At 40.0% G+C, this 65,862-nt stretch overlaps 1 long non-coding RNA gene across 2 annotated transcripts; it reads right to left on the bottom strand.

Moving 5' to 3' along the window:
- Nucleotides 1-10,784: 10,784 nt before the first annotated feature.
- Nucleotides 10,785-60,468, bottom strand: LOC311608560. Of its 2 annotated transcripts, XR_014783012.1 has the most exons (4): nt 60,417-60,468; nt 58,163-58,252; nt 53,209-53,341; nt 10,785-11,028 (listed from the first exon to the last, which is right to left on the bottom strand). It is a non-coding gene; the product is annotated as an uncharacterized lncRNA (long non-coding RNA). The 2 variants fall into 2 exon arrangements; XR_014783013.1 differs by lacking the exon at nt 60,417-60,468 and having other exon boundaries at nt 58,163-58,293.
- Nucleotides 60,469-65,862: the final 5,394 nt, after the last annotated feature.

The raw sequence follows: 65,862 nt of genomic DNA, 5'->3' as shown, positions 1-65,862 counted from the left end.
TTGCTCAAAAGTGAATTGTAGCTTGCATGCCATTCAGAACTTTCCTTATGGGAATGAACCCACAGCATCTGTTCGGCAAAGAATGAATGTAGCTGGAGGAAACTGCAATCTCTAGGGAGGACTATTCAAGGTTGGTTGACCCTACGATGGCATGTGGATGTGGACACCAGCAGATTGTCCATCACTCTCTAATAAAATTCACTGTAACTAATCCATTAGCACAAATAACGTGATTGATGCTGGATACCTGCTTTCTCTAGGGCGCTTACATTTGGGTATGTGGTGGGCAGAGATGACCTATATGAATGGCCTCAGGTTAAAAAAAAAATCACTGAACCTTGTACCTCTAATGAGCTTTCTGGCTTAGCAACATTCATAATTTGTCACAATTCCTGTATTGTAGAAATTAAATGTGTCTTGTGGACTTCTCTGGAAGATGGGTCTTAAAAGCAGATAGCCCTCTTTCTTTTTAGCCTCATCCCAGGGGCTTTTTCTTTTTTCTGATTTTACTTGGTGATGCAATAAAATCTCGCATGGTACAACTCAATGGGAAGTCCTCCCAGTGAGCATTTGAACCTTGGGTGGGTGGGAGGACATTCATCACAGAGCCCTTCCAAGGACACCCCATCACATTGTAGCCTTGCATGACTCTACTCTGAACCAAACTGCCTCATCTTCTCCTCAGCTTCCATCTATGGTTTCTCCTGGGCACATTTCCTAATAAGCCACTTTTACATCCCTCTTCATGCCCTGGTCTTGTGGAAGGACTAAATCTACGAAAGGTTATCTCAACTCATAACTAACTGCTGTGACCAGGAGAGCTGGGTGCTGTGACTGTGTAAAACATTGCCACTAGTACATGCCTGAGGTCAGTAAGAAAGAGCAGGTCACCCAGAGTCAAGAGAGGAGACCAAGTGCTGGGCAACCTCAGATAATAGCTAATCCACATATACCATAGCTCTTTCTCTATGATATAAAGTGTTATAAGCTAAAATGCCTTGTTTGTTTTTCAGGGATTAGGCTTACCTGATAATGCCTTTTGTATCCATTATTGATTTTTTTTTCAAAATAAAGTGAGATATTATTTTACCTCGTGTCCTTGTTGGTTTTGTGTCAACTTCACAAGAGCGAGAGTCATCAGAGAGGAAGGAGCCTCAGTTGAGAAATTGCCTCCAGGAGACCCAGCTGAAGAGCATTTTCTCAATTAGTGATCAGTGGAGAGGGCCCAGGCCATGGTGGGTGGGGCCATCCCTGGCCAGTGGTCTTGGGTTCTACAGGAAAGCAGGCTGAGCAAGCCATGGGAATCAAGTGTCAGTAAGCAGCACTCCTCCATGGCCTCTGCATCAGGTCCTGCCTTCAGGCTCCTGTCCTGTTGAAGTTCCTGTCCTGGCTTCCTTCAATGATGAACAGCGATGTGGAAGTGTGGGCTGAATAATCCTTTTCCTCCCCAACTAACTTTTTGTTTATGATGCTTCATTGCGGCAATAAAAACCCTGACTAAGACAGCTAGCTAGCATCAGTAAAGAAATTAAAAAGGAATCAATGCCTTATTAGAATGAATATACTCATCATTTTACAAGTGCGCTGAGTGAGTCTCCTCCTTCATCTGGCTTTTCACCATCTAATTCAAGCTTGCACCTTGGGGAAATAAAAATTTACCGCATATCATATAAAATTCAATAAAACTCTAAACTTAAACCCATAATATTTAAAGATATATTAGAATATATTTACCAAGGTAAAATTTCATCTTGAGTTTACTGATATTGAAAAATAAAATGCTATCTTATAAGGACAGTAACAGTTAGTCAGGCATCTCACACTGGAAGGATCTTCTAGATGCTTCTCCTATTCTCTCAGTGACACTCATGAAGTATCTGATTTTTCTCTCTTTTAGCTAAGATTTCTTTATCCTTTTATGAGAAGCTATAGTTATAAAATAAATGTGTTTACATTGAAATTATTTAAAGTGACTCATATTCAAAATGAAATAAATGTTATTTACACTCTCACTTACCTGTAGTAAATATAAGTAAGGCTTTTCTTTAAAAAAAAAAAAAACAACCATCTTCATATCTATTTGTTTCCTACCAATACCTTATTCATAACTTTTTACACTTAAAAATATGTCACAAATATATTAGGTCATAACAATTATATGGAAAAAGCCTCAATTGTTATAGTGACTCCATGGTATTCATTGTTGCTATCACCATCATACATCATTTGTTATTAATTCTTAAAAAATATAGTTTAAATTTACATGATTTGAGAAAAAGTTACTTGAAACACCCTTTTCATCTATTGTCTACCTGAACATATTATCATTTCAGTATATACATGGAGAGGAGGTCCTCCTCAGTCAGAGACATAGAGGAGGGGAGTAGGGGGGAAGCGGGAGGGAGGGAGGAATGGGAGGATACAAGGGATGGGCTAACAATTGAGATGTAACATGAATGAATTAATAAAAAGGAAAAAATTATCATTTCATATAAATTTTCTAACTTAAAATTTAAACATACTAAACCTCTTAGTAATAAGATTATATTATAAATGCTACCTATTAGCTATATGCCAATTGTAGATACACTTTATTCTCATTTTTTGCTTTTAATACATACTTAAAATTTGTCTCAAACTTTAAAATATTTGTAATTTAATTTATTTTATGACTTCTATGCTTGTTATCTTGTTAGAAATGCTTGCTCAAGAGTTTATTACTAATATATTTTTCTGCTTGTAAAAAATAAACCCAGTACTAAAATTGTTAGTGTGTGCATCTTTCTCTTTATATCACTTTGTTTCTTCTTTGATGCTTCCTCTTTAAAACATCTGTCCCTAATCATCAAATTCCGCTTAAGGATCACTTAGTCTAGCTAAGTACATTTCTTCTCTTTCATCTTTTCTCAAAGCTAGTCTTCCATTCTCATAAATTCCTTATCTGAATTTCACTCAATCGGCCTAATTGGTTCCTGTGCACCTAAGGCTTCAGAGAGAGTGCACGCTTTTCAAGTACAGATTCATTCATTACACGCAGAAGATGAGCTCTGTCCTTTTCACATAATGCTTTGCTTTCCAACTCAATTAATGGGGACCACGCTTCTCACCCCATCACACAAAAATTCCAATTTGCACACATGTCTCTTACATATCTCTTTCAATGAGCCAGACAGGCCAAAATCCTGAAGCACTGTCTGTGCCTCCTTTCCTCTTCACCTCAGTAGGTGTCCTTTCTTGCCTCCTTTACTTGTACTAAAGATGTCTACTTACACCTTTTATTTGTTAGTTTCCTGGGGCTGTCATAGCAGACTATCATGGACTGAATGGCTCCAAAATAGATTTTTTCTTTATTTTTTCTTTTTTTTGAGGGGAGGGGGGTTTCCAGACAGGGTTTCTCTGTGTAGCTTTGGCTGTATTGAACTCGCTTTGTAGATCAGGCTACAAAGAGATTCACCTGCCTCTGCCTCCCAAGTGCTGGGATTAAAGGCATGTGCCACCACCCACTGGCTGAAACTTATTTTCTTAAAGGCTATGAGATTAAAAGATGAAAATCAAAGTAGCAGTAGATCGGTAGTGGTAATCAATTCATGTGGTAATCACCCTTTGTACATCCATGTCCATTTTTTCTAGGAAAACAATCACACTGACTCAGGGACCAACCCTACTCCAATATAGTGTATTTTTAAATAAGTACACCATCAATGACCCTATTCCCAAATAAGGTCACCTACTGACACACTAAAGGGCATGACATCAACACATGAATCTGAGAGGGGTAGGAAGACACTCAACCTCTAACACCCAGATATCATATTGACGATCCCTCCAACAACCAAAATGCACAAAATTATCAGATCATTTGAAATTGTATACAATATCCTAGTATAGTCTCCGGCTTTTATTCCAGGGCTTTGGGCTGTCTTCACTGTCCCTGAACTAGCAAAAGCCATTCCTCAGGTTACCTTAACCCCTGAAATACACTGATCCTGCTAAATTACAGCCACTAAGGCTTCAGTGGCTTTTCGTTTTCCATGAGTGAAATTCAACTAACGTACCCTGGTATTTCAGGTATTAATTCTTAGTCTTGTCTTCTCTTAAAATACTGAAGTGTGAAAAAAAGGAATTAGAATCTTAACTAGGTCATGAGAAGACTGAAAGATGAAAGTGGAAATGCCAATTCCAGGAAGTGTTGCTCAGGGAATGATGGCTGCTAAAACTGAGGATTCGCCCAGTCCTGCTGGAGACTCCACGGAGACTGCAGATACATCCATTTGATGGGTCAAATCAGTGGGATTTATCCTTAAGGTCTCAATCTCGAATTCTGTGTTGGTCAGAGGTAGTCCCACACGGTTGTGTCGGAAGTTTAAGCAGGATCTTCGGGCAATGGCCTTTGAACTAGAAGCCCCAGATCAGAGAGTCAAAGATCTCTAGACATGCTGGGTTGGCAGGACCTTTGTACAGCTGTGTGGCAATAACTAAACAGATGAGATACCATGATGCATGGAGACTAGAGATGAGGCTGCAGCTGCGGGGGGGGGGGTGAGATGAGGCTGCGGGGGGGGGGGGGGGGCAGGGGGCGGGCAGGCAGGGAGAGGTCCTTTCCAGTACAGAAAAAAAGAGTGCTACCTTTCTTAGGCAAATTTTGAAAGTATTTTTTTTTAGCATTGTTTTTTTTTTTTTTTAATTTATTCTTGTTATATCTCAATGGTTATCCCATCCCTTGTATCCTCCCATTCTTCCCTCCCTCCCATTTTCCCCTTATTCCCCTCCCCTATGACTGTTCCTGAGGGGGATTACCTTCCCCTGTATATGCTCATAGGGTATCAAGTCTCTTCTTGGGAACCTGCTGTCCTTCCTCTGAGTGCCACCAGGTCTCCCCCTCCAGGGGACATGGTCAAATGTGAGGCACCAGAGTACGTGAGAAAGTCATACCCCACTCTCCACTCTACTGTGGAGAATGTTCTGACCATTGGCTAGATCTGGGTAGGGGTTTAAAGTTTACCACCTGTATTGTCCTTGGCTGGTGCCTTAGTTTGAGCGGGACCCCCGGGCCCAAATCTGCCTACCATAATGTTCTTCTTGTAGGTTTCTAGGACCCTCTGGATCCTTCTACTTTGCCATTCTCCCATGCTTCTCTCATCTAGAGTTCCAATAGGATGTCCTCCCCTCTGTCCCAGTTTCCTGGTAAGTGAAGGCTTTCGTGGGACATGCCCCTTGGGCTAATATGCAGATATAAGTGAGTATATACCATTTGAGTCTTTCTGCTTCTGGGTTAACTCACTCTTGGTCATTCTCAAGACTGACCATGTAGAATATGTTATTGTTATTGGTGGAGTCCTTATAAAACATATAGAGCACAAAATAAGGATGGTATCTGGGAAATTGATGACAAAAAATAACATCCTGGGAGAATGTTTTTTTTTTGGGAAGAGCCACAGACAAATTAAGATAGCATTGTTCATCAAATTAAGCCTGGCTGAAAATTAGGAACTATCTAAAAGCATTTTGAGGGTCACGTATGTGCTAATGGAAGTGTCTTTGATCTAAGATTCTCTGAATGTTCACATCCACCAATACTTCCAGGCATGTATGAATTTATTTGAATTAATAACAACTGAGTACTTGGAAAATACTGATAAACAACAAACTAAAGATCTAGGAAGCTCAATGACAACCACACACAAAAAAAATACATATAAAAAAGCACACAGAGACATGTATTCTTATTGCAGAAAACCAAAGGAGAAAAATATTTTGAAATTCAGTCATGTTGGTGATAGCATCTTACTTAGAAAGGAAAAAAATTATTTCAAAAGTTGCTTAAGACATCTCATCAGAGACCATGCAAACAATAACAGAATGGAATGTACTAAAAACATTTAAAACAAATGAATGACAAACCTGGAATTTGCTATCCCATGGAATTTTATAAAGTATGGAGAGTGAAGACTGAAGACATTCATAGTCAACTAAAAGGAAGAGAATTCAGGGGTGTTAGGCAGCACTATATAAATTGCTTGGAGCGCTGAGGACCATAACTCCAGCTTTGTAGAGCACTTGCCTGGCATGTGTACATGCTCTGGGTTTGATTCCTAGAGTCACAAGTAACTTAAAATAAAATGTTTCAAGAAGTTTTTCTCTGAAAAGAAGAATGGTCTAGGTCAGAAACCTAGACCTACACAGAGAAAAGAGAACTGGAGCAGAAATAAAATAATAAGCAGTTGTTTTTTCTAGTTCTTCGTTAATCTAATTGATGGCCCTTAAAAATACTAGGACCAACAATATACTGAGTGGCTGAAGTGCATGAAATGAATAGAGAAGTAAATTTCATGAAGGTTAAAATAAAGAGTTGACAACACACTGTGAAAAGATACTTTCATTAATTGTGAAGCATTATAGTGCTTTTTAAAAGCATATTAGAATCGTAAATTCATATTTCAAATTAAAAGGCAAATATTAAAATATGATTTGTGCAATTCCTATATTCAAAGGAAAAAGAAAATATATTGCATAAAATATTCAATTATACTCAAAAGAAAAACAATAGAGAAAGAAGACCACGCCCCCTGGAGGGGGAGACCTGGTGGCACTCAGAGGAAGGATAGCAGGTTACCAAGAAGAGACTTGATACCCTATGAGCATATAAAGGGGGAGGAAGTCCCCCTCAGGAACAGTCATAGGGGAGGGGAATAAGAGGAAAATGGGAGGGAGGGAAAAATGGGAGGATACAAGGGATGGAATAACCATTGAGATGTAACAAGAATAAATTAATAAAAAAATTTTAAAAAAAGAAAACAAAAGAAGCAAATAAGACTAGAAAGGATAGACCATACAAACATATCAGGTACATTCTACATTTATTAATGGACAGAGTGTGAAAACAGACAACAACAACAAACCAGCTTTTAACTACATATTCTCTATAACAAACTTACTCTCAATTAAAAACACACAACAGAGTCTTTTAAACAAATAAAATTGTCAGAAAAATATAAGAAAGTGAGAGGAGCTATATTAATTTTAGAAAAGGGGGCTTCAGGAAAAGGAAAGTTATTACTGACATTACAAAGAATGAAAGGTCAGCTCTCCCAGAAGAAATAGTAATCATTAAGGGTGTGCACCGGAGTGCCAAAATATGTGCAGAAAACCCTGATAGAACAAGGAAAAGAAGACAAATCCACTGTTCCAGCCGTATTGCCAGCACCCTTTCTACAGTCATTGTTATATCAAGCAGGCAGAAAATCAGTAAGGATAGAGTTCGCCTAAACAACACCATCAGTCAACTTGATCTCACTGACATTTATGGAAGTCCCCATCGAGCTGTAGAATAAACATTGTTCTTAAGATCTCATGCGAAATCATCATGACAGACCACCTTCCAGCCCTCAAGACACACCCTGACATATATAAAACAATAGCAACCATACAAAGTATGCACTCTGACCTAAACTGAATCAACATAGATATCAATAACAGAAAGATGATTGGAAAATCCCAAAATGTTTGTAGGTTTGACAATACATGTAAATGACACTTAAGCCAAAGAAGAAATCTCTAATGGAAAAAAAAAAAAAAAGGAAATAAATGCAATTGAAAGCAAGCCATCAACAGACAATTGTGATTTAAAATTAATAACAATAAAAGATGCAAAGTGGCGGTGGTGGGTGGCTTAGCAGGTAAGGTACTTGTTATTCAAGAGTGTGAAGAGTAGAGTTCAGACCCTGACTGCCCACAGGAATGCCAGATGGTGGTGACTGTAGTCCCAGGGCAAGCAGAGAAGTAGAGACAGGGGAATCTTCCAGACTGGTGACTTCTGGGCTCCAGTGAGAAACCCTGTCTCAATATACAGTGTGAAGACACTCAGGTTTAACCTCCATCTGCTATATGCACACACACAGACATTTGTCACTACACACATGCCAACACATACACGAGAGAGAGAGAGAGAGAGAGAGAGAGAGAGAGAGAGAGAGAGAGAGAGAGAGAGCAATTTCAAAGTATAAATCTAGTGAAGTAAATGCATACCCACATGTAGAAAAGTATAGAACTCTGATGAAAGGACCCAAAGAAGATCTAAATGTAGGAGGCGTATTGAATGTTTACAGATTGAAAGACAATACTATAAGATAAAAATTCTTCCTTGTTTATATGCGCATTCAGCACGATCTAGATTCAATTGTCTGCAAACTCTTCTGTAGCTATCCATGTACATATGCTTCAGTTTAGATGGTGACTTGGTCCACTGTGTTGGCATAACAGGATATATGAGGCTAGAATATTTATAAACATAAAAACACTTGTCTTCTTGGTTTAAGGAAGAGACAGCAGAAACTAGCAAGGAGCCTCTTACTACACTGTCACATGGCAGTAGGTAGGGCAGGACATGAGAGAGCAAACACACTCCTGGGTTCCTTTGGCACTAATACATTTATGGTAGTAGACCCTTGGGGCCTAAATACCATTTGTTATGCCTGGCCTTCCAACACTGTTGCATTGGAATTAAGTTTCCAAGGGTACAAATTTAGGGAAATAAAGCACTGTATATGGAAAAGCAAAGACTTTGAATATACAATATAATGTTGAAAAAGAACTAGGTTGAAAGGCCAATCCTATCCAATCTCAAGATTCAAGATAAAGATATAATGATCAAAAACTGGGAATTGTTGAAAGGACATAGATCAGTGATATAGGAAAGTGAACCTAACTATGTTGGCAAATAGTTAATTGATCTCCGACAGAAACATAAAGTCACTTTAATGCAGAGCATGTAGTTTATAGCCTTTTCAACAAATGGTACTCAACACTGGGTATCTATTTGCATGAACAATATTAAAACATACAACTTATAGTTTTCAGAAAAAATCAACATGGTACATATATTCAATATAAAATGCACAAATCTAGAATTTCTGGAAAATACAGCAGAAAAATCAAAGAGGCATTGAGCTTAATAACAAAATTTTAGATAAAGTCCTAAGCCAAGATTCATTAAAGAAAACACAGATTGAAGAGATGGCTCAGTGGGTTAAGGCACTTGCCACCAAGCCTGACAACCTGAGTTCATGTCCTGATACTTAGATGATAGAAGAAGAAAAATGATGCCTACAAGTTGTCTTCTGACTTCCACAAATGTGTGGTAATGCGTGCATGTGCCCAGACACACACACACACACACACATACAGATACACATGAACACACACACACACATACATGCACACACAAAATAAAACTAAAAAAATTTAAAGAATAAAATATGAGGGTTTTATTATAATTTAAATTTGCTTTATGAAAGACATTATTAAGAGAATTAATAAAAAACTAACAGACTGGGATACTCATAAAGAACATAAGTAGTATGGGGTTTGTATCCAAAATGTAAATACAATTGTAATATATAACAATAAGAAAACAACTAAAATTCACAAAGACCTGAATAGACACTTCTTCAATGATGATGCATAGAGGAAAATTACACATATAAAAAGAATCTCAGCATCATGTATCATGTGAAAACTATAAACTGAAGCAATAATGAGGACCCATATTCCTTATTTGAATGGTTACAATTCAAACACAACACAACTCTAGCAAGGATATAGACCAAGATCCTGAAGGGCTATAAAGCAGTCCAGCCTCTTCGGACTACCACCTGCTAGTTTTTCACAAAGTTATTCTGACTATGAGATTGCATTTCTACATATTTACCTAACTGATTTGAAAACTTATATCCACACAGGTGTCTGTATCAACTTTATTCCTAAGTTCCAAAGAACAGGAGTAAGCAAGATGTCTTTTAAGTGATGTATTAACAAATAAGAAAGCTATGGTACAGTTACACAGAGGAATATTATGCAACAATAAAACAAGTTATATATGAGGTTAACAAAAGATCTGTGTGAACCTGAAATGCACATGGCTAACTGAAGATAGCCAGTTTGAGAAATGTTGCATAATTTACAATTGTACATATATCATTGTAGAAAAGGCAAAAATAGTAGGCAGGGAAAGCATGGTTAGTTAATAGGAGTTTGGGGAAATGCAGAAAGATTGACTAGATAAAAGAAAGAAGATTACAGCAATTAAACTATCCTTTTTGCCAAATGTTGTGTATTTCACCCCAAACCTATGTAACTTTACAACATAGAGAGCGATTATTTTGAAATCTTTAAAACTACTTGGGAAATCATAGTATCCCATAAAAGAAGGCTGACTATGACAAGAGCACTTATATGCATTACAGGTATGTCAGGACCCTACTAAAGGGTTGAGGGCAAAGCAGTGGACAGAGCAGAGATAACAAGAATGTATGGTACATTTAACAAAGCAAGTAGACAAGATTGTGAAAGGTTTTACCATAAAGAAATGGTGAGTATCTAAGGAGATAGTTGGGCTTAATCTGGTCAAAACATGGCACAAATGTATACAAGTATTGAAACATCATATCATCCTCTTAGTATACAAGTTTTTATATACACGTGAAAATAAGGTTATTTTTAAGAAATTAACTTCTAAGAGAATTAAAAGGTAATTGGAGAGGAGACTCTTTGACTAAAGGCAAAAGGAACTACACAAAAGTCCTCTGTGCATGGGTTCTGAATTAACGATTCAGAAAACATTATATATACAGCAGATGGCAGGTGGTAGGAACCAGGTGTTTTACTACTGGAGTGTGAATTTACAGGTACACAGAAGGAGGAAGAAAGATTGATTCACACAGTAATAGATCAAAATTTTAGACACTCGATATGAGCTCTGTGCAGCTTAATAAAGACATAGATCGGCACAGTGTAGAAGCATTTATTGAAATGTGCATACCTGTGAATACACACACATATATGCACACATGCACACACAGACACACACATTCTCTCTCCTCCTCCTCCTCCTCCTCCTCCTCCTTCTTCTTCTTTCTTCTGCTTCTTTCTTCTTCTTCTTCTTCTTCTTCTTCTTCTTCTTCTTCTTCTTCTTCTTCTTCTTCTTCTTCTTCTTCGCTATGTCAGCAAACTGAGTCTAGAAACCACAGCATCCTGGTAGCAGTGAGTAACAGAACTCATATCAGACCCCAGTACTATTTTCTAAAAAGAAACACACGAGCTATTTGGAGAAAAGGCTGTCTTGTCCTAAGGCGCAAAATAAGTCTTCGATTATCCTAAGGTACCAGAGATTAAGAAAGTGACTTTTCAAAAAGACAGTAAAGCCAATTAAATAAAAGAATTCTTTTATCAATAAGTTGTTTCAAAAAAAGACTGTTACAAAATAAATGACCAATAGCCAAGGGCAGAGCCATCTGATGACTAAATTGAGGTACTTTGGGGCTATAACACAAAGTACCAAGGAAATATCTATAATTCTATACTCATGCCAACAAACACTTGATTAAATGATAAATGGTAGCAAATAGGCTAACATCACTTGCAAAAGAATTCCTAATTGTTTATGTTGCTCCTCTGTCCTCAAGGAGGAGGACTATAAATCATTGCTATCTAGATGTGTGTCCTAGTGACTTCCTTCCAAATAGCACAGGATGGACAGGAAGCAAGGGGAGGGGCATCTGATGACAGACAAACCTGAAACACTCTTCAAGGTAAAGTGAGGATCAACAATGATTGATCACATTCCTATGGATACCTTTGATATGATGTGATCAAAATAGTGTTTTGGCAGATCAGCATTTTCTCTTAAAGATTCATAAGCTGTCTAACCAAGAAAACCCGAAATTCCAGTAGTGGAAGATCCTTTCAAACACTTGTCCAATTTTCATACCTATCGAGGTGATCAGAAACAGGAGAAATCTGAGAAACTGTCACAGTCTACAGGAGTCTAGGGAGTCATGAAGATATATGTGATGCTGGAGGAGCTCATGGGACAGGAAAAGACATGTGGTAAAATCTGAGTACAGCTGAATAAAGGTAAATTTCATCTAACATTAGTATGTTAGTTGATTAAGACATATGTGCATGAAACTAATGACATGAAACACAAATAGCAGAGTCTGGGTACAGGCTATGTAGAAATTCTCTGTTTTATCTTATTAAGTTCTCTGTGTATCTCAATCTATTCTTTTTTGTGAACTTTCAAGTGACTGCTGCTTACAATTGGTTAAAGAGTTAAAGAGTAGTCACTGTGATGTAGTAGAGGCACTATGTCGATCTGAGTGGTTTTATTTTTTCTCATTAATTAATTAATTTATTTATTCACTTTATATCTTGATCTCAGCCCCTTCCCTCTTTTCTTCCCCATCCCAACCTCCCTCCCTCCCTCTTCCCCCATCTCTTCCCTCTAATCTATTCTTTAAAGTCTATTTTCAAAATCTGGCTATTGAACTAAGTCTGTCTCAACATGATGTCAGAAGTGAATGAAATTAGCTAAAGACTTTGATGAGAAGGGAACTACTCTAATTTTTGCATAAAGATATCTATTACTGATAAGAAAAGCTATTAGACAATAGAACAAGATGGTAGAGAAGACTACAAAACTACATGAACCAGGGACAATATCGTGTTTCCTTTAAAGGTATCAATTTCACAGGGTTAAGAAATGCCTAGAAAGAAGACTGGGTGTGTCTGTGAGAGTGTTGGCAACAGAGATGACTTACACCAGGCACTCCCAGATTTTCAGTCATCTGGTCTTAGCCTGGGAGTAGCATCATAGACTGGTCTTGTTTTAAGGTTCTAGCCTTGTATGAATTCATGCTACTGACAGCCCATGGCCTCCGTGCTGCTGATGCAAATTACCCTCATAATCATCCAAAACAACTTCGCTAATAAATCTTTTATGTGTCTAGGTCTGTTGGTTCTTCTCAGGAGAATCTTGACGAATATAAAGGTTAAGGATTAACAGGAAAGATATTTCGGATGGAAGAAAACACAGAAAGTTTAGACTGGAAACCCATTTGTTTGATGTTATATGGTGGAAACAGAAATAGATTTGAGCGTCTACTTAAAAGTTTGGTAATTGATCAAAAATTGTTGCTTTTGTACTCCTCATAAACCTTTAGAGACCAATAGTTTATAATGTATTTTTTTTCAAGTAAAATTAAGACAAGCTATAAAAACTATCCTAAGCAGAAAATAAAATATTTTAGTGTGGGTTATAAGAATCTTCCACCCCCAAAGCTATGGTTGGGGATGGGGTAGTGTTTGTTTTAGAAATAAAAATCTTCAGGATAATATTAAGTCGATATATAATTTGTTTAGTCATGAATGTTTTCTATTTATTTCACCTCTGTTGTATGATAACTTTCTAATTTGTATGTTTGTGATGTATGCATATGTATGCATTTTTGTTTGTGCACTTGTATGGGAGGTGCATATGCATGCATGCCAGACGTTAATAGCACATGTCTTATTTTATCATTCTCTACCTTATTTTTAAGAAGGAGCAGGGACTCTCCCATCAAACCTAGAGCTCACCTGTTTGGTTAGACTGGCTAACCATGGCTCCAGGGGTCTTCTTGTCTCCACTTCCCTGGAATTGGGATTACAAATGTGTGATGCTGCACCGACCTTCTTATGTAAGTGCTAAAGATCTGAGCCCAGATTGTTTCACTTTCAGAGAAAGCACTTTTACCCCTGAGCTGTATCCCTAGCCCCTGTACTGCCTTCTTAATGAGAGATCAAGTGTGTTGGGTGTTATGTAGGTTTCTTTTACTGTAACAAAACCAAAAGATAAAAGAACAAACAACTTTGAAGTGTCCATATATCTTTTTTAAAAAATCATAGACATAACTGCAAAGTGCCTCAGATCTTCCGAAGACCAGAGTGCTAGCCGTAGGAACCTCACTAACTCAGATCTTTCAAAATTACACTTGGCATAAACTACAGAAGACACAGGCTTAAAATCCCCAACTTATGCCTATTAAGAAGAGAATATAATTTTTCTTTTCTCTAACTTGAGACAAATAGTTTACCCATCGGTTTTATTATAAAATTGAATGTATCTGAATTCCTGTCCTATAGCAAGCCCTAATAAAAATACGGTACTGAAAATTTAAAAGAATGCTTGATAAGGTGCTTTCTTAATGGCCTAAAACAGTATGCACCGTTTTGAAACATGTCCTCATATGTATACGTATAAATACATTTCTGGTAGGAGCCTTTGTTAAAGACAAGCCTACACTTTATGTCTCTCTTGGCAGAGCTTCCTGTCTGTAACCTTTAAGGAGAATTCCTGGATGAAGGAAGTTAACACTATTGTCCCATCCCAGCTTGGAACATATATGCCACTGCTGGCTCTGCCTTATATTATGCAAAGTGTATTACTTTAAGTATGCATATTGATCCCCAAAATATAAGATGATGATTCAAGTCCACACTTGCTTGCAAAACGCAGTACCACAAACAGAGTGGAACCATGAGTAGTGTGAATGAGAGAGACGTCGCCCCAGCCACAGTCCTTGCCATTTTTATGCCCAATAAAGGCCTAGTTTCCAGGACCTACACGCAGTATAAGATAATAAAAAGGATTCTATATAGGAGCAGCCTTCACCTCCCCTTCCCGTCTCTAAATTTCAGAGGTATTTGATGTTCAGATTCTATATATCAAGCACTCAGAAAAACTGTCAGCATTCAGTAATGACAAAGGCTGTGTGTGCTTTCCTAGAAGGAATTTTATGTATTTGGTTGCAGCCATATGTCCACCTTATATGTTTATAAAGGAATGGCTGTGTTGACAAGTACTACAGAGCAAAAACAGAATGGGAGGAGGCTTCTATACTGTGAAATAATGGTTGCTATGTTAACTAAAGGAGTACTGACAGAATAAGAAAAGAAATAAAGGTGGCAATTGAAACATGTGAGAGAATTATTTTTAAAGATCTCATTAAAGAATTGCAGTGAAAATTGGAGTCTGAAGCAAAAGTCTTAACAATCTCTAAACATGCATATTCACATGTGCTTTTGCTTGGGACTTAAGACACGTGGGGGGGGGGGCATACATGAAGGGAGACTACGTTTTTAAAATTGAAGCAATAAATTATACCTAGGATCTCCCCACAGACCTGTAAAGAGGAAAGTGAAAGCATTTCCTTCTATTTATTTTATAAGTACAATAAACTTTATCAGCTTTTAGCATTGGGAGCTTGTGCAATATTTATAGGCTGCTTACTTTTAATATTATTCAGGAGATAGTATCAGGAGGCTAATGAAAAAGAAAATTGGGGTAGGGTTAGGGGTCTCTTTCCCTTCTGTCCAACAGTCAGGACTCATCATAAAGATTTATCACGCTGCATGCTTGACTCCTTCCCAGAGCCAACATGAGTTGTCCTGTCTACCCTGTGATACAATTTGTTGGCCACAGGAACCTCCTTCCTGCTTCCGCAGAAGGTCATTACAGACTGATTTCTTGTACAGTCCTGGGAACAGCTCCCTCCTAAACTTCCAAAGAGACAATACTAAGAGAAGAAAGACTGCCAGGTGCAGTGCCAAAAGCCTGTAATCCCAGCACTAGGGGAGGCAGAGCCTGGTCTACAAAGGAAGTCCTGGACAGCCAACGCTATACAGAGAAACCATGTCTGGAAAACTCAAAGAGAGGGAGAGACAGAACTCAGCAGAGGACTTGGGGTGGCAAGGTGTTACTCACCCCCAGAAAACAACAACAAAACAAAAAGCAACACACACACACGCATCAAAAAATACAAACACAGCATATTAAACAAACAAGTAAACCTCTTTGCAAAGCCCCATCCAACAGAAAGCTTTAACCACCTGCCTATCAGAGCCATGGCTGAGTGGTGCCCAAGGCCTTAAGGGCAGGCAGCATTTCTAGAATTTAAATGCCTTTGCAACAAGCATATTTCAAATTGTGGATCAGGGCAACGGCTACTACACATTTAAAACCCTCAAGCTTTCCCACCGCTTCCCCAAATTATTTCCAGTGTCCTCACATTTCCAATGTATCAAAAATCTTCTTGCCAGATTTATGGGGTATTCATAGACTCCCCTGAGTCTTTGCAGACAGCCATGCAGACTCATCAGTTGTCACTCACTGACTTTACCTTTTTACTCTCATACACAGACCAGAATTGCTCATAATTTTGTTTCATGCTGTTTCTACTCTTTCTCAGTATGCCACTTTTCAAATTTAATAGAGACCAGGGCTTTAATAAATGTAAGGTATTCAGAACAAAAGGAAACGTTTGCCTTAAAGTTTATATAACTCTCAGTTGTTTTTAAAAGACAGTTTTAAATCACTTTAAAATCACAAATCCTTTGTCAACCTGCTCTGCTAAAAGTTAAAATTAAAAACTTTTGAAAGAAATCTTTCATATCAATAGAAATAATGAAGATGGTCCATAAATTTGATTTAGACTTATCATTAGGAGACTCTAGACAGAAGCCCTACTTTATTCTCACATAGAAACACCTAAGAAGGCCTGGTGTAGAGAGGCCTACTGCCAATGGTCTACTTAAGAGCAGAATGCACTAAGAAAACACAGTAGGTCACTGTGATTCCTACTCAGACCTCATTGAAATTTCCAAGTCCCTGACTTTCACACGAATTCTGGTGCCCCATTTTTGACCATGTCCCCTTGATGGGGAGGCCTGGTGGCACTCAGAGGAAGGATAGTAGCCTACCAAGAAGAGACTTGATACCCTATGAGCATATACAGGGGGTGGAGGTACCCCCTCAGTCACAGTCATAGGGGAGGGGAGTAGGGGGAAAGCAGGAGGGAGGGAGGAATGGGAGGATACAAGGGATAGGCTAACAATTGAGATGTAATATGAATAAATTAATAAAATATTTTCAAAAAGAAAATTTCAAGTCCCACCACAATCTGAGCAGAATCAGGTTTTCCCAACAGCCAAATTAGCAGTTTCTAAAATCATAGATGGCAAAGACCAAATCTTTGTGCGACTCTCATATTACACAGAGAACTATTGAGAAGTAGAATGTTGGCTCTGTTCCTCCTGGTTTTGCTGTCCTGTTGTTTTCTATTTTATGGGGGATGGACAATGACACAGCAAGAGTCCCTTAAACCAAAGTAGAGTGAGTGACAAACAATAGGAAACTGTGCTATGTCCTCTATCATCGAAGCCTCATTGTAAGATAAGATTCCCAACCTCTGGTCCATTCCAGAGTCCCCAGAGTCCAGGAAAACGGGTTCTAAACTAGAATTTTGATCAGCTGTTTTGTAGGTCATTGAACTTGGGTAAGAACCCTGAGCAGGCCACCTGCATGTTCCAGTGAGTTCTGGGAAGTCCATGAGAGCCAGTTTCTCTCAAATTCCTGCTGGAACAGATGCTCAGGGAAGGCAGGGCACTCTCTACACTTTGTTCAGCACAGTAGGGTCAGGCCTCATGCTCAGTAACGTTGCTTTAATAATTAAATAAGCCTAAGAACTTTCTAGGTGATAACAATACGATTAAATTATGTTTCAGGTGTCCTGGGAATCGGGAAATGTTCTCCAGGCTACGGACATTGGTGGAGCTGGAAACAGAACGCTGGCTGGTGTCCCATCACACTGTATTTGATATCAGCTGCAGGAGCTATTTTTTTTTTAATTAACAATATTACAAATCTTTGGTAGTAATAAACTGTGAATTTAAAAGACTGTACAAATGCGGCATATTTAATATATTCTGGCTGTTGGCTAGAACCTAAAACAAAAGACTTAAAGTAACAGGTAATTAGAACTGCTGAGACATGAAAATTAGCTAAAGGGTTTTGTTTTGTTTGGTTTGGTTTGGTTTGGTTTGGTTTGGTTGGTTTTGGTTTTGGGTTCAGTGGGCAGGCACTACTAACTACAAAGACTGGACAGCATCACTGAGGCTAATTCTGTGTGCTTTCTCAAATTTCATCTGTAAGGTTTTATCTTAAGCCACTGTTGAAGCTGGAGACAGAGAGCTCAGCAGGTAAGAAGAGCTTTGACTGTTTTTCCAGAGAGCCTGGCTTTCACTCACAGCACCTGTATGATAGCTCACTTTCATCTGAAACTCCAGTTCCAGGGAATCCAAAATCTTCATCTGTGGAGGAAATGTTAATTTAGAACTTGGCTGCTCCTCAGGCAAGACATCACATCCAAAGACCTTCTAGGTCTGTATGATCCAGCTGGAACACAGACACGCCTTTTATCCCAAGAGAAAGGCAAACAGATCTCTGAGTTCAAGGGCAGCCTGGTATAGAGAAATTTTCAGATAAAGAAAAGCATGGTACACACCTTGAATCCCAGCATCTAGGAGAGGACAGCAGCATGCAGATCTCTGAGTTCTAGTCAGTTCGGTTGAGAGTGAGTTGAGAGTCAGTGCAGGGGAGCTGAGTTCATGGCAGTTCAGTTCATGGAATTCAGAGGCAGTTTTACCAAGAGAGTTTTACAGAGACAGGTTGAAGAGAAAACAAGCTAGACACAGGTAAAGACAGAACAAGCCAGAGAAGGAGAAGGAGCCAGAGATTAGAATAGATTGCTAGGGTTAGTTTGAGGACAAGCAGAGCAATTCAGCAAGAAATGGAAAGAAGCTAAATTGAATCAGTCAGCTTGGAGAGGAGTTTTGAGCTGAGTTGAACTAGCCAGCCAGAGTTCAGAAAGAGCTGAAAGGGTGAGCTATTTCAGCAGTAAGGCTCAAAGGCTCAGAACATTCTAGGCCTGGGTTAGATAGTACGGAGGCTAGAAGCTTCCAGCACTAGGCCTAGGTTATCAGAAGTAGGCAGAAAACCTATAAGAGTACAATTACTTTAGGTGAATAAAAGTTATCTTTACATTTTTTTAGCCTCTGGGGGCCGCAGGCATGGAAGTGATACACAGACATACAGGAAGGCAACACATACACACACACACTAAACCAAATTAAATCTTTCCCAAACATTCTAAAGTGTACATTGTGCTATTATCTCAGTATCTATGGTAAGTGTTAGATAGCAAGGACTCCTAGTGAAGTAAACATGAGTAAACATAACATAACATCAAAGCCAATGTGAGCTCCAGGAGATGATCAGAGTGTAGGCTGAGCCTTGCTCAGCTTACCCTGTGAGGTCTTACTTCAGCTCCTGTCATCAGAGCTCCAAGCTAAAGGGGGATCAGCCATGACCCCCATAGTACCTTAGCATTTCCATTGCAGTATCAGAGAAAGAAGTGAAGGGAGCTTCTTATAAGAATTAAAATTCTTCACTTCGGGCTGAAAGAAATCACAACTGTGCCTCTTTATTCACACTCAGAAAAACATCTGCCTTGGAGCTGACTGTGGGACTCAGTCCATTTTATTAGCAAAATTTCCTTTTCATCCATATTCGACTGAAGAATAATCCAAACAGCTGCACTGTCCGTGGGCCTAAGTAAGATGTTATATTTTCCTGCTGCACAGACCCAGGAAACCCCTTCGTCTAATCATTTGTTTTATCCACTCTTACTCAACCTTTAAAAAAAAAAAACATTTGGCTAGAAACTGCCGAACTAACTTTTTCAATTACTCTGGTTAGTTTTTGACATTACCCCAAAGACAGAAACCTGGAAGATACATTTTAGAATCCAGTAGGTAGACAATGAACACTCAAGCAGTCACCACCTATTTTTATGTGTTATTTGTGAAGTGTTGGGTACTTGAATGTAGACATAGACTTAGAAAAAGGCATAGATCTTAGTCAGGAAGCTAATGAGCTGTGCCAGAGAGACAGAGAAGTTTAGTTATAAAACACATCTGCAAGAAGGGACATTTGGAATCGTGGTTTAGGTTATTTTAAAACAGGAAAGGTAGTATAGGAAAAAAAAATGTAATGACAAGGAATTCGCGAGGCTATTCACCAAGGAAATGAGAGATAGAGTTGTCAGGGAGGCCAGCAATGATTTCCTGCCTATACAGTTATTTATATCAGGGAATTGACAGCATCTCACCTGATGATATGATTGTTACATCATCTTTTCTGTTGCTCTAAGGTATTGCATTACCTGCTTATTTCTCTTAAAACTAGAGACCAATGACCATTTCTAGCAGAGTGCATGGCATATAATATATGCTTAATAATCCTTGAGGGTTTATTGAATGAAAGCTTAGTTATTTCAGGGTTAATATGTACTGAAAAATATTTGGGCCAACAGAGTTGGCCTATGGAGAGAAGCTAGGAAACAGAAACTGTAAGGCACATGGAATGTATATATTGCTGTATAACCTAAAATGTAATTTCCCATGTCTTATTTTGGAAAGACTATAACAAAAGTTAAATTGCATTTTGCAGGTTATGTTGACCCTGGCTTTGAGTTCCTTATAGAGGTGGAGTTGTACATGAAAAAAATTTCTCTCATTTGCATCATATATATGCAAACTAATTTGCATTTTGCAATATTCCTTATTCTAAATATTATATAGATACTTGCATAGTTATATAAGTGCTTCAACATTTTCATAATTTAATAAGCATACAGCTTTATATGGTTTGCTCTGGGCAGATTATGAGTAATAGAAGCCAGATTAGAGACAAATGGAATAAAAACAGACAGAATCAAATAGAAGACACTTGCAATAAAATGAGACAGAGGTGGGAATAAAATGTCTTCTTAGTGCTTCTCTAGGCATGTAGAAATTGAGCATGTGGAGGTAGGCACGTTTCTAAGCTATGTGGCTAGCTGACGTGGGCCTCAGCACAGCCAGCTCCCGTTCTCACTGAATGGCAATCATTAGGCATAATTCAGTTGTTTTCTGGGGTGAACTAACAAATTAGGCTGTAGAGGTATATTCATCAGAAATTGTATTTCTGCTCCCAGAATAAAACAGAGAGAACAAACAGTATACTGAATCTACACCATGATTAGGTACAATGAGGAGGGCATGGTGACACGTAGACTGCCAGGGTCCCCTTAGTGGGAGGCAAAGAAAAACTGGATGGATTTCACTGGGACCATCACTGCCACACACACATATTGGTAACTCGTTTTATTTATGTCCTGTGGTGCATTTTTCGGGACTCTAGGCTTGAACCCCAAAGATGCCTTCCAATTAATCTCCCCAACTAATTTGCTGAAAAAGTCAAGAAGCTGATTTGTGGAAAATCACTGGTATCTTTATAGGATGTCAAGGGAATCTTGACTTCCTGAGATACCAAATTCAGGTTTCTCCTCAACAGGATTCTGAGTAGAAATAACATGGTAACCATAGAAACACCCATTCAATGAATGGCCATGGGAGAAATGACAGCACAATTCCATTCAAGAAAGAAAAAAGCAGACAGAATTCCTTGCCAAATTTGATATAGAAGAGGATTTCCCCCCTCAACACAGAAGCATTGTATAATACTCAAAGGAGGGCAACTGGGGGCTTGGGGATGGGTTGTTTTGTTTTGTTTTGACTGTCACAAACACAGACATTATTTACCTTTCATCCATTCAACAAATATTTTTTAATTCCAATCGCATCCCAGGTACTGTTTTAAGAACCGTAGAAAGCATTGCAGGCCAAGGCTCTGTTGTCAAATGGAGGGCACAAATAATAAGTAAACGCTTGCTCTGTAAGGAAGAAATAGAAGCAAAGGAGAAGGGAGTGGGGAAAGAAGAAAGGGCAGAGTGAGAGCAAACAGCACAAGGGTGCGGATTAAGGAGCAAGCGGGAAGACTTCCATGAGAAGGTGATGTCTGACGCATGACATGAAGGCAGTGAGAAAATGGAGTAAATCTATTTTTTTTCTTTAAAACCACAATCATTTATTTGTTGGTTGTGTGTGTGTGTGTGTGTGTGTGTGTGTGTGTGTGTGTGTGTGTGTGTGGTGGGGCAGGGCAAACTGTAGCACGTGCAGCATGGTGAGAAAGTAACCTGAAGGAGTCCATTTTCTCCTCCCACAGGGCAGGTCCCAGGAGTCAGTCTTGGCAGCAAGCATTTTGTTTCCTTCTGTTTTTTGTTCTAAAGGAAAACATTGCATTGTGGCCTGCTTACAGCGTCAGAGGCTTAGTCCACTCCCACCCTGGTGAGAAGCATGGCAGCACACAGGCAGACATGGTGCTGGAGAAGGGGCTGAGAGTTCTGCTTCTGGATCCATTGGCAGCAGGAAGAGAATGTTGAGCCACTAGGCCTGGTTTGAGTTTCTGAGACCTTAAAGCCTGCCCTTACAGGCACACTGCCTCCGATAAAGCCACGCCTACTCCAACAAGGCCACACCCACAACAGTGCCACTCCCTATGGGCCTATGAGTGCCATTGTTATTCAAACCACCACAGCATGTAAGATAAAACTTGCAATGTTTGTCATTTTGAGTTCTGGCTTCTTTTGAGAGGTGAACATCTTTACCTGATAAGCCACGTCACCAGTCCTAAAAAAATTTTTTTATATCAGCCATGTTAAATTTCTTATGTAAAAGCCCTCTGTAGGGAGTAGGCTTCAGTAATGGAAAAACATAAGGAAGCCATGTTGGAATTATCTGATACGGGCTTGCCATCATTGTGGCAAACTTCTAGAGATAAAGAGCTTAATTGGAGAGTTGTTTAATTTGCCTTAAAATTTCAGAGGTTTCAGGCCATAGTTAGTAAGCCCTACTGTTTGGGGCCTGTGGTAAGATACTCTATCATGGTAGAGAGCTACTCACATAATAGTGGAGCAAAGAAGAGTGGCAAGAGTGATGGACATACTTTAGGTCAGGTACAAGTGCACAGCTCACTAAACAAACAAACAAGCAAACAAACAAACAAACAAAAAATAGCTTAGATTTTACCTTTAAAAATGAGAGAACCTTAATCGGATGACCAAAATGATCTGTCTTGAGTTGTAGAAAGATGGCAAGAGATGGGACATGGAGATTAGCTTGTACTGGACTCTGAAGGACACACAGAACAGCCAGCTCAAGGGCTGTTACAATCATTCATAGGACAAGATATGCACTTGCAGCAGGATAGTAAAACTCATTAACTAATGAAATGAGTGCAAGTGGCTAGTATGGCGTGTGACTGGCATACCTTACAACAACAACAACAAAAATCCATCAAATTATAAAATTAGCCAATCCAATTTGCTTGCATTTCCCAGAGAAAGCTAAAACTTACAGAACTACAACTGCGTTCTGCATTTGTTTTGCAGACTTTGTTCATGGTGCTTTTGTTGATCTTTTGATGTATCAATTTGTCTAGGCCATAGTCCCTAATTATCCAGCTTAACCCTAATAGAACCTTGCTTATATGACTGAAGCATATGATAAGTTGACTATACAAATATTATAATGGATATTTGCCTACATAGTTGGGGTAGATGAAAGATCATAAGCTAGATCATAAGTCCTAAGATAAAACTTCTCTGATGTAGTTACCTTACCAATGAACAACAGGTATGTCTTTCTACGGTAAAGTAGGTCCCCAGTGGCCCATGCACTAAAGCCTTGGCACCAACCATGGAACTATTTGGTAAAGAGAGAACACTTTACAAGTGGCACCTGTTGAGAAGTATTTAGGTCACACTGGAATGTGCTGTGAAGTGGATGCTGAGACTTTAGCCCCTCTGTTTCTCTGCTTTCTGGCCACAACTATTATGTGAGTAGCTCTCTACCATGATAGAGTATCTTACCACAGACCCCAAACAGTAGGGCTTACTAACCATGGCCTGAAACCTCTGAAATTTTAAGGCATTAACTAAACCACTCTCCAATTAAGCTCTTTATTTCTAGAAGTTTGTCACAATGATGGCAAGCCTATAGCAGATAATTCCAAGCTTATTCTTTGTACAGACTCTGCCACATACATCTCAGATTTGTGCAGCAAGCCCTTACAAACCAATATACTAAATATACTAAAAACTATTGAACTGAACGTGTGAATATGTTCTAATTCTCTGACTGGACCTTGACTAATATGTTGCTGAGTTGAACATTCTTATTGTAAGCTCCCAAGGAGCATGTTATCAGTCACCTGCTACAGTTAACACTAACTTTTATGGTCCATTTCTACTTGGTTTAGGTAAGTAGTGTAGAGTTTACAAAAAACTTGGCCATACCTATCAAAATAAGATAACTGATAAGACATTTAATAAGAAGACACTTCACAAGATTGTTAAAAAATTAATCAACAAGTTGGAAATGTCAAAATTATCAGTTCGTAGGAATCATTTTAATAATGGAAAGAATAAAAAGTGATACAGGCTATGTTAATGACATCTTGGGAAACAGTTGACTCTTATCCCAATGAAGGTTAAATGGAGAAAATTGGTCAGGATATATAGAAAGAAGGGCTTGGCATGTACAAAGATGACAGAAGATCACTGGATTGGGACCAAGTCCTAAAAACAGATACATACAAGCAACATTATACAGTATACAGGCAGACAAGTTTATATTTATACTGCATATGTATATGCACGTACATATTCATATATATAGTTATAGTTCAAAGATTTATAGAGAAGGCTATCAAGAAGAACAGGCTGAGAATTCTCAGAATCAGGTTTTCCATTACAGTTTAAAGAAAGAAAGGTTTATTTTTTTGTCTTACTATATATACTTACTATATATACTCTATATACATACTATATACATATGCACATATATATACACAAAAATATATAGGTTGTATTTACATACATATAAAACACATATAGAGAATATATAGAACATGTATGCATATATAGAATATGTATATGTGTGTGTGTGTGTGTGTGTGTGTGCGCGTGTGTGTGTGCGTGTGTGTGTGTGTGTATCAACAATTACAGGTTAAAAGGCCATAAATTTGGAGAGAAAAGGTGATATACATGGGAAGGTTTGGAGGGAGGAAAAGAAGGGGTAATGATAATTATATCATAGTCTCAAAAAAATTTTAAAAATACATTTAAAAAAGGAAAACATGAGTTTTTACCTGGCATGCTTCTGTTTCCGTTATGTTCTTCGGATTACAAAACATCTCACTGAGTTTACACACAGAAGAGGAATATTTCCTCTAACAACTAGGATATTGCCTGGGCCTGGGAGAGGGTGGCTCAGGGAGCCTCTCTCCCTACTGTTGACCTTCTCGTCTACTGTCCAGATGCATCTCACACCAACCAACCACATCCTTTCCCCTTCCGTCTTCTCTCCAAGTCACTTGCTTCACTTTGGAATAACAAATCACAGCTCCTGCTCTCCCTGTCTAGGCTCAGCCTTTGGTTCACTGTGTAGTCTCAGTCCCCTTCAGGTTGTTAACTCTCCCTCTCTTTTTGTTTTCCTAACTCACATTCTCAAGAGAAGGAAAGAAAAGAGCCAGATTGCCCCAATACTCAGCAGAGTGGATTTTAAAATATGTAAAGGTAAAAGGCCACATTCTGTTTCAGAAAGATAGCTGAAGTAAAGAAAGAAGGACAGTTAAGGGAAGAACCCCACAGTGGAACATATTGCTACCTAAGCTGTCTGAGCAGCTTGACATCCCTCCCGTTTTAAGGAATCTTTTCTCATCTCTGACCCATCTTTCTCCCTGGCTTTGCAATCCCTTCCTTTTTCCTACTCACACTTCTGCATTTATGTTTCAAAGTTTCCATCTTGGTTTTTAATCTTCCTTTAGAATCATTCCTGAGGATATTTCTATGTACTCAGTATACCTTGAAGTCATATGGATCCTAATTACTGTCAGAAAAAAAATTTGTACTACATTACACACACATTGAATTTTCCAGTGTATGGTATAACTGTATGTCCTAAGAAACCTTCTGATGGTGGTGATGGATGAGACCCAGTGGCAAGGCAAAGGAAATTGATACTGGAATATGTTTTTTCTCAGTCAAGGTGAATCACTACCATATCCAAGATAAATAGGTTCCAAAATAATCAGCTTGCCCCTTTCTGGATGTTTGGTGTCCTTGCGGGATGAAATTGTATCCGAGTCTCAGTAATTATCTGTGCTGTTGGCAGATGCAAAGATCTGTGAGTCCATAGTGTATTTCTAGAGAGGATTGATATGTGGGACAGTGACAAAGGCTTGGGGTGGGGAAGATGGCTGGACCCATCTGTATAGAGGTTGCATCAGTCACTGGTTAGTGAGTACCAATGCCATTGAGTCATCTTTGGGAAAGATTTAATGTAATGAATCATTATGCCAACACTATAGTGATCGATGACAGAGGCTTGGTGACATCAACTAGATGAGTCATTTTGTCTACATAGCTATTTAATGTCTCTTCCTTGGTGAACAACCTATAATAGGCATTATCATAAGCTACAAAGGCATTTGGACTCCAGCTAAATGGTAGGAAACTTCCTGTATTTCCCTTTTACTTTGTTTATTTTTATTTTGGAAAAAAAGGGAGAGACATCTGTGGCCTCCCGACACTATTCATTAGGAGTATATTGGACTAGAGAGTTAGAGACGTGCTTTCTTAGCTAACAGTCATATACAGAGACAACTCATATATGAACCAGTCTTGCTCTCCTTCTCTTTTGTCAGTTAATGAAAAGGTTCCTTGTGTGGCCCTAAGAGTGAGCTGAGGGAGAGGAGCCCATGTAACATGCTAGCGATCATGGAGGTATGTGGCAACTGCCGCACATGTGTGCCTTCCTGCTCTGCTCATCTGCAAGCCCACACATAGCACATCCATTTCACAATGACTTGTTACTGGTTCAGCCCAACTTTCTGACTGGATGTATCAGATGGCTCACATAGACATTTTTTTTTTAATGCATGGTCAACTGATAGTGATATTTTTCTCTGTCAAGTGGTAATAACAGCCAGAATAATTTTCCAATAATATGTTGGAGTCTAGCTCTCTCCTCTAGATGGAATTGCCTTGCTTGCAAATCTTAGGAGTTCACATTGTAATTTGCCTACTGGGGTTTTCCAAAACCTTCTGACATCTTTTCGTATCATACATACATAACATTAGTTCTTCAAGACCATATGCTCCAAACATACTGAAGAACCTTTTTTATTCTGGGTTTTAATTAAAGTTAGTCATCTTCTCTGCTGCTTGGGGCATGGGTTGTGGCCTGTGCCAAGTATGAAATATGCTGTCCTCAGAAACCACAGAGGCCTTAAAAGTAGAAAATGTGAAATGCAATATTCTCTTCTTTTCTCCAAAAAAAGTCCGAACATGTTCCAAATAACTACATGTTACCCTGACTGATCATGGCATTCACCTTGCATTCTTTGAAGTACAGGTATTTTACCAAGTCTCCAAAGTACTTTGCATTTCTTTCTTATCTAGTTGAATTAATCCATGTCATCACAATAATATTCTTCAGAAAAAAAAAAAAAGAAAGATAGAAGTTAGCTGGGCACATCAGGGAGAGAGTACTGTCTATGTTCTACAGGCCCTGGTTTCACTCCTAGTACATAAATGAACAGAAGAAAGATAACCTAAGCAAGCATCCATACTCTTTGGGGTTATATTGTAACAAAGGACAGGAAAGTTAAAAGCAGTTCAAGGCAAGAATATTCTTAGTGTTAGTTCCAAAGGAACACGCTCTGATCCTCATGCATCTTCCTGAAATGGATGGGGAAGATCTGTTTCTAGATTCATGAATCCAGGCCTGTCAATTGGCTCTGAATGTATTGCAGTAGCATAGTAATTGTAAATAGGGCCATTACTTCATTGTTTTGAGTAGAGTGCTACCATCGTAAAGATCTACCCACTTGTTCTAGAAACTATGTTGGTGAAAGAAGTGGACGATTCAGCGAAAATCCCCAGTGGACTCATCAGGTTTATCTAAGGTACTGAGAGCAGTCTCTTCCAGTAGGAAGAAGAACTTCCTGGTTCAAAAGCCAATGAGCAAACACAACAGACTGCCGAGTACCAAAAAGACTCACTCTGACTTTATATTTGGTGACTAGTAAAGGTTCACCTACTGACTCCAGAATTTGATGAAGTCATCTTGAAAGGGAGTGGTCTCCAGTTATTACCTGGTTCTCACAGAATGCCCACTGTATGTCCCTAAAAATCATTGCCAACTTAGAATTTCTGAACTGTAGTCAAAATGATTGCATATGCTCCTTTATCCAAGATATAATTACTAGTTACAGGTCTTTGAGGAAGAACTTGCTGCCAACTGCCTATATTTAGCACTTAACATGAAATTATAAGTTCATTTTTCTTGGACACCTAACTTAGTTGTTAAGCAGTTAAATCTAAAATTGACAACTGACTCATTTTCCTGAAACTGGATTAGGGTTTTGGCCTCAAGGTAAGTACTCTCAAAATTCTGAATATTTACCCACAATTTATTTGAAGGGTTTATCAAATGTATCTTTCATGGTTGACTATAGGTACCCTGTTATTCATCTCCATGGACCAGTGTGGGTCGGGCCTTTTTGGCTATTATTCAGATTATTGGCTGTATTAGTTACTTTCCTGTTGCTGGGATAATATACAATGACTAAAAGCAACTTAAATGAGATAAGTGTTTATTTAGTTTACAGTTCCAGAGAGAATAATATCCATTATGTCAAAAAAAAAAAAAAAAAAAAAAAAGGCAGGGCAGCAGGAGTGGAAGGCTAGCCACAGTCAGGAAACAGAGGTCTGTTTATAGGATAGAGGTCTGTATACAAGAAGCAAAGAGAGGACAGGGGGAGGGGGAGGGAGAGAGGGAGAGAGGGAGGGAGAGAGAACAGTAAATGAGGCCAGGTTATCAAACCTGCATATGGGAAACAGAAGTCTGTAAACAGCAGAGGTCTACATACAGAAAGCAGAGAAGGGGGGAGTTATCAAGCCTTGAAGCTTGACCCCAGTAGCTTACTTCCTCCAGCAAGGTTTTACCACCTAAAAGTTCTATATCCTTCCCAACCTTCTCAAGGAGCACAACCAGTTCACAACTGGGCATTCAAGTTCATGAGCCTATGGAAGGCATTTCTCGTTCAAACCACGAGACGCATTGCTTTGGCACCGTCTTTGCTTATGCTGGGGTTCTCGATTCTGTAAAGGACTCTTCCTGCTGTTCCTGACCTAGAGGACAGCCACCACTTAGTCCCTGCTGTACACCCTTCCCTCTCCCATCAGTATCTTCTTTACCACCTGGTAAATGGGAAAATGGATGCCTGTAGATCTTTAAGTAAAACGTGTTTAGGAGGCAGGCATTATAGGGGATGTTTCTTCCACTACAAGTATTTCTGTGAACTAAAATAGTGGCTCAAGAGAGCCATTATTTTTTCATCATGAGCCATGTTTTTGGACTTTTTATTATTCAGTATGACCTGTAGCTTTTCCTAAACTTGTAAGACACCTTAGCTGCACCTTGGCATATTTTACCGTGCCCTTTATAAGGTATTATGTCCTGCACCGATGGAAAGTGCTTCCATATTAATAAATTCTCTTTCATTCAACCTTCTATTTTAGCTTCTGCTACTTTAATGTACTCCCCTGGGTTCCACTAGTTCTTGTTCAGGTCCTGCGTGTTTGAGGCATGTGTTCATTTTCCTCCCCTAGTCATTACACCATAGCAACAGGACCTTTGCTATTGGTCTGGCAGTCAGGAGGAAAGTGGAAATCAGAATGGGGGAGGCATGGAAATAAGAGAATAGAATCTCTCTTATATCTAAATATCATAATCCAAGGGGAAATGATAGCTTTCAATAGGAAGGAATGGAGCCCTTCTATGACTCAGAGGAAATCAAAGGTTCAAGATTATTCAAATATTGCAGCATGGTGCCTACAATCCAGTGCACATTGGAAAGGCAAGCCTGAGCTACAAAGTAAGCTTCAAGATGACCTAGGAAAAAGTAGGATACTGCCTGACAAAATATCTTTGCTTTCAAATGAGGTTTTCCAAGCACCAGAAGTTCACGCTTTTCCAGTTAAAGCCAGGTCTTTGTGACGCAGAATTGTCATGGTCAGCATGTCCATCTTCTGTAAAACTCTACTAAGCTTAAAATTATGCTCTAGGTTTAGTCCTGGAGCTTCTCTACCCATAATCCCTTTGGGTCTCACAGTTTGCCCTAAATGTTAGGCTAATTAATCTCAGTCCCGCATTGTTTTTCTCAAATGCCTTAACAGCACACAGCCAAAGCCATCTGAACCCACCATCGTCATAGCACCTACTTCCCTCCAACCCCTCAACTGTTAGCACAATCCCTCTGCTGCTGATGGGAGATGTAACTTGTGCCATATGGCTGTACACCCCCTGGGTACCAAAATCTCACACAGCACCTGTAACAGGATTCTGACTGCCAGGCAGCCAAGGGATGACATAGCTCTATATCACCTGCCGGAGCTGCTTCCTAAGACTGCTCTGGTATTGATGCATTTAGAACAGACTTTTCACAAAACAGACTGTGAGGTAGGGATTTGAATGTGTATTTATGGAAAGGATTTGAATCTGATTTACGGATATAAGAAACCACTTTGTCGGGGTGTAAGAGGACGGGATTAGACAAAGGGAGACACTGAAGAGCAATGCAGCTCCAACAGATGATTAAGCCAATCTCTAAGAGAAGCTCTGAAGCTGGAGATAGCTAGGCCTGAGTCACTGCAGTGTTCAGTTATAAGATGGAGGCTGCTTGTGGGGAGAGGTGCAACTTTGTTGTATGGTACTTCCCTCTGGTGGAGGGAAAGACTTTCAAACAGTGAGCAGTCCTTGTAGTTATTCTCAAAGGCTGAACTATGTGAGATAACCATGAGATCTGGCCTGGACCAGCAGCTTCGTTTTCAATGTCAGGCTCTGGAAGAAGGACAAAGGGATCAGAAATGATGACAATAGGGAAGGTGAGCTCAGGAGGTCTTGAACAGGCTACGTCTTTTGCCAAGCAAGCTTACTAAGAATCTTATGTATTATTTTCCATGGAGAAAAATGAGTCAAAGTCAGCAGAAAGTCATCATTCCGCAGGACAAAGCCAGCAGGAAGCTAATTGAGCAATGTTGCACAAGGGGAACTCAGGATATCTTAAGTGTGTCACAGACTGAGTACTTAGTGGCCTTGGGACTGATATCTCCGGTCTCTTCAGGGAAAAGGCCAAGTTCCCAGGAACTTAAACCTTAACTCCTTGGAGACCCTGGCCTAAGCTTCAGAGCAGATCTTGCCGTGTCTGCCCCTAAGTAAGAACATAAAAGTAGATTCCCTTTTCACTTTCATTAAGACTTCTGAGAAAGCCTTGGATCAACCTGGCTCTCAACAAAGCTATTAAGTGTAGTACCTTCATCAGGATTCCTATTGCTGTGAAGAAACATGTAGCCATGGCAACTCGTATAAAGAAAAATATTTAATTGAGGCTCACAGCTTCAGAGGTTTAGCTCATAATTATCATGGCAGGAAGTATGGTGGCATCCAGGTAGACCCTGTGCTGGAGAAGGAGCGGAACGTTCTACATCTTGATCCACAGGCAGCAGAAGAAGACTGTGTGCCACACTGGGCATAGCTTGAGCATAGAAGACCTTAAAGCTTGTCCCTACACACTTCCTCCAACAAGGCCACACCTACTCCACCAAGGACACATCTCTGAATAGTGTCACACCCTATGGTCAAGCATTCAAACACATAAGTCTATGGGGGCCATTCCTATTCAAACTACCATACCTGGGTTTTGCTTAGATGTAAGATGTTCAATGCCCTCAAATACAGAATGTGAGAGGGAGATGGATGTAGGGACCAGATCTCTGATGAGTTATCAGATCAAGAAGGGGTTTTGATGACAATGGTTATCTCCAAAGGTAGCAATAGCCAAAAAACACCTTGACATATAAATCTGGATTTCAGAGAAAAGATCAGCAACACATGAAAGCAAGGTGAGATTCACAAGGGAAAATTGGATCACATGAGTTGGAGTTGCAGCTCTACATACAGGGAAGAGTAAGGCCTTGACATAATTCCTTAGTGCTCAGAACCCAAATTCTGTCATCTGGTATACCTTCCCATTTTTTACAAGGAATTAATATACAGATTCATACAAAGGAGTTTAATAGAGTTTGTTAACAATAGATTTTTCTTCAATTACCATTAGTATATAAATGGAAACTTAAAAGTGAATAGATAAAGAAAGATTTGTAAAAGAAAAGGGGGAAAGATAGTAGGTTATCATAGATGGCATGTGAGAGAATGAGGATAGACTGGAGATCAGACTTCTGAGTCTTTGTATAAGCTTTTCCCTGATTATGTCCACCTAGATGCCAAATGGGCACCTCAGCTTCACTAATTGTAAATTCAAATTTGATAACTTTCCCTAAGTACTCATTACTTCCATGATCTTCTATTTTAGTGAATGACATCACTTTCCTCCTAGACTCCATGGCCAGCCAGTTGAGCAAGATAGCAAGCTTCAAGTTCAGTGACATATGCCGTGTTAAGAGACTAATGGAGGAAGTGATAGAGCAGGGCATCCAACATGCTTCTTTGGCTTCCACCTGTGTTGATGGGTATGTATTACACACACGGGCACGCGCACACACACACACACGCACACACACACACACACACACACACACACACACACACACACATACACCTCGAAGGTTCTCTGAATTTACGATGTGCTTATTTAAAAATGTACACCTTAATTTAAATGCCTAGTGTGGAAAATGAATATAAATACCCAATTAACAAAAGTTATCTTGGTTATACGCTGTCCTAATTAGTGTTGATTGTCAAATTTATACAACCTGGAGGTATCTGAAAGAAAGACTCCATTGGGAAATTGCCATAATCAAATTGGCCTGAAGGCCTGTTTGTGGGGATAACACTGATTATCAACTATGGTTGGAGGACCAACCTACTAAGGGTGGCACATTCCTAGGTTGAAAGCTAGCTGAACAGGGACCCTTGATGTAGTCAGCAAACAGCACTCTTCATGGCTTCTGTTGTGCTTCTTGAGTGTGAGGGAGCCCCTGTTGAGTTCCTGCCTTGACTTTCCTCAATGATGGATGGTCCCCTGGAAGTGTAAAGTGAAACAAACCCCTCGTTTCTTCCAGTAGCTTTCAGTCAGAGGGTTTGATCACAGGAACCGAATGAAACCAGGACATATGCTAAGATAATGTTTTAGATATATTGAGTTAAATAAAATATAAAAATTAATTTCCTCTTTTTACTTTACAAAATATAACTACTAGCAAAAGCTAACCAGCACCTGCCTTTCATTCTGTTCCTATTGGCCAGCACTGATTGAGAAGAAAACCTTTCCAAAATGACAAAAACTGATTTATAATTCCATCACTTAGTAGTGATTACTATTCACGTTGTGACATACACATTTACAGTAGATTTATGTCTGTTGTTATGCTGTATATTTTGTTGTATATTTTTTCCCACCATATATCCTTAATATGTCTTTGTGCTGTAAAAAATATTCCTGTAATAATATATAATTATATGTTTAGTAGCTAATTGCTAAAGTTGGCCGTATACTATATACTTGTCCTAATGTATGAAACTTCTTTCGCCTGTCTGACTAGGCTATCTTGTTTACCTTTGTATTTGATGAACAGTTCAATAAATATACAATCAATGAATGAATCAACAAATCAATAATTATACTGTAAAAATATCAAATGATTACAGTTAAGCCACATATAAAGTATTATATTTTAATTATTACAAAAAGGCTTATAACTCATTTTTTTAAAGACTATCATTGCTTTTCAAAATATTGCTGTTGTGGCAAAGTTTATAGATTACAACTGGGCCAGTAGTCTTCTGACAAACAATAGCAACTTATTGGAAAAGTAAATTGAGAGATGCTGAGATCCAAGCAATATATATATATTTGACTGAACAGTGGTATAAAATTAGGAGATAAGTAATTCTACTGTGAGTTGGGTTCCAAGGATGATGGAAACTTGAAAAATCCTAGTATGAGCAGTCAAACAATCATGTCGCAGAAATGTAAAAATCAAAATAAGAAATCTATACCTGGAGTCTGTCAAGGACAATTTCCCAATGACTCAGTTTTATGACACCTGTGTGTGGCTCAGAACCTGGAATAAGGGAATGACGTGTGAATATCTGATCCTTGGATGAACAAAAATAGCACTCACAGAACTCTAAGTGTCATGTGACGTGGATCAAGTCTGCCCTGCTCAGTACAGCGCCGGGCACTTTGCTTGGTGCCTAATGTAAAGTAGATGCTGAACAAAATTGGTGGCATAAACGAATGATTAACCCGTGGCACCATGGATTAAAGTTTAGTTAGGATAATCCTTGTGTAAGATGATTAGTTGGTGACTGGACATTCCTTCCTTAAGACAGTCTTGGAGATAGTTTGGGTTTACATCAAAACGGGGAGGAGGACAGAGAGATACTCCATACAACCCCGGCCCCAGTGTGCACACCCCATTGCTGGCATGAATATTCTTCTACTAACTGTCCTAACCGATGTGGGTTAAACCCACACTCCCTGAATGCTAAGACTCTCTGGAGAACCACAGCTCTAGTCAGTATTGAAGGGCATTTTATACCTTCGACAATGTGTAGCTGTGCAAGGCTACAACCAGTGTGGAGCAGGACAGGAGTCGTTAACTGCAGCGCCGGCTCTGCAGATACCCCGATGTATCTAGCGAGGAACTACAGGTTGAAGAATCACTCCAGACAGCGGGTCATCAGTTCTAAGAGAATGCCGTCTAATGAGGAGGGGCCAAGGCCTTTTATACAGTACAGAGGCAGGTGGAAAAATACCAGACGATGTAGATGGGAAGTGCCCAGGACAAGAGGAACCATGTAACCAAGGTAACCAGGGTGCAAAACAGGAACTTGTGGTCAGCTCAGGAAGGCACAATGTTCACAACAGGAAGCTGCCAGGACAGAATAACAATTGCATACCAGCCAGGGCATGGCCCCCGGGGGCCCAAGCCTAACAGTTCCCAACAGCTAACCGCAAATCTGGGTCATGGGATTACAAACCTATACCTGCCAGGACCACATTTCCCATTGGCAAGTAACTACATCTGACTAAGGTTGAAATTTTTAAAGATGGCTCAGTGATTAAAAACACTGGCTGTTCTTGCAGATTTTAGTTCCTGTCACCTACATGATGAGGCACAACTACCTGTAACTCCAGGGAATTCAATGCTGTATTCTAGTTTCCAAGGGCACAAGGCCCACCCACACATGATATACCTATATAACATAGAAGTAAAACACTCACACGCATAAAAATAAATAAAAATTTAATTTATAGTTTATATGCATTGCTCTTTAAAATACTTACTAAATTCTTTAATAAACAGAATAATCTTATATTATTTGGACCAAGGGGGCTGTGAAAAAAAAAATACTAAGACACTAAGAGAATTTAAGAACTCTTTGATTAAGAGTTCTTTTTTTCATATTGTACTCAAATCTATCTTCAAAATTAGGATACAATTTGAAAGGGTTTAATGGGAAAAATACCTTAATGACTAAGGCAACTAATAAAATGAATAGAAAGTAGATTTTCATGCTATCCTTTTATGTGCAAATCCTCCCATTAAAAAGAAAAATTAATAATTTTATCTCCTTAAACATTTATTATATTTTGGTGTGTGTGTGTGTGTGTCCTCATATGCACATGCACACAGGTCCTGGTCAGAGGATAATTTGTGCATGTTAGTTTTATCCTGCCACCATGTGGGACTCAGGGATCAAACTCAGGTCATTACACTTGGTAGCAAGCATCTTTATGTGCTGAGACATCTCACCACCCCTGTAATCTCCCCTCTTAACACTCATCTTTCTTTTCTTACACTTCAAACTATATACTTGTAACCATTACCCCTTCCTTTGAATAATGACACGGAGACATTTATATTTACTAAAAGCTTCAGGCCCTATAGCTGGGCAGAGACTCCGCTATTCTAACTTGACAATATTGGCCTCACCTACTTCACAGCCATGTAGACAAATGAGCTGCCATCTTAGTCTAACCCTGGCTGCTCCCTCTCCATCCATGTCCCATTGACTACTCTTCTGGTGCCCACTTAAGACCCCCTCTTCCTCTGGGCCTGTAAATGCCACCTTTTCCTTTCTTGCCAAGCTATTGGCTGTTCAGCTCTTAATTTGACCCATCAGAAGGTGATAGAGAACAATGTTTACAGAATTTTGAGTCAGGAGATGCTTCATGATGACAATACAAAAGACCACACTTCTGCAACCACATTTCTGCGAAAATCAGCATGTGAATACACAATGCAGAAAAACATCTTCCGAAGGGGGAAGCTATTGTAACGTGCTTCTCTGGTGTTCTTTAGAAACAACATGGGTGCTCTCTGGGATACAGAGGATGAAAAGACCAGGTGCACCATCTAAGCTCTGGAACTCAGAAACCTTTATGTATAATATTCAGCAATTCAAGTATTGTTCTCAGGGCAAGCAAAGGATTATTTCAGAGCTGACAGAGCTATCCTTTAAAAAAAAATTACCCACAAAATAAGTGTGTGTGTACATGTGCTAAGAGGCAGTGTGTGTTATGTTGCCATTTGTCACTCATGTCTGGAAATTTGAAAGGTGACCTATTATGATGCTTGGCTAAAGTCCCACAGCAGGATGAGCCAAGACATTCAATTCAGACCAGACCCTTAAACTCTTTATGTCACCAGGCTCTGTGAACATTAAACTCATTGCCCCCTGGGAAAAGAAAGGGACACTTGACATATAAGGATAATCTTGTAACAGATAAAAGGAATTCAGGATCGTCTTTCTGAGATCATTGCTCAGGGACAAGCCCCAGGTGTGGAGCAACGTTGATATTACTAGGTTAACAGAGAAGACTATGACAGATGCAGTCTCAGGTGACAGAATGATGAGGTGCTGTACGCCTGCACCTGGGCTCTGAGGCCGGCCTGGGCTGAAGGAGGCAATGTACTTGCCTCTGTGGAGGAGGAGGAGCACTGCCAGTTACTTCTCCGGGAAAGCTAATGAGCTGCCTGCGCTCCACAGTCTCCCTCTCCTGGGTCAGCACAGCCCCTTGTTTCCTGCTTTCTTTCTGCCCATTGTATATAAATACTGTCTGAGAGAAGGCAGAGGGAGAAGCAGCCATGGAAATCCCAAATATATAATCCATGTTTAAAAATGACACTGCAGCTACAACCCAGATTGGAAAGAGGACATTTACCTGATACCAAGGGAGGAAGGGGGAGGATGCACCAAAAAAGACTCATGACCAAGGGAGAAGGGGAGCAAGAGAGGTGTGACGTTCATGGCTATCAATTTGAAAGACTGAACTATTTGCTAAGAGTGAAGGACCCACATTGAAAGCAAAGCTGACTAGATATAAAAGTCTGCTGAAAGCTTGAAAAAAAAGTAAAAATAATCCCTAATAAAAAGGAAGTCAGCATCCATTTTTGCTTTGCTTTATTTTATTCTACTTTCTCTATTTTGCAGTAGACCAGGACAAACTAATAATACTGTAAGTTGAGATTCCCTCCATCTCAAGAGCCCAGCATTAGAGACTACAAAACTTACAATTTTCTAAAAAGGTTATTGAATGTTCAAATTTTGAGCTCATCTAAAAGATTCTAATCCAATGGATCTGCAGAGGAGCCTAGGGAGTGAATCTGCAGCCTAGCAACTCTGTGTCATGCTGTTGTGAGGAGGAAGCCAAAGGCTACACTTTGAGAAACCGCACATGCATAGGCAGGTCCTCTCATCTTTAACCTAGTAGAGTAAGAGTAAACAAAAGACTTCTCTAACTAGGAAGCCACAGAGGATGGCAAAAAAGTCACAAGAAAGGGACTGTGAAGCTGACTAAACAGTCCACTGGCTGTTCACTTAACTATAAATAGCAACTGCAAATCATACATTAGGGTCAGCTCCAATACAGTGCGTACACCCACGGCTGATGTCCTACCTAAGAACTCCTGAATCCTTCGAGACAGGTGGCTAGAGTAGCATTCCCTCCAAGTCTTTATATATAATCATGTTTAATCTTGCAAGTCCCACCTCTGACTTTGCTTAGTTCTGAGACACACAAACAGGGAGCAAAGAATATCGAGCAAGACTGAAGTGATTTTGATTCCTACTGTCTCACTTAGATGAACCTTTGTAAAAAGGTTCCCAATGTCCTTGAAACCCCCATTTGTCATAAAGATGTTAACATTTTGTACAGATAACCTAGAGCTAAGTGGTTGGCCCAGCATGTAAGTAGTCACTAAATGGTAGTTATATTCTGACCCCTAGAGCAGAGCTGAGAGGCTTTCTGCAGGGACCTGACTAGAGAACAGTTACTCAAAACTGAGTCTTTATTGTACACACTTATACAAAGTGAAATAACCATTTGTACTGCATCTGTTACCATTTCTATTCCTTATTCTTACCACACAAATCCAAACAATATGGAGACTTCAGGAGACATCATAACTATGACACCTTTTCTATCAGTTTTGGGCACCAATTAAGAAATCTTAGGAACATCATTCAGTGGGCACAGGCTACCACACTAGGACTTTTTAATCTCCTTTTTCTCTACTATATTCTAATAGAGGTAGTTCTTATTTGCATAGTAGTAAAAATAGCAGGACAGTGAGGTTAAAAAAAAAACATTGTAATGATCAATACAGTGTGTTTACATTTTATTTCTCTAAGCATATTGACCAGTAGCAACTATCCTCTATTGCTACCATACTTACACAAAGTAAAGAACATACTAGCATTAAGAAAAGGAAGAAAAGATATATTACAACACACATACACACACACACACACACACACACACACACACACCTTGTTACTGTCAATGGATCTGTTCCATGTTGAGGTAAAAGGGGTTTAAGCTGAATCAAATATTTTGTAGGGCAGATGCTTCCTAGAATGTGTATTTTGCACATGCTTCCTAGAATATGTGTATTCACTGTGAAGCTTTTGTGTTCCTAGCTGGTTTTATCCACAGATCTCCCCCACTGCAAAGGACGTGCCTCTGTTAGTGGTTGAATGTTGTCTACTGAAGATCATCTGCTCTAAGTTTTAGTAATTACCTGGAGACCACACTCCCTTTCCCCATAGCCGATTTATTTATATTCATTTTAACAAGACTTATATTGAGCAGCTGTAATGTGAAAGGAGGCTACTACTGCTGATGGAAGCAGGTAAGAAGAGCATTAACACTAATGAGTAAACTGGTTTGAAGGTGAAGAGAAATAAAGTGAATGTGGGTTGAAAATGGAAGAATGGCATGAAGCCAGACCTCATGAAGGTTATCACAACAAGTATACAACAGCATCCTGGCTCTCCCTTATTCCCTAGATGTTGCTCAACATCCCATGGGTGAACTGAATTCTACATCCAGTGGGTCAGTCCAGTTGCTATTTGCTTCTGAAAAGGAACTGACAGAGTTTGAGAATAAAGGTCCTCTTTCTCACTCAGGCTCAAGGGCCCTTAGAACACTCAGGGTGAGGCCCACGGCTGGCGCTAGGCCAGTCTCCCTGTCTTACTGGGAGAGGTGTTTCAGTTTAGCTTTTTCAGAATGAGATCACTGGTATTAGATAGAAATAGAGATTTGGGAGCTCTACTAGCTCATGATGATGCCAAGTGTTACAGCCCTTTGTCTAGCTGCTGTGCTAAGCACTGCAGAGGAAGTAGGTAGATGTTTGAAACCAGCCAGCAGGCAGGTCCGGAAAGATGCAGGCCCAGGCAGGTGCTTCATCAGCATTCAGCACTGAGCTGGTGGTGATGGAGAGGGTTTCCCAACTGCCATGGCAATTCCACCATTGCTGCCTGGCCGCAGGGTGTCCAGGGTGTCCAATTCTTCCCTGGAATAAATGGAGTCTAGATGGTCATAGTGGAGGAATAGCAAGCCCTTGAGAGAGAACATGTCATCCAGCCTTTATTTATAAACTTTAGGCCATAGAGAGGGATTTGTGGGTGAGTGTATCTGACCCACTAGGGCTAGGGGTGCCAGGATACTTCATCTACATACAGTGGTACAGTACCCCATTTACATGCAGCAACAGGGAGTCCTATCACAAAAAGCAAAACACAGTACTTAATTATCCTATGGGTAGGGGAAGAACTTCTGGGTATGATTAAAGCTCATTTCCTTAAGGCTAGGATTTCCTTAGCATAGGATGGTGTATTCCAGGAATCCCGGGGTATTTGCTGAACTGATGTTCTTATTGGGAAACAGTCAGGACTATGATCTTCCCTGATGACTATAGAGGATCTGGGGGGTCCCAGGTCATAGGAAGAGAGAACCCTGCTGAGAAAGAGAATCCATCATAACAGACCAAGCTCAGTTGCCTATCCAGATAATGCCAGACTTCAAGTTCTCCAGCAGCACTCCACACCTACAGTCCACTTTCCACTCCTTAGCCAAGTGTCCTTCTGAAATGTAATTTAGGTCATGTCAACTGGGAAAAGTATCTCCCGCCTTAAACACTTGCCAGAAGCCCTTGTTATGCCATAAGGGGCTTCTTACTGCTGGCCTGTTTTACAAGCTTGCCCTTCTCTGTTTTCCTTCTTTTCAACTCTTTACAATGTTTCCTTTCTTTCTTATTTTTATGTGAATGGGAATTTTTGTCTGCATATATTTATATGTATGTACCATGTGTGTAGAGTGCCCATGGTAGGTAGAAGAGGGAGCAGGTCCCTTGGGACTGGAGTTACAGATGGTTAAGAATCAAACTGAGAACCCAGTATTCTTAACTGATGAGCCATTTCCCCATCCCACTTTTTTCAACTCTTTAATATTCTCCAAACTCAGTCTGATTGCTTAATGTATATGTCACTCCAAAACTCATAGGTTAGAACTTAGAATCTCACTGTAAAGGTATAAAGAGGTAGGCCTTTAGATGCTGACTAAATCATTAGAGTAGAACCCTTATAAATGATGTTACTGGCTTTCTGAAAGGGCTCAGGAGATAAGTTAAGTCCTTTAGCTTCTGTGTTTGGCTGTGGCATCTATCTCCTCTGGAGGACTCACTTGCCTGGTGCTATCCTGGGAGCAGAGACTGATTTCCCAGGCCCTGATACTGCCAATTCTTTAACTTAACATGTAGGCTCAAAATTATGAAAAATAAATTTTATCCTTAAGTTCTCAGTGTGTGGTATTTTGCCATAAGCACAAACCAAGACATAAGTGACAATGCCCTTGTTTCAGGGACACAATTATTTCTCTTTGCCTTGAATCTTCTCCATCAGATAGTCACATGGGTGGCTTTCTCATTTCCTCCAGGTCTCTACTTTAGAATCATATTTTAAAGGCCATTTTCTTAAGCTCTCTCACCCTATTCTATTTGCTTTTCAAAGTACTTAGCTCACAAAGCATATACTCTAAGAAATGAAATGTCAATAAATTGAATGAATGAATGAATGAATGAATGAATGATAAAATAAGTAACATGCATATGGTGATGGTAAAGGGCTTTATCAATTGTTCATTAGGAGATTTGCACAAACAGTATATTTTTTAAGCAAAAGGTTTCTTTCTATTATCTACCATACTTTACCTTGAAAGCCTTGGGGATAGCAGGGAGGCCAGAACTTGTTACACATATGACTGACATTTGGAATTTGATATCTGTGCCTAGCTCAGCATACCTCTTCCCCAGATCTGCTTAAATCTGTATGACTTGGCCAGTTAACTGCCTCCCTAGAATTTTCCTCTCCCCAGCTTATGACCAAGTAATGTCTTAGAAATAGGAGAAAACTGTTTTCTCATGTGATTCCATAGCCTCTTTTCTAAATCCTCATTCCAATTTTAGAATTTTTTTTTCTCTAGGATGACTGGAAGAAAAATCTATGTCCAATCTTTTGGGGGAAAATCATTCTTTTAATTCTAAGGATAGAATCCAACTTCATTATTTCCCAAAATAGAAAGAATCAACAATCTAACAATACATTTCTTGTCTGGGGTTTCATCTTGGATAAAAACCATGGATGACGCACCAATAGAATTGGTCATGTTTTATGTGCAAAACACAATCTATATTTTCCCGTTTTCAGGTAGTAAATCCCTCTAGTCCTCCTGTTCGTTCAAGCAACTGTTGAAGGGAAAGTACGTGCTACTCTGTGAGGAAATCTAATAAAGTGTAGGCATGAAGAAGTCTATAGTTGGATTTAGAAAAGCTGCAGAAAGAATTTCTCCAAGGGAAATCATCCATAGGGTGTACTAAAGCATGCTCTACAGGAGTCTTAACCACTTCAGTCTGAGGCTTTTTGTTTTGAAATCACCAAGGGAAGCTTTCTTCTTTTATCAGTCACTAAAGCTAGTTCTGCATTAACAGCCTCATATGAAAGTTCAATTGAGACCTGAATTCTTTATAACCTAGTGCTGCAAGGGTTAGGCAGTAATAGTCCAAACTATAACTACTTACTGGACTATAGTATTGAGATTCAGATCTTAGGCCTCTAATGCTGTTTGCAGATGGTCTTCTACTGTTGTACACCTAGTTATTGTCATTAGGAAGCTCAGGCTATGTCACTCTATTTCACATTCAAATTTTGTCTAAACACTCCAGCTTCCTCTGCTAGAATTGCCCTTACTATAGTCACAGCACTCTACACATTCAATTGACCACTGAGCTACAGTCAATACACATTATTTTTCTTTTCTGACTGATAACACGCTGGCTTGTTTCCCATGTCTATGGATGTACTTGTCAATTTCTAATTTGTTTGTATCTCCTTTTCTACTTTCGTTCCTCTAAATGAGATGATTCTTTCGTCCTTTGAGCATCTTTACCTATTTTCTTCCTCATGATCTCTTCTAGTTCTATCATTACCTCCTTCTCAGAGCCTTTCTCTCTATCACAGTTCAATATGTTGAACTTCCTACTCGACACATATTATATGGCTTTAATCTCCTTATATGTTATCTATCCATGTCTTTCACTCAACTTCCATCCACCTAGTTGCTCATTAAACAGTTGACAAACTTGAGTCTTTTCCCTTTTGTCATTGGCCATATCCAATCTTTACAGCCCCTACAGCCCCTCTCTAGTTGAAGACATTAGCAATTCTCAAGTAGTTCTAGCTCCCACCAGATCCTGTGGCTCAGATGTATGCCTCATGGTATTCTATTCTCCTCAATAGGACTCTTAAGTCAGGTAGTGATGTCTCTTGCCTTGTCCTGCTTCAAGCTCCTCCTCATAGTCAAGGCCTTTTGTTCTCTGTGTATTCATGCCATTTATTGGTTTCAGTGATACTGGCGGTTTTCCAACTTTCTCTAGAATTTCAAGTTCATGCCTTTCATGGGATTATTCAATTTAAACTTCTCTGTTCCACATAGCCCCACCTGTCTGTTTGCAGGGTTAGAACCTTTGTGTCATTTGGATTCTGACTCGTTTGTTACTTTTTCTAAAAGGCTTCCCTTAGCCACTTATCTCAGGTGGGCTTTGAGCATTTCAGAGACCCTTTGTCATATTACCCTGTTTTGTTTTCTGTGTAGTAAATATCATTGCCTGCATAGTAAATAAATAAGTAAATAATGTTCCTTATCTACAAGGCCATTTCCATCCTAATTAGTTTACTTAATGTCAATTGCCTAGTGTACATGGAGGCAGTACCTAGTGCTTAGGTATGTGACTGATAGAAACTAGACATGTGAAAATAATAAGTTATGACTCTTCAGATGATTATACACAGCAAACAACATAGTTAAAGTTTTAGTTACATTTTGCTGCTGTGATAAAAACATCATGACCAAAATAGACTTCTAGAAGAAAAGTTTATTTTAGTTAATGGTTCTAGAGAGAATCCACAATGGCAGGGAAGACATGGCAGCAAATTACCAGATCAGGAAGCTGAGAGCTCACACATCCATCCACATTGAGAACCAACTGGAAGTAGGACAAGACTATGAACTCTCAAAGCTTGTCCCAATGACATACTTCCTCCAGGAGGGCTACACCTTCTAAAAATTCCCTATCCTCCTCAAAAAGCACCATCAACTGGGGACTAAGCATCCAAATATGTGAGCTACGGGAGACATTTCTCACTTAACCATCATGTGTCTCAACTCCTAGATCCTGGCTGAATTGTGCCTAAAACTGACATAGATTTGTATGGCTTCAGTAAGTTTGGGTGTGAACAGATTCTTGTGTTTCTTCTTGACTTTCATTTGTCCTACAAATGCTGTTTTCTTCCTTTTTGTGTTTGTATATACAAATGTAGTATGAATTCATATGTATATATTCATTGGCTTGTGTGTAGGTATAGATGCAGATCTGCAGGTATACATATAAAAGGCTGAAGTTGATACCAAGGGTCTTTCTTGACTATTCTACACTTTATATCTTGGAGCAGAGTCACTTGAAATATACAACTCAGTGATTTGGATACTCTATCTGGCCACGTTGCTCCAGTTATCTGCTGTTCTGCCTGATATGTTCTGGCATTACAAGAAGACCACCATGCCTACCAGGCATGTTCATGGGTACTTGGGATCTGAACCCTTGTCTTCATGCTTGCTCATCAAGAACTTTGACAAAGAGATCATCTCCTCTGGGCAAAGGAAGAGACTTTGTAAAAGAAACATTGGGTAAAATATCAACTAGTTCAGAAACAGGTGTGTGGGTGGAGAGTAATGACGGACTAGAGGGAAGACACGCCCTCCATCAAATCTCTAGCACTCAGATCAAGTCTATGCAGATGGAAGCTAATAAAAGTAGCAAAGGTAGATGAGCATTTGTTAGTTACTTACTTACTTAGATAGATAGATAGATAGATAGATAGATAGATAGATAGATAGATAGATAGATAGATAGATTGATTGATTTTCAGAAACTTGGTAAAGTAGAAACACAAAAACAATTTCCAGGTAGAAGAATATGACATTGCATCAGGAAAGAGACATCTTCAAATATCTGTGTACCTGTGGCTCTAGAGGAACGCAAGTCTTGAATGTACCTCTTGTCCTTAAATTTATTTTTTCCAAATTTTGCGGTTTTGAAAGGGCCTGAGCATGGTCATTGGAGGAAAAAGTTAGAGTTCGCCTTTCTCTGCTTACTTCATTAGAATTAACTCATCCTTAGACTACCATGATCCTAAGTAGCTACAAACCAAACCAAACAAACAAACAACCCCTACACACACACACACACATACACACACACACATACACACACACACATACATACACACACAAATGCCAATTACTCATTTACATCCAATGGGTAGAAAATAAGAAAATGAATTTTCTTGCTGGAAATTAGTCTCACCACTTTGACTCGGCCATAGATTTATCCTTGAATCTATCACCATAGTGAGAGGAGAATGTCCTGACAATGAAATGAACCTTTAGCGCTATGTCTAGGTACCTATTACACTAAGATTGGAAATAGTGAGGTAACTATTGACCAGAAAGGTAGAGTAGGCAGTTTTATTTTTCTTCCCCCTATTTATCCATCAACACTTATTGAGCACCAGCCATGTTCCCAGTGTTCTAAGTGCTGGAAACACATACACCATGGCAAACAAACACACAGACTTTCTTAAATTGTTGCAAGTTGTCCAACATTTTCAAAACCGTGCATTGCTTTAGAACTTGATCTTCAGTAACATTTGTTTTCTAGCCGTAAGGGGTGTGCTCAGATTGACTGATTCTCATCCACACCCCTGATGACAGAATCTGTTCCACGGAACTTCCAGTTCTTATGATTTGTTAGGCTTGCATGGTATGACTCTCCTGCCACACAAAAGCTACCACTGTCCAAAGCCATCCTAACCTTTCCCCTGAACTCCGTGGGTGTCAGCTACTTAAACTAGCCATCTTTACCCAATATCCAGGCATGTGCATGGATGAGGCCGGGGAGAGTATGAGGGCAGAAGTGTGGATGACAGGGTCGTGACTCTTCCTAGACACCAGGGAAACTCCTCCTGTGCCCTCCTGACAGAGGAACAGCCGCTGAATTGTAATGCAGTGCTATTCTCTGCAGATCTGTTATTTTCAGGCTACAGTGGGGGAAAAAATGAGGCAACAGAAGAAAGAGCATGGAAGGGGATTGGGAGCTGATTGAAAATAAGGAAAAGAAAGCTAATGAACATCTCCTGTACAAGGCGTTGTGAAGATACCCACATTAAATATAAGTAGCTTACTTGAGAAAACTCAAAATCAAAATGAGGTATGAATTATTGATTTCTAGTAAGCTGGAAATTAACATGCCACTTCTACTTCTACCCCACGACAGTTTTTACAACAACACGACATCCTTGTGTCATTATGTCTGCTCTTCTAGTACCACTTACTGTTTCCACTTCATATTCCTTCCCTATTCGTTCAAGACTTCTTATTTCTCTTTGTTCATTCTCTCAACCTCTCTCATTCTCCTTCTCTCAATCACTTGCTCCCTCTCTTTCCCCCTTTTTTTTTTTTGCATTAGACTGTATCCTAGCAACAGCTGTTTCAATTAAAAGAAGGTGGGAAGGGCTATCCGTGTTGCCAAGGTTACCAGTATTTCCTGCTGCCACTGGAAGTAACTTGAGATGGTCACAATGGAATCATATGCTAAGACAGGCACTTCCCTGGGCTATTCTGCCTTTCTTGCCATTTCAAGATACTAAGTCTTCCAACCACCTCAAAGCCTGACAGATGTTAGCATTACAGGAAGAGCTAATTGATAGCCCAGATGTCAAGAGAAACTTTGAGGAAAACGCAAAATGGCAGTGACAAGACTTAGATTTTGAAATCATTTCAGAAGCCTATCACTTCATTTTTTTGATAGCTAGTAGGTTTCAAATGACAGTGATTACAGCGAAGTAGCTAGCCAACAGAGCCCACACTATCACAGAGATTCGATGTCATACATTTTGGCTTTTTAAAAAATATAGTAACCATAGTAATTTGTACCTATTATGCCATCATTTTGGTGCCATACCTAATTTAAAGTACAAGAATATTTTTGTATTTCTTTACTATCTTTACCATTGTACAAAAATAGTAATTGAGATGGTATTTTCTCTCCATCTGAAAAACATTGTGAATAGTGTCTAGGAATTGGTTCAGGCTCTGACATCAATACAACATATCAACATAGACCCCCCCCCCCAGAGGAACCAGCACCAGCCTTCATATGTGGTCTCAGCTCTGAGTTCATTTCCCAGACCAATCAGATTTAAAATGTTATAATGTCTCTAGTAGTCTAATATCTTACATTTGTACACCATGTCACAAATCCTTACCCTTTCTCATTTCCACTATAGCTCTGTAAGTATGTACTTCCCGCTCTTTAGAGATGACCAAGATGAAAACCAGGGAGTCTGAGTAACAGGTGTCTGAGGGCTGGCAACATGCTTCTGACTTCTGCTCACTCCTAGAGCATCACAAAGCAGGGTTCCCCCACTAGGCATGAGGCAGCTCCTTTCCTGTCCAGGAAGCAGTTTGTAAATTAAATCCTCAGAGTTTAGGTCTGAGGCTAAGAAAAGCTACAGTTCCTATCAGGGGTCTCTCTTCCTACTGTCCCCATCTTTCATTATTTCTTCTTAATCCCCCATGACAGGAATTGTTGCCCAATTGCTTTAGTAGAATTCATGAGTCCTTTAACTCTGTACACATTTACTCTATAAATAGTTCCTCAGTTAAATTCTCATAAGATAATTTAGTCGATGTGCCTTGTGTGTAGATAACATGACTGGTAGTCATTTGCCAAACTTCAGCGTGGCTTCTCTTCAATCTGTTCTTCATACAGTGGATGGGCTGATATTTAAATTAAGTCAGTGACATCAGCTCACTCCTAACTTATACATCTCAGGGGATCCGATCCTCCCCATTCACAGGTAAGTGCCACACTCTCTGCACTGATACAGGACAGCTTGCCAGCTCCCTCTGATATCGCCATGCTTAGCTCGCATCACTCCTTAGTATGCAGTGAGTGGTGCAGCAGAGCCAAGTGAGACATGGCTCCCAGCTCAGGTCACACTGATTTCATTTCTGTGCCTTAGTTCAACTCATGCTGCTTCCCAAGTGCGCATGCGCTCTGCTCCCCCAAATATCATCAGCTTGGCTTCCCGCTCATGAGAGTGTCATCTCTGCAGGGGGGAGCCTGTGAATTTCTGGAGGATGGGGGTTGCTCATTTTCACTGCCAGTGTTCTCAGTTTTAACCTGACACAGTTCAGGGAACTTGTTGGAAAGAGTGAAAGAGCTTTGGAAAGAGTGAAAATAGCTACAATGTTGTTAAAACACTTTGACAAACCCTTTATTGAAAATATTTAACATCATTTACTAATGATATTAATAACCACTATCCAGTTGTGCCATGACCCTTGGGGTGCCAGATACGTACCACTTAACATATGTTATTCTTTAATCTTCATATAAATATTAGGTATCTATCTTTCTCCAAATGGCTGTGCCCTCTCCCTGGCAGAGAAGCACCTGGGTCCTAATGTAGTTTGTTACTTGTCACCTCATGAAAGCCAGATCCTTACTCAACTCACATTCCAGCTGGTCAATATAAACAGAGAGATAAACATTGATTTGACATCACATCACAAAAGTTCAGCTGCATAATTAATACGTTACATTTCCAGCTTTCTATATATAGTGAAGGGAATTTGGTTTGGGAGAGCCTCATGTAAATTGCTGGTAGAACTAAAGACAGCTAGATGTTTACACAGGACAAATGCATTCTTAATATATACTATACACAGTAAGTACCGATGGAACATTGCTTCCCTGCAAGAGCCTGTACCACAGCCTGCCTTCCTATGACTGGGTCTCGCCTTTTCTCTTTAGGACACAGCAAGGCCCAGATCACATGCTGATCACACACACAGAGCCAGATTCAGACAATTAATGTCGTGATTTGCGTTTGCTTCTATCTGAACTTGATAACTCAATGAGAGCAGTAGTTAATGTGGCATTTTATAAGCAACAATGAATTGCCCACGGTTACTGATTAGCAATAAATTAGTATGGTTATCTTCACCATGAGAAAGCAGTCTACAACTGCAAGGGCCTGTCACAGGAGGGAAATGAGCAAGTTTGAGCCAGGTCATACAAAACCATGGGCTAGTCCACTAAGGAGTGCAGCTCTGCCTGCTCATCACTTCTGCACAGATATGTAGACTGGCCTCAGGGTCTTTCAACTGCATGATGCGACCTCATTCACAGCAGTGCCACTCTTCTCTTTACCCTGCTCTCCAATTAAGGGATGACCTTGTGCTGGTTTGGCCCACGACTTTCCTGCTTTTCATACTGACCGTTTTACATCCCAGCCTTCCATCTGTGCTCACGGTGGTAGGCAGAGTAAATGCTCTCCAAGATGTCTGCATCCTAAGTCCTGGGTCCTGAGAAGTGGTTCCTTGAATGGCAAAAGAGACTTTGAAAAATCAACTAAGTTCAGGATCCGCGGTCCTAACAAGTGAAGAGCCTTCCCTGGCTATGGTCAGAGGGAGATGTGAGTACAGAACAGTCATCCAGATGTACTGTTACTAGCTTTAAGGGTGAAGTAAAGTAGGCTCTGGGAATGAGAAAGCCAAGGAAAGCAATTCTCTCAAGTCCCTAGTAGAAACATCACTGCCTCTCAGTCGACTGATTTTAGATTAGTGATATCTGGGTTGGGGGATGATTTATGAAAGTATCACAAGTTAATTGTTTTAAATTTGTGGGTTTTTACTTTATATAAGCAATAGAAAAATATTATAATAGTCAACTCACTCTGGTTTGCTAAGATTATCCTATATTTAAAAACTGTGGATTTGCATTCTGGGAATCTCTTTAATGCAAATGGTGAAAAGAACCATTGGCCATTTAATCCCTAATCCCTTAGAGCAGTGGGCTCTAATTTTCCATGGGTATCTAGTTACCCACTTGGCTATGCAAATATCCTAAAGCTGTCCCTCTCAGGCACAGAGTCTCCTGGAAACATTGTTAAGACACAAGTAGCTGAGCCTGTCCCAGAGTTTCTAACTTGAAAGGATAGAAAAGGAGCACTTAAAAAATGTCATTTCTAACATATTCTCAGGACATGCTAATGTATTGACCTGAAGCTATACTTTTTAAAAAGTGGTTTTGTTTATTCTTTGAGAGTTTCATACAATGTGTTTTATCTTTTCTTATTTTTAATGTTTTATTTATTCTCTCATATATTATATCCGGACTGCAGTTTTTCCTCCATCCTTTCCTCCTACTCCTCCCCCAACCCATCCAAACACACACAGAAAAAAAAAAAAAAAAGCCAAGAAGAAAGAAAACCAAGAAATGATTCCTAATGGTATTCTGATATACTAAGTGCATAATCACATCAGAGAGGCTCTATCCAGCAACTGATGGAAACGGATGCAGAGACTCATACAATGTATTTTGATCCTATCCATCCTCTCTTCCAAGTACTGTCAGATCCTTCCAGATCTCCCTACCCATTCATCTCCATATTATCTCTCTATAAAAATAAATCAATATTTTAATTCAATTTATTAATTAGATTTATAAACATAAAGTCCAGTTTGTGTCGGCTGACTATTCCTAGGCATTGGCCCTGCCCTGGAGTGTGGCCAATATACCAGGTATCGCTTCACTAGCAAAAGCCATAAGCCTTCATCTACTCTCCGTCATACTGAGATTTTTGTATGGCTTAAGCTCGTGTGAGTTTTGTGCTTGCTGTGACAGTCTCTGTGAATTCATATGTGCATGTGCCCATGGTACCTAAAAAACCCCACTTCCTTCAGTCGTCCATCAACTCTGCCTCTTTCTGGTCCCTCTTCTACACAGATCCTTGAGCACTGTGGGGAGGGATGTGATATAAACATCTCACGTAGGACCAAGCATTGCAAATTCCCTTATTCTCTGCACATTGACTGGTTGTAGGGTCCCATGATAATGGCCACCTATAGCAAGAGGCAGCTTCTCTGATGACGGCTGAATGATGCACTGATCTGTGGGTATAATAATTTCATGAGGAGTCATTTTGTTGCTATGCTCATTCAGCAGAATAGTGGTAGGTTTTCTCCTCGGTCTCATGATCTATCTAGCCTCAGGTTCTTGATCTCATTGACAGTGTTGGGCTTCATCTCATGAAGTGGGCTCTAAATTCAATTCTTAGAAATTATTGGTTACCTCCATAACATATTCATACCATCATTGCTCCAGTGGTTATGTCTTTCCAGGCAGGTCATTACTGTAGCTATCAGGGTTCATAGCTGGGTAAGATTTCTCCTTCAGTAGTATTCATAGCATCTTCCAGCTAGCCAGCAGGAATGAAGCTTTCAGTTTAGTACAAGACGGGTTTCCCTATGTTCTATGACTCAAGTATATGATGGCTTCAGTGATAGGGTCTAACCACCAAGTTCTACAGGTACTAATGGCATTGCCAATAGCCTATAATGTTTTGAGGAGGTCTATAGGACCCCACTGACACAACTCTGAAAGATGTAACCAATTACTTGTACTAGGGGTTTAATTTAGCAGCATATTGTGTTTTAGTGGGGGAGTTGTCTCCCCTTTATAAGGCTACTCCATTTAAATTCTCTCTCATTATGTTCTTGATGTGTGTATGTGTGTGTGTGTTTGTAAGTATCTATAGAAATAAGTTTCCATATTAATTTTCCATATGAATATTCCATATACTATTCATATAGAATAATATTATTCCATGTGGAATAATATTCATATGGAATATTCACAAAGGCCTTTAGTGTCACTTTTCTCCATATTCCCTCCTCTATCCTCCCTACACTCCACCTAGTTTAATGCTCCGTGAGATGAAATTCATACCTGAGATTGCTAAAGTGACCAAGAACCTGACACTAGATGTGGCTTAAGCAAGACACTAATCTATGGAGATAACTGTATGTCACCAGGAGTCACTGGCCTAGAAAAAAAAACCATAATACTATTCTGCTAAAAGAACATGTCAATAAAATGACTCCTAGTGACAAAATGTTATACCCATAGATTAGTGTCTTGCTTAAACCACATCAGAGAAGCTGCTTCTTGCAATAAATGGTAATTAACTCAGATGCACAGCTAGACAACACGCAGAGAAAGAATGGCTTTGGAGCACTCAGTCCTAAATGGAATATATTCATCAAACCCCCCCCCCCCCAAGGCTCAGGGATCTATGCAGAAGAGGAATCAGAAAGATTGCAAAAGTCAAAGCTGATGGATGACTCCAAGGAAACAGCATATTCCAGACACAACAGGACTGATGCACATAAACTCACAAAGACTATGGCGGCAAACACAAGACTTTCACAGGTTCAAACCAGAAAGGGTCCCACCTGAGTGAAGAAAGTTGATACCTCTGGCAAAGAGAAAATCAGTTTTCTCCAATGGAGTATCACTGAGTGTGTCAACTACTCACCCAGGAAGCAATGGACAACATAAAATGAACTCAGTGATAGTTTGTGGACTATTTATTTCATTTTGCTTTACTTTAATTGTTTGTTGATTTCTTTATCCTATTAGTCTTTTTTCTGTTTGTTTGAATTTTCATTTTTGTGGAGTTTTTTGGAGGGGGTTGTTTTATGAGTTTGTGGTTGTTATTGCTTTATTTCCTTTTTGTGGTTTTTTCTTTCAAGAGAGAGAACATAGAGTTGAGTGAGAAAGGAGGTAGGCAGGATTAGGGAGGAGCTGGGGAGGGGAAAACATAATCAAAATCTATTGTGTGAAAACAATTTAAGTTAAAACAACAGCAAACAGATAAACAAACATAAAGAAATCGCCACAGGAAGCACAGTTTTGATCAACCGCAGGGAGTAATAAGGAGAACATGAGGTCAAAGGACTCTTGACGTCATAAATTCATAGATCTCAGCAGGAAATCATATAATAAAGCAAACAAACAAAAGGAAACACCCCATTTGAAGGTACATTTTTTTATGCGTGGCTCGTTTTTCATGTCTACTGTTCTGATGACCAGTCTGGTTTCTGATTTGTAATTATTAATGATTCAACTTACACCTGTCCTATTTCTGAGGAGAGGAAGTGGTTTTCTCCACACCATTATTTGGTTCATTGGAGTGAGGTTCCAATCAAAGCACCAGGGTGTATAATATAAGCAAAACTTAAGGCTGGGGATGTAGCTCCATTGGGAAAAAAAAAAAAAAGCTTGCTGACATCATGTACTTGAGCCTCAGAACTGAACTATACAAAAATTTCAAAGAAAACCAAAATATGGGTAAAGTAAATCAGGGGATCCTCCTGAGGTGTTTATAACTGAAATTTATGAAGTTCTGTGTGTTTTCTGTTAATGGAAAATACACAACAGTGGCAAAATTGTGAGATAGTTAATAGTCATGAGATCAGCACCATGGGAAGAGTTTTTACCTTTGGAGGGGGCAGAGAGGGAGAGAGGGGGGTGGAAGAGGCAGAGGGGGGGGAACCCCAGAGCTAATTACAGGGGAAACAAAAGCAGACAGATGTGCTGAAATCTTAGTCAGTGTCCTTGACCAAGGCTGCTAGATTATCCATGGTCCCATAATTTCTAGAAATTGCTTCCTTGAGCCACAGAATTTTCTCTGTGGTTCTATGTAGCTTGAGTTGGACTTCAGTCACATCACACACAAGGCAGGCTATGATACAGAGCACAGCCTCACCTTAAACCTTGGTGCTTCTCCACTGCTGCCTCCTTTCTTGCTTATTGTCCAGTCTCCGCAGACATTCGGGCTCTATCTCCACGTCCTCTATCTTGTTAAAGTCCTTCCAGTCTTGTGAAGATCAAAGACAGAGCTGTGAATGACACGAGCTTCAAAAAACAATTTGTGGCTGGACCCCAGCTCATTACAGACTCACTGCCTGGTCCAAGTTACATCTGAATCCCAAACCCTCCAACTGTAAGACAATTGGAGTGATAAAAATGCTACCCAAAAGTAAGTACAGCTTTTCTAAGTTAAGAGGGTATAAAATGTGATTATGGAGGACCCAAGTAAATAAGTAAATAAAACCCTGAGGGTCAGACAGTCAGTCCCATGCAGTCAGTCCTCACCATAACTTAGCAGTCCTGAGTCCCAGATTCCCCTCTTCTGCTGTTGACCAGACGAAATGGAAAAATACATCGCTTCATATTTTCTTTCCCATTTCTGTCCCGGTGACTGGTTTATCAATACATAGTTTGTAAAAGAAAACTGAGGTGTGTGCTCAGAAGATGTAAATGAAAGGTATGTGGGTCCAGTGTACTTTAGGTGATTAACCTGGATTTCAATGTCTACATTGAATACTACAAATGGATAGCGTGAAAGAGATGGTGTGAGACTGGCTGCACAGACTACCAGATGACGGGTTTTTTATAACTCAAATATGAAGCTTTTCTGCTATTGAGAATGTTTACAAGGTAATAAATGCAAAGCATTTGGTTTCCATGGAAGACAGGTATAAGCAAAATACAAAGTAGGATTAATTATTGATTATCTGTGGAAATGAGAAATGGGGAAGCCAAGAGGCCTACTTCCCTTTTGGCACATTTTACACTGAGCTTTTTATCACAGTTATTTCCCCCAAACAGGCTATAAGCTCCTCAAGAACAGAACTTGGCCTTATGAATTGTTGCATCTCTTGTAATTCCTGGCAAGAAGATGAATGTTGAATGGATAATTAGAATGAATGCTGAATAGGTAATTAGGATGCATGGTTAATAATAAAACAACATCTATCTGTGTATAGAATTAAAAAAGAAGCAAAAAAAAAAAAAGAGAGACAGTGCCTTCTTATGGAACAAAAAGAGGTTTTTCTTTGCAGAGAATGGAGAACATTAGAGAAATCTACTACTGCTTAAAATGCAGAAAACAATCGACCATGGATTGACCTGCCCTAATTGATAAATACACAACTCAACCCGTATACCTAAGGCTCAGAGTACATCATTGAACAGGGTGTAGAAAAACATTTTAGAGGTAGTAGACCAGGACATCTGATATGAGATAGTGTCTTCTGTATATGACCAGGAAGCCATGCCCATGGAATCTCAATAATAAAGTTGGCTAAACAAGACATGAGTAAGGACAACTCCTACTGACATGCCAACATGGATGAGGAAAAATATTACACAACCTCAACCCTTAATGAAGAGCTGCAGGCAACTCATGGCCACTGAAAAAGGGAGAACCAGTCTTCTACAGGGTTGAGCCCCTAATGGAATCTCCAATCTCAAATGCTCAGTCCTGAATGCATGAATGTAAGAGCATGTGTGTAACAATAATAATTAAAGAATAAGAAATCATGAATTTGAGAGAAGTGGGGGATATGGAAGAAGTTGGAGGAAGGAGAGAAATGATGTCAATGCAGTACTCGTATATGAATTTCTCAAAAAATAAATAAAAAGGATGAAGTAACAGACTAAAGGTCAGCGGAGGAAATAGATATACACAAGCATATAGCTTTTGTATGCTTAAAACCAATCAGTACTTTATATTTTATGCCATTTTGTTCTTATTTTCCTTGTTTAAGGTTAAATACATATTTTGTTCAGTTAGTTTTTACAAAAAGAATAGGCTTTATCTCAAATATGAGCTTTGTTAAACATAAATTTAGATCAACACTCATTATATTAAGCTTATCTTTAATATAAATAATAGAACCTCCATACACACTTGTTAATAGTGTGGCAAGAATTAAATATAAAAATATCTATAATTGCTGAACAAGTGAAAGTTTAAATTGTTAGCAAAATCCCAATATTTCCAATTATGCCTTTGCTGCTTCTATTTGCTTCTGTCTAGTGGACAAGGTTATATCTCTGAACTCCTTACAACAGCCTTTTCTCCTCAATTATCTGTGATGGACACTGTCTTTAAGCCATTTCACCCTGCTTCTTTAAAAACAGAATACATCAACGCTGTAATCTAGATAAGAACACTAAGAACAGCAACGAGAGAACCCCACACATGCTGCACTGCAGCTGGGCATGGCCCCTGCTGTGTCCAGGTTTTCCAGGTGACCCTCGCATCCCTCTGAGTGTTTTGGGGAGCTCTTCTGAACTGATTTAGTGTTTTGGATTTTTAATTTTTTTAATCTCTTAATATTTGGGGCATCAAAGGTGATGCAACACAGCAGGTGTCACAACTTACTGTTTAGTTTCATGGATGAACCAATTTGTTTATGGGTCCAATTCAGGAAGGAACTAGAATCCCAGAATAGGAAGTTTACTCATAAATTGTTCCCTAAGATCCAAAACTGCAAAGAATCTCCCTCCGTGTGTTTACTTAGATTTATAGGGGGTGGAGGGGCAACAGGGATTTCTGCAGCCAGTCTCTAGGATGAATCCCCCATACAGCCATCACATCACAAGCAACCTTACTTAAGCTCATTTCTGAGTCGTTTTGATGGTCTTAGTTGGAATCTTCACAGCTTTAGTAGATGAATGGGTTGGGGGACAACGGCTTCTAGTATTAAGCAATCAAGATCAGGGTATAATTACTGAAAAACAACCATGTATAAGTGAAGGGTCAACCTTTCTAGTAACATAGCTTTCTTCCACCTCATGGTAAAAAGGAAGAGGAAGAGGAGGAGAAGGAGGAGGAGGAGGAGGAGAGGCATTCCTATTAGCTCACAGATTGAGGGTACAGCCCATTATGGTGAGGAAGGTATGATAGGTTGGCGGGGAGGCGGGGGCCAGGGGCGGTGTTTGGGTCTACAGTTAGGAAGCACCAAGAGATACAGACTAGTGCTTTGGTGTTTTCTTTTGTTTTGCTTTCCTTAGTCCAGAAGCCTGAACTGGGATGAGGACTCTGTTATTTGGGATAGTTTTCCCTCAGTTACATCTATCTGGAAACACTCACATATGTGCCCAGGCGTGTGTCTCATAGGTGACTCCATATCCTGACATGGTTTCTATCAAGATTAACAAACCCCCCAACATTTCACTTTCTTCAGCCTTGACATAGGATGTGCAGGTTTCTTAAGATAAGGTGCTAAGCAGACTTGACAGAAGGAGAGAAACCTAACCGTTCTATAAATAAAATACGGAGCAGTGACTTGATCAGAAGGAAACAGAAAAGAAGAATTGGAAGCTGGCTCACAATCAAACCACCAAAGCCAATCTCCCACAAATGGACAGCAGGCTAATGACCGAGAATATACTTATTCTCTAGCTTTTTGTCTCTATGACCTTATTTTATAAAATCACCAATGTGCCTCCAACCTACGTCCCTCCTGCTGTAGCTAGAGCCATGAGACAAGCAGAAGTGCTTAGATACCTCTGCGAACTGCCCCCGTGATGAAGGCGCACTCCATAACTGGCAGCTCTGAGACCTGAGCTGTAACTATCCTTGGCACAAAGAGAGTGGGCATATCTGATCCAGTCTCAACAACTGATACCTATTTCCGCTGAAGTCTGTGAGTTTCGTTGCCCTCTTTCAGTTTGCTCACTTTTTTTTTTTAAATCATGCCTCCCTGGATATTTTGCTACCTTCTGTCTACCCGTCTGCAAGTCTCTATCTATCTGCTCCTCCTGTCTGTTCCCACGTCCTCCTCCCCCTAGCTTCCTTTCTTCTTTTTCCCAGGCCCCGGACCCTAATTTTTCCATGCTAGAAGATGGTTAGTAAATAAACCCAGGGCATCTTCACATTTTAGTAAGAAATTCACGGAGAAAGAGCCTCCAAATGCTAAACTGGTTATCAGCTACTACATACTGTACATCTAATATACACCAGGCTATGAGAAGTACTTCCCACCCTTTAATTTTGTTGTACATCACAATCGTACACATTGTATAATTCAGTTGTGGTTTTATAGTACGAGGAAAGTGAAATATATCCTAAGATCGAGTAACAAATAAAGTTTGTGTATAATTCTTGATTTACATTGTTCACTCTGTTTTTAATTTAGGACCTTAGATCCCAATAATGACAAACAATAACCACAAGACACCTTCAGCTGCATAGCTGGTAACATATTTCTGTGTAAACTGGGCTCTCTACAGCCTTCACAGAGTACTTTGCCGTAGTCTCCCTGCTCTACCAATGTGTCTAGGAAGACCTGCCAATTAGAAAAACCATCTTCATCATACTGAGCACTTCAAAGCAAGCAGATCAGGGGTCTTATCATCTCAGTTTTTAGCATGTTCTGATCATATAGCCTCTTTGCTTTCTCCAGTTCAGAAATGGAAATCTCAAAATGGAGTTTATAGAAGATGAGAGAGTTCTTTAGAAAAATTTGAGAGAGTTCCAATGAAACGTATAATAAAGCCTTCCAGGCTAAAGGTACTGCAGTTCCTGACCATGGCAATGGCCAGAGAAAGCCTTGAATTCCAGGTCAGTCTACTAAGAAACATAGAAAGAAAAAAGTGAGAATTTGGACTTAACAAATAATCAGTAGAAGGGGGTAGACCAAGAATATCAGAGCAGTATGTTGAAAAATGATTAGAATTTAATCTTCAAAGCTGAACAAAGGGAAGAAATTATTCAAATAATTGTTTATCTTTTTATTGTGAGTGTAGATTCTCACATCTCTAGTAAGTCAATTCATTATAACCAACACCATAAACATGAATGTGTTAGCCACTTTTCTGTTGCTGTGATAAAGCACCACCATGACCAAAGCAACTTGTATAAGAACCTTATTTTGGCTTCCACTTTGAGGGATGAGGCGCAGCACTACAAATAAGCATGGTGACAGGAACAGGAAGTTGAAAGCTCGCATCTTCAACTGCAAACATGAAACAAAGAAAAAGAGAACAAAAGTGGTGCAAGACTTCTCATCTCCAAGCCCATCTCCAGTGACGTACTTCCTCCAGGAAAGCTGAACCACCTAAACCTCCCAAACAGCACCACCAGCTGGGGACCAAGTGTTCCAATGTCTAAGACTATAGGGAATATTTCTCATTCAAATCACAACAATGAGAGTTGAAAAGGCATTTCATCAGAGACATTGTTATCCAGCCAAAGTCTAGGGAAAGAAGAGACCTGTGCTCCAAAGGAGAAGCTCTAAAGAAGGACCTCAAAGACCTTGGACTGGTCAAAGAATAGAGTTCTGTCTTCTCGTCTTCTGTACACACACACACACACACACACACACACACACACACCCTTCCCATTTTACCCTGGACAAGTAGCATTCAGAGAACACTGTTTGTTGCAGTTGAAAACTGTGAATACTAGAAGCATAGCTTTGGCTTTGAAGACAGTGCCTCGTGTTGTGATGATCCCACACAATCTTATAATTATTTCCTTCCTACTTCATATATATAATTTTGCTACTGTTATGAACTGTAATATAAATATCTGATACACAGGGCATTTGATATGTGACTCCTGTGAAAGGGTCTTTTGATTTCCAAAGGGGTTATGACCCACAGGTTGAGAACTTCTGCCTTACAGTTTTCTGGAATTTTCTAGGTCCATAAAATTCCAACACTGGAATTATAGTTGACTTGCACTAAAATTGCTTTGAATCTTCCAAGTCTTTCAAACTCAACTTTCCTTCAAGGTCCTACTGCAAATAGAGGTCATTAATAGGCATTCAGCATTATAGGATAAGACATACCACAGACTACTTTACACAGATTCCTTAAGCCTCACAGTAACTGAGAGGTATCATTATCCCTGTTGCAAAATGGGTAAAATGAAGTCTCGACAGAGTAAATAATCTTTAAAAAAGCCAGAGTAGTACTGTAGTGTGACTGCAAAACCCATGCTAATTATCTACTCCTTTCTAGGGTCTCACATTTGCTGCGTTCAGAATAGGGTTCCTGGGATTGTCCTCAGAGCACCAGTGGAAAGCAGATACCCCAAGCTTACTTAAAATCAAAGTAGGTAGAAGGTTAGACATGGTGACCTCTGTCCCTTTTATACCCTCTCAGAATGAAATAGGGAAGTTCTGGTCATTAGCTAAGTCAGATAGCATATTATAGCTAAGAGTAGGACCCCAAACTGCAAAATGGACTGGAGTCTCTACGTTCTATAGACAATAGAAAAGTAGGTCCCTGAACATGGTATAGTTGCCGTATAGAAGACAGCAACAGATACGTTTTGAAGAACAGTGGAAGGCAGAGAAGTAACTTTTAATTGAGTCCCAAACCTGTGGCTTATTAATTATGTGACTCTGGAATTGTCAGGTTCTCTAGCTCAGTCTTGAGGTCTTGACATATATGAAGCAGCCATAGCAACTCCTGGCTTGCAGCCCTGCTGCAGAACTCAATAGAGTAACATATGCAAATCAGTAAAAACTATGCATGCTCTTGCAAAACAGGCTATTCTAAATTTTAGTTATTTCGAGTTCCATGGAGACTTCCTGTAAGTGAAATCACACATCCCTAGTTCTTTCTATCTCCCTGCCTCATGCTGTGCCATTTTTCTCAGAAGGCTTGAACGTAATAAATCATTCAAACAAGTGGATAAAAAACGTTTCATGAAAAAGAACCCAGGACGCTCAAATCACCAGCATTCGTGGCAGAGTCAGATGGCTCCTTCTCATATGGGATCTGTAGGCTGGGCTGGCAGGTGGGTCTTGCTGTTCCCTCCTGGTTTTCATCATTACAGGCTGGCAGTAAGGTAAAGCAAACTCCTTCCCTGTTTGCCTGAGTGGGGAGATGGCTAATTACCATGCTGCTGAGTTCCCTCTGGAAAGCTGGCGCCAGAGCCTGAACTCCGTTCTCCCCCAAACTCTCTGGAGATATGCAGTCTCAAAAAGGCTCAACCACTGCTCTACACACACACACACACACACACACACACACACACACACACACACACACACACACATACACCCTTAAGAACACAGACAAAGGCTGCCAGCATCCACTCTGCCCAACCCAACTCTACCACCTGGAGACCAGAATAGAGAAACACAGATAACTAGCAAAGCCACTTACCCTGAACAGAATAACTCGCAAGGCTTTCGTCCTACCTACTGAAGGGACCCCTTTCAGGTATACATTCCACTACAGCACTGGCAGCTCTCTAGTGAGCAGGCCCTTTGCACTGCTTTCAAAGAGCATGCTATGTAGGGAAAACAAACAAACAAACAAACAAACAAACAAACCCCGCCCCACCCTGCCTCGTGTCCCTCTCAACATTTCTGACTAAGGCTGATTTAAGCCTCTGTTTCCTGCCGCACCTCCTACTGTTGCTCATATAAACTATGCAGTTAAAACTCAGAAAATATTCCATCTTCCATGGGAGAAAGCAATTTGAATGTTTTAGCAGGGAAATCACTTCAGAATCATCTGTTCCCACCCACCCCCTTCGCTAATGGGAGAAGCCAGGAAACAAAGCCACATGCTACAGACACTATGAAGAAGGAGAGTGACACCCTAGGGGTGGCAGGGAGGGTAACAGTGCTCTATAAATGCCCAGCCACTGTCCATTAAGAGAAGCTAGTTAACAGGACTGCAGGCCTTCCTCTGGGCTTCTAACCCCAAGGGCTCCCTTTACTCTGGGTGATCGTCTACAGCTACAGCATATTTTCCCTCTGGCATCTGCAGGTTTTGTCTATCTGACTTCCTCTCATTTACAAAATGGATAATATTGACCCTACTAAAAGTAAGAACGGGTTCCAAACCAGTATCTGTCACCTGTGACTAGCACACGTAAACCCACAACAAAGTTTGCTCTGAGTACATACTAAGACTCTGCCTTGCAGGCTTTCTCCTATTCCTCACCTTCTCCTTGCTGTCAGGACGAAAGTTGGGGGAAGGTAGAAGAGATGAGAAACTGTCACCACATAGTGACCTATTTCTTCCAACTTATCTCTTTCATATTGTTGGCTCCGACTAGCTTTCGGAGCTAGGACTAGTCTTGGGTTCCCTTTGGGAAAGCTTGTGGGTCTCTGTCACTGGAGCAATGGGAGCTTGTTTGTGAGAACAGGGAGTCAGCATCACTTACTGAGAGAGAAGGCTCTTAGCTCCCACCACAGACCTACTGGGTTATTCCTGATCTTAAAGAGAACTTCAAGACATAAAAGTGCTAATCAGTGTTTAAGAAGCAGTAGCCTATGGCATTCTTTTGCTTTTCTTTTCTTTTCTTTTTTTTTCTGTTGTTATTTTTATTTTTTATATATTTTATTAATTTATTCATATTACATCTAAATTGTTTTCCCATCCCTTGTATCCTCCCATTCCTCCCTCCCTCTCACTTTCCCCCTACTCCCCTCCCCATGACTGTGATGCTCTGTATATGCTCATAGGGTATCAAGTCTCTTCTTGATAGCCTGCTATCCTTCCTCTGAGTGCCACCAGGCCTCTCCATCCAAGGGACATGGTCAAATATTGGGCACCAGAGTTCACATGAAAGTCAGTCCCCACTCTCCACTCAACTGTGGAGAATGTCCTGTCTATTGCGTAGATCTGAGTAGGGGTTCGAAGTTTACTGCATGTATTGTCCTTGGCTGGTGCCATAGTTTGAGCAGGACCCCTGGGCCCAGATCCACCTGTCATAATGTTCATAAGAAGGACATATGCTCAACCATATGCATAGCGGCCTTATTCATAATAGCCAGAACATGGAAACAGCCAGTAGAAGACTGGATAAAGAAACTGTGGTACATATACACTATGAAATATTACTCAGCTATTAAAAACAAGGAATTCCTGAAATTTGTGGACAAATGGATTGAACTAGAAATGATCATAATGAGTGAGTTAACCCAGAAGCAGAAAGAGTCAATGGTATATACTCACTTATATCTGGACACTAGCCCAAGGAGCACGTCCCATGAAAGTCTTCACTTACCAGGAAAATGGGACAGAGGGGAGGACACTGTATTGGAACTCTAGGTAAGAGAAGCATAATGGGGAAGTAGAAATATCCAGAGGGTCCTAGAAGGGTCCTAGAATATGCCAGAGGGTCCTATGGCATTCTCTTACTGAGATTTTTTGTTTCTTTTCCCCACAAATCCCCAGAAAAATCTCCACAACAAACTATATGTATAAAATTAAAAGTCCAAGGGCTCAACAAATAGTCTGTACACAAGCATGCGAACAGTACTGAAACACCGTGAGATGGGGCCTCAGGATTCTAGCCCCAGCATTTTGGTGCTGCCTTTAGCTCTAATGAAACTAACTACTCTGGGTCTGGGTCTAGGTCTTGTGAGCTACTGGTTGCCCCTGAGATCCTGCTGGCTTGACAGAACAGGACCAATCCTGGAGCAGAAATGAACGGGACTGGATTCAAAGTCCGACATTCATCATTTCATCCAGCTACCTCTGTGACTTCAGGCAAGAAACTGACTTTCTGGTCTCTCATACTTGCATTTAGATTGTCAACATCAGCTTATCTTACCGTACAAGCCAGTTGTGAGGAGAAAATATTTTAAGATGCTGTAAGCTACACAGCAATAGTCGATTGTTGTTTACTATTGTTACTGGTAAATAGAGTTTAGCAACAGTTTTAGATTGGAAAGGGATTAAAAAATTCAATCTATTTTAAAGATTTTTTTTTCCTGTAAGAGAGATGACAACTCAGTACTATGACCTTTGAAAAAACAAGTAACAAAAGGATGGGTGGATTGAAGCAATTCCTGAGCATAGGCAGGCGTTAGGTGTTTTCCCTTACATTCCTTTGGTACTCACAGTGTGTGGAAGTGCACAGACCCCTGGAATAGACACTCACATCTTCCCTCAAGACAGAAACACTTACACTTTCAACTACCAGTGAGTTCTTTATTTTTTTATTTTTTTTATTTTTAAAATAATTTGTTCAGATTACATCCCCTCACTTGTATCTTCCCATTCCCCCCTCTCTCCCTCTTTCACCCTATTTCCCTCCCCTAGACCTATGACAGAAGGGGACCTCCTCCCCTACCATATGATCACAGTCTATCAGGTCTCATCCACATAGCCTACTTCCCTGCCCTCTGAGTGCCACCAGGCCTCCCCACCAAGGGAAAGTGGTCAAATAGGGGACACCAGAGTTCATGTTAGAGGTAGTCCCCAGTCTTCCCTCAACCATGGAGAACAAGCTGTCCATTGGCTAGATATGAATAGGAGGTCTATGTTTACTGCATGCATTGTCCTTGGTTGGTACAGCAGTTTGTGCAGGCTCCCTGGGTTCAGATCCACCAGACTTGATGGTCTTCTTGTGGGGCTCTTGGACCCTCTGAGTCCTTCTATCTCCCCATTCTTATATATCCCTCTCACCTGGAGTCCAATAGCGAGTCTCAGCATCTCTCCCAATCCCCCCCTAAGTGAAGACTCTTAGAGGGCATCCATGTTTGGCTTATATCCACTTATAAGTGAGTATATACCATGTGTGTCTTTCTGGGTCTGTGATCATGGGGTTCTTTAATGCTTATACCTCGTTTCCAACCTGCCTACCCTAGATAGGAGACAAAAAAAGGTTAATGACAAGAGCAGAAGTAGAGCTTTTTAGACTCAGTTCCTTCGAGCAATTCCATTCTTCATAGTCAGGATTTCAGCAGACCTGTTAATTCAGTCAAGGTGTCTGCAACCACAGCAGGTGGAATCCAGAGAGCAGCAGCAGGAATCCGGAATCTGGAAGCTTCTCTGCAGCAGTTCTCCCTAAGAGCACCTCCAGCGGAGTGATGAACAGTCAAACAATAGGAAATGATGCCAAGACCAAAAAGCCAAAAAAGCCAAGCCTCTTGTTTGGGGGGTGTGTGTGTGTGTGTGTGTGTGTGTGTGTGTGTGTGTGTGTGTGTGTGTGTGTGTGTGTGTGTATAACTATGTATATATATATATGTACATATATATGTGCTTGTGTGTGTGTGTGTGTGTGTGTCTATGCACTGCAGAGTCCATACTAGGATGTTACCAGTTGGCAAAGACCATGCCCCTGCAAAAGGTGGTTCCTCTTCTAGTGCACAAACATTACCTGTTCTCTCACAAGTCTGTTTCCAGCGAAAAACACTACACACCCTCTCCAAGTCTGTTTCACTTCCCACACTTGGAACCAAAACAAAAACGTGTTTACATCTATGACAGATATCACTGTAGCTAAAGAAAGCCTCTCCTCACGGCCTGTGTCCAGCGACTGTTGGACATAAAGGCAGTAGGACTCGGCCCACTCTCCGCTCAGCACAGCTTGGGGAGGTCTACTAGCCATGCAGACTGACTTCTCCTCTGCTCCTTCTTGCTTTGGTTAGGCTTGGGTGCCCACCATATTCCCTTATAAACAATCTGCTTGCCATGCCGCCGCCGGAGTTGGCCGCCCAGAGAAGCCACCCTCTTCCTCACACTTATTTCCATGCTTTGATCCTCTCTTGTCAACCACTCTACACCCTTGGGGTGACTCAGAGAGGAACTAAGACCTTTGGAGCTAAAAGCAAACTTAGGGAATATGTCACCCAGCCACTTCACTTAAGAGAAAATATTCTCTGTTTAAATATCTTAGCTAAACTAACCTTGCAAGCTAATGCCAGAGAGGAATCCAATTCCCAGGTCTCTTCGTTAATGATCTAAATATTCTTTCTATTATACAATCAGGTTATCCTAGATGAAGTAGAGGCCTAGGGCCACACCTGGGGATGAATGCAGCATTCTCTTACTAACAGCATAAAAAGCTGAAGGCTACTTTGACTTTCTGTCTTGTCTTCAAAAGCAGATGCACTTTTAATATTTTAAAAATACTGCTGGCTTCCTTCTTCATTAGGATATATAGTGAGATTCGTTGGTGCGGCTGAGTTCACCTACACTTTTGATGACCTATTTAGGCTGGAAAATATCTCAAGGCAGACTCTGATCTTGAATTCTATTGTTCTTAAATGGTAAATTACTTCAAATAATTCCTATAAATGATCACAGACTAATGTTGGAAAAATCATCCCAGTTCAGACCCTTGGTTAAGATGCAGAGCAATCTAAGACGATTGGCAATAAAGACTCAGCTTTATAAAGAAAGCAGGGCTAGTCATCATTCTTAGCCTATACGCACAGTGTGGCTGTCTTTCCCCTGAAATACATCTTCCAGTCTCCCCTCAGTAACCCCATAATACTCTGTGTGGATGAAACTTAATTACATTGTGGCCAGAGTGGATTATGATGAGCCATTATCTCCCCATATGGATGAGTTCTTTGCAGTCAGTCACTGTCCTAACTTACCAGTGTGCCTGCATCTGGTGAGCACTCTTTAAAAGTTTGCCAAGAGGAAATACAGTGGTCTCCTCTTCATTCTTTTCCTTAAGGTATTGAGTCAGTCAGTCCTGTCAGTGGAGAATTAGATGACCACTACAACTTAAAGTCAAATTTGAAACAAGCTTTAACTAAATATGAGCCAGGTTGATGGACTCTGTCCAGGTCCGTCTCTGGATTTTCAGAAAAATGGCCCCAACTCACTGTTTGCAGGGGATTAAAACCCAAAATTC

The sequence above is a fragment of the Acomys minous genome (assembly GCF_964271855.1).
Source record: "Acomys minous genome assembly, chromosome: 11".
Lineage (NCBI taxonomy): Eukaryota > Metazoa > Chordata > Mammalia > Rodentia > Muridae > Acomys > Acomys minous.
The sequence above is the reverse complement of the archived record's forward strand: the minus strand, read 5'-3'. Positions and strand labels throughout refer to the sequence as shown.